This window comes from Saccostrea cucullata, unplaced genomic scaffold (genome assembly GCF_032062105.1).
Source record: "Saccostrea cucullata isolate Sc308-1 unplaced genomic scaffold, CSIRO_AGI_Scuc_v1 ctg836, whole genome shotgun sequence".
Taxonomy (NCBI): domain Eukaryota; kingdom Metazoa; phylum Mollusca; class Bivalvia; order Ostreida; family Ostreidae; genus Saccostrea; species Saccostrea cuccullata.
The window spans coordinates 136,300-207,301 of record NW_026924030.1 but is presented as its reverse complement, the minus strand read 5'-3'; the positions used below and the strand labels follow the sequence as shown (position 1 = coordinate 207,301).

The 71,002-nt window shown below is 35.2% G+C and overlaps 6 protein-coding genes and 1 long non-coding RNA gene across 15 annotated transcripts in view; 2 read left to right on the top strand and 5 right to left on the bottom strand.

Annotated features, from left to right (window-relative positions):
• Positions 1 to 3,053, bottom strand: part of LOC134265532 (uncharacterized) — a 16,162-nt gene extending 13,109 nt beyond the window's left edge. Inside the window, exon 1 of the long non-coding RNA XR_009991767.1 lies at positions 2,437 to 3,053. This is a non-coding gene — a long non-coding RNA (uncharacterized LOC134265532). The remainder of the gene's footprint in view (positions 1 to 2,436) is intronic.
• Positions 3,054 to 5,114: 2,061 nt separating this feature from the next.
• On the bottom strand, positions 5,115 to 24,106 carry LOC134265530 (uncharacterized). 7 transcript variants are annotated; one of them, XM_062747750.1, is made up of 9 exons: positions 24,050 to 24,106; positions 23,410 to 23,515; positions 19,435 to 19,549; positions 14,769 to 14,876; positions 13,649 to 13,835; positions 11,291 to 11,352; positions 8,026 to 8,128; positions 7,442 to 7,508; positions 5,115 to 7,031 (listed from the first exon to the last, which is right to left on the bottom strand). In XM_062747750.1, exons 4-9 carry the CDS (start codon positions 14,824 to 14,826, stop codon positions 6,960 to 6,962), a joined length of 549 nt encoding a protein of 182 aa, XP_062603734.1. In that variant the 5' UTR covers positions 14,827 to 14,876; positions 19,435 to 19,549; positions 23,410 to 23,515; positions 24,050 to 24,106; the 3' UTR covers positions 5,115 to 6,959. The 7 variants fall into 7 exon arrangements, with proteins under 7 accessions (XP_062603734.1, XP_062603739.1, XP_062603733.1 ...); XM_062747755.1 differs by lacking the exons at positions 23,410 to 23,515; positions 24,050 to 24,106 and adding an exon at positions 23,135 to 23,392 and having other exon boundaries at positions 7,429 to 7,508; XM_062747749.1 differs by lacking the exons at positions 23,410 to 23,515; positions 24,050 to 24,106 and adding an exon at positions 23,135 to 23,390.
• Positions 24,107 to 30,291: 6,185 nt separating this feature from the next.
• On the bottom strand, positions 30,292 to 33,508 carry LOC134265528 (uncharacterized). Its single transcript, XM_062747748.1, has 4 exons — positions 33,347 to 33,508; positions 32,760 to 32,831; positions 31,914 to 31,994; positions 30,292 to 30,411 (listed from the first exon to the last, which is right to left on the bottom strand). The coding sequence occupies exons 1-4, from the start codon at positions 33,444 to 33,446 to the stop codon at positions 30,356 to 30,358; spliced, it is 309 nt and encodes a 102-aa protein (XP_062603732.1). The 5' UTR covers positions 33,447 to 33,508; the 3' UTR covers positions 30,292 to 30,355.
• Positions 33,509 to 33,702: 194 nt separating this feature from the next.
• Positions 33,703 to 41,757, top strand: LOC134265518 (FAD-linked sulfhydryl oxidase ALR-like). Its single transcript, XM_062747738.1, has 3 exons — positions 33,703 to 33,824; positions 40,344 to 40,552; positions 41,418 to 41,757. Exons 1-3 carry the CDS (start codon positions 33,705 to 33,707, stop codon positions 41,578 to 41,580), a joined length of 492 nt encoding a protein of 163 aa, XP_062603722.1. The 5' UTR covers positions 33,703 to 33,704; the 3' UTR covers positions 41,581 to 41,757.
• LOC134265516 (uncharacterized) lies at positions 37,500 to 39,892 on the bottom strand. The gene is made up of 5 exons (XM_062747734.1): positions 39,869 to 39,892; positions 38,944 to 38,958; positions 38,582 to 38,636; positions 38,417 to 38,476; positions 37,500 to 38,287 (listed from the first exon to the last, which is right to left on the bottom strand). The coding sequence occupies exons 1-5, from the start codon at positions 39,890 to 39,892 to the stop codon at positions 37,902 to 37,904; spliced, it is 540 nt and encodes a 179-aa protein (XP_062603718.1). The 3' UTR covers positions 37,500 to 37,901.
• Positions 41,758 to 43,633: 1,876 nt separating the features above from the next.
• Positions 43,634 to 48,704, bottom strand: LOC134265517 (uncharacterized). Of its 3 annotated transcripts, none has more exons than XM_062747737.1 (5): positions 48,587 to 48,704; positions 46,591 to 46,763; positions 46,040 to 46,160; positions 44,030 to 44,076; positions 43,634 to 43,864 (listed from the first exon to the last, which is right to left on the bottom strand). In XM_062747737.1, the coding sequence occupies exons 2-5, from the start codon at positions 46,702 to 46,704 to the stop codon at positions 43,778 to 43,780; spliced, it is 369 nt and encodes a 122-aa protein (XP_062603721.1). In that variant the 5' UTR covers positions 46,705 to 46,763; positions 48,587 to 48,704; the 3' UTR covers positions 43,634 to 43,777. The 3 variants fall into 3 exon arrangements, with proteins under 3 accessions (XP_062603721.1, XP_062603720.1, XP_062603719.1); XM_062747736.1 differs by lacking the exon at positions 48,587 to 48,704 and adding an exon at positions 47,202 to 47,283; XM_062747735.1 differs by lacking the exon at positions 48,587 to 48,704 and having other exon boundaries at positions 46,591 to 46,890.
• Positions 48,705 to 60,316: 11,612 nt separating this feature from the next.
• LOC134265523 (nascent polypeptide-associated complex subunit alpha, muscle-specific form-like) lies at positions 60,317 to 70,550 on the top strand. The gene is made up of 36 exons (XM_062747742.1): positions 60,317 to 60,419; positions 60,617 to 60,754; positions 61,161 to 61,271; positions 61,371 to 61,497; positions 61,679 to 61,809; positions 62,218 to 62,352; positions 62,452 to 62,563; positions 62,761 to 62,894; positions 63,290 to 63,445; positions 63,546 to 63,673; positions 63,855 to 63,984; positions 64,085 to 64,182; positions 64,394 to 64,523; positions 64,623 to 64,720; positions 64,932 to 65,061; positions 65,162 to 65,259; positions 65,471 to 65,600; positions 65,701 to 65,810; positions 66,009 to 66,138; positions 66,239 to 66,365; positions 66,548 to 66,681; positions 66,782 to 66,879; positions 67,089 to 67,218; positions 67,318 to 67,415; positions 67,627 to 67,756; positions 67,855 to 67,952; positions 68,164 to 68,281; positions 68,382 to 68,491; positions 68,691 to 68,820; positions 68,921 to 69,018; positions 69,230 to 69,359; positions 69,460 to 69,557; positions 69,769 to 69,898; positions 69,999 to 70,108; positions 70,306 to 70,426; positions 70,534 to 70,550. Exons 1-36 carry the CDS (start codon positions 60,317 to 60,319, stop codon positions 70,548 to 70,550), a joined length of 4,206 nt encoding a protein of 1,401 aa, XP_062603726.1.
• The last annotated feature ends 452 nt before the right edge of the window (positions 70,551 to 71,002 follow it).

Here is a 71,002-nt window from a genome sequence, read left to right as displayed (position 1 = left end):
AACTTTAAAGAGATACTGTTGATGAATTAACATAATTTTGTGGATTCGGAGATACTTTTATGAGTATTTTTGATTACTTAACTGCTAATTTTATAAATCTGAGGATCGGACTACCTTGAGTTACTGACTACAACATTCTACAGCTTACATTTACGACAATCAACGTGTTTTTTTTTTTATTTTATAACCGAGAATCAGTTTCAACATCCAATTATACCTAGAGACCTTTTATCAAGAGTTTAGGTAAATGATCAATTTCATATGCTTAAGGCCGGTATACACGATGAGATTTGCAGTATATACAAGTATTATAATACTTTTGTATTATAATACATTCTTGTACTCACGCTAATACATGTCTTATAAGATTGTAAATAAACTACTTATTCCAACATGTTTTCCCTGCCATAATTCTCTCTCTGTCAAAAAAAATAAAAATGGAGGATGAGACTTTGATAGCATTGTCTATCTTCGTACTATGCACTGCTTGATATATTCTACAAGTCCTCTTTTCCTAACCATAAAACCACGAGTTTTTTATGTCTTTACTTGTAAAATCAGCCATTATTATTTACCGTGAGCTTTTTATAAAAATAGGATGACCCCCAGTGATTACATTTCATTGGTTGAAAGTGATATGTAAGTTAAGACTTGTATTAGGAAATAGAGCATAGAGCATTGCTCTATTCTTAATACAGTTTTATAAGATTCGAAAAATCTTATGAAACACTGTATTAAGAGTGTATACACAATAAAATTTTGTATTATAATACAATTCTTTTATTACAAATCTTTAATACCGTGTATACCGGCCTTTACAGTCATAGCACTTACTGCAGGTTACAAAAATAACTGGATACACTTCCAACAGCCCATCCGGGTCAAGTACAAAATAAGACGAAAATAGTCCCATCCACATAATCTGCAGTAAATCGGTTTTGTTATTATAATAATTTTGAAAGATCATAAATATTCATGTATCATTATATCAATTGTATTCTTATATAAATATATGTACAAAACAATAAATGCAAATTACTTTTTAATTAATATTTACAAGCACCTTGATTGAAATGATTTAGTAAAATAAAAACCAAGAATAGATCTAAAATAACAACACAAACTTTGATTTTTTTTTTGTACGATTTGACAGGTCGACAGGTAGACAGGTCGACAGGTCGACAGGTAGACAGTTTTTTTTTATAATTCAATGTATATTTATTTAGTTATATCACTACAAGTATCATCTTAGGGGGGGGTCACTCATATCATAAGATACATGTACATTGAATGCCTAAAAGTGTAATTTCCATTCTCTTTTCATATGCACACAATGTCTGATAACAGTTAGATGTATACATCTTCATTTGACAATCCAAACCTATGACGACATGTTGACATGTCAACAGAATTACATATTTAAATAAACATGTCTACCTGTCGACCTGTCAACCCGTCGACCTGTCTACCTGTCGATCTGTCAACCCGTCGACCTGTCTACATGTCGACCTGTCTACCTGTCGACCTGTCAACCCGGCGACCTGTCAACCTGTCGACCTGTCTACCTGTCGACCTGTTAAGCAAACATAGTAACATTTGTTTGAACAGATAATCTTTTAAGTTAATTCATATGCAAGATTAAATATCTTGTTTTGTACATTAATTTTATAATCCATTTGATATAATAATTGCATGGTTGACGATATAGAATGCAATAAAGAATGCAATCGGTTGGTATAATTCACCAACAATGGTTCTAAATATTCATTAAAATATCATACATTTAATTCATATACAAAATATATTCTAATTTATATTGTTTTGTACATTTATGAATATAAATGAATATGCAAAAATATATATTCTTACGAGGAAAAAAATGGAACTATTTTCATCTTATAATGTACTTGAGCCCAACATCCTATAATACCTTGACTCTCTTAAACATTAGTTACATTGTAAATAGGCTTCTACTCAGTAAGAGTTTCAAACACTATCATTCTTTCTAAAATATTGAAGGGTATCCATCTCTTATCCGCAACTTCTCAGGCCTATACCATTGAATAAAAATTAGTTATACTTTCGCAGATTTTTTATTACACGATGCCGTTGTGCACCTCCTATTTTACTTTATGATTTGACACTTATTCCGGGTCTACCCTAGCAAAACATGGACTTTGTCATTATAATCATATGGGAGGCGGAGGGTATCGTTTAGAGAGCTCAGTGCTCAAAGTACACTGTACCTCTATACATAAATTTTATTGGTGGTAGAGTGTTCTAAATTCTCAAATGCACCGATTACTGCTGTTATCAATTAATGAGAATATCAATAACGTGAATGGAGAAACAATATATTAATTTTTTTTAATGTTGAAAAATGTTAGCAAACCAGCTTTAAACACTATAATATCGCTCTACTTAAAGATTACTTACCTGTATTTATTATTATTTGTACCGATGTTCCTGTAAATAATAGAAATAGTCCAAATACTAACATTTTAAAATTTCAAAACTTCCTGCTTAAGTGTTTCGCATGCCCCCTTTTTCGTCGAAAATCGTAACTTCCGAATGTTTACTAAAAGTTTTAATAGAAACGTGCTTCATATCTTTCAATTTCCTTTTATGCAAATCTTTATCGGGCGTAAAAACAGCTAACACGGAAAAAACACGTCACACATCACTTGATATACTTTGAAATTTATCTGTTTTTAGAATAAGTTTATAAAAAAAATTACGAAAATTATAATTGCTTTATAATCCCTCTATTTAAAATTTCATCTGAACTTAAAATTTCCTTAAGCAGATGCTTTAGCAAAAAATACTGCCGATTTGAGTAGATGTATATACATGTATATGCATTCTGAATACTTTCCTGTACAGCTCAGGAAATATAAAGTTGACATTTAAAGTATTCTGCCATAAGTCACATGAAAAGAAAATCACTTTTGATCCAAAAAAGATCGTCACTGGTGATAAGAACATATAAACCATCTAATTTAAAAACCCCGAAATTTTTTATAGATAGAGATTTTGTAGCAACTTCCCCAAAGGACATTTCTATACTCCCCGCTTGAAAAATGGGAGGGTATTTATACCCCCCGCCTGAAAAGTGGGAGGGTATATAGAAATCGGTATGTCCGTCCGTCTGTTACGCTTTGGGGTACCCATCTCTTATTCGCAACTTTTCTTATACCAATGAGTGAAATTTAATGAATCTTTTACAGAATCTTTATAACATATTGCCATTGTGCACCTCCTATTTTACTTTTTGATCCGACACATATTTGGGGTTTCTCGGCCACAACAAAACATGGACTTTTCCATTATAATCATATGGGAGGCGGGGGTATCATTTAGTGAGCTCATTGCTCACAGTACCTCTAGTTTACAATAGCATGTGGTTTCTTGATTCAATTTCTTTTTTTAATTCACCCATTATCTCATAACTAACGATAAATGTGATTGAAAGTTTGCTCTGGAGCAAAATGGGGAAGTAAACTTTCAAATTTGTGTCTATTTCTAAGTATTAAAATGAAAACGCTGGTAAATGAATTTATTCGAGGGTAAAGTATGAGTCAAGTCAATTGATTTTTAAAGGCTTTTAAGGGTATAAAATTATACGTTCTTTTCATACCAAAAAGGTCAAATAAAATATATTATTTTATTAATAAAACAACATTTAGATGGATAGATGGATGCAAAGTTCTGATTTACAGTTTACCAGGGAAGTTCTTTAATCCAAGGTTTAATCACTGGCTATTTGGAGAGGCAAATACGGAGAGAACTTTTATATGAAATTTACATATGTCAGTGACTGTAACATTCAACATCCGTTCCGACTATTCTGATGATGTGTATTTCTTCCTCAAAATCATTTTTCTAGATAGACATTAGTGTGCTAGAATAACCTGGGATGAACTTTAGTACTTGTTGTAGGACAAACCGGCTCAAGGCTAGACATCCTGTCAGCTACAATGATGTATACACTTATGTTATCCGGATATTATTTGAGAGAGTATATCTTATTTAATTTAAAACTGGCCTATTCTAAATATACTCTCATTTCTGTACTTTTTTCATTTATTCATAAAAGATAAATTCTTAAAATCATTTGAAGCAATTGTTTCATTAACATGGGCGTCGGAAGCAAATTGAAAGTTGGGGGGGGGGCTGATCGAAAAGGGGGGGGGGCTAAACCGACAAAAAAGGTAAATCCAATTTTCAATGCCTATATATTGTATATATTTGCAAAAAAAGAGGGACCTCCCCTAGTCTCCCCGGTTCCGACGCCTATGAATTTAAAGAGTAAACCATTCTTCAAAGCTTAGGTTTCGTCTGCTACAAATAAATTTCATTTGTATATTAAATATCCTTTTAAATTTAAATTTTGAATGACTATATCTAAAAGTACCCTTTAGCACAACGATGTTCTAAAAGACGTAAATGCCTTTTAAAGAGTTCTCTCTCTTATAAAAGGGTATTGAATCTTAAAATGGTATTACTAAATTGAATATATAACTCCTTCCACTATTTTCAAGTATTAGCTGGCTGTCATGCTATGCTCAGTAATTTCTTACACATATGACAAAGCATTAAAAGACTTAATTAAGCAGAAAAATGCGTATTTGTTACGCACGAGCATATTCTATGAAGAAACAATTTCTCTAACGAGACATGCTATTGACAAAGAAGTTGATGATGCAAATTTCATTAACGTAAACCTTTTACTCAATACCGGTACTTGAAATATTAAATGACTGGTTGGGGATTTATAGGAATCCGAATTTCTGCCTTTCTTTTTACAACATTATGGACTAGCTATCACTGTATAACATAAAATTAATCTTACTGTCTCGTTTTAAATGAATTTACCAGGTGGCAGTAAATTCTAAATTTAATAAAACATGACATTACAACAACATTAAATAGGGAAAAAAAAAGAAAGAAAAGAAGATCAATTACAGTCAATTAAACGTAAATGGGAAACTAAAGACTATGAAACAATTGATTTTTAATATAGCTGTCATGTTTTAAAATTTGAATTCACCAAATGAGAGTTTGAAACATTTTCTCTCTTCCTCTCTATATAATCAAAAACAATTATGTAACCATTTATATAAGTAAATATTTATTTCTTTGTGAATCATACAGACTGGACATGAAATGTCTGCAAAGGATCAAATACATGCATCATTAATAAACTTACAACCGCGATGACGAAAAAAATTTTGTACAATTTGAAAATTCAAGTCAATGCTTCTGAAATTTTGAACCACCCCCACCCCCCATCTTCTGGATACAACCTTTGTGTGTCAATGGTTTACATAATGTTTGGAAAAAGGTATTGACACTGCATATGATGGATCAAGGTATGATATGATCTTCACTACAGCAAAGTAGCTGCAATCAGTTATGTATTTAGTAAATAATTTCATGTTGTAACCTACAATAAAGTGTTTTGATAACATGCATATATGGTAATTTTACAAGTATGCAATGTATGAATAACTCAAATATGTCAACATATTGCACAATAAAAGATGTAAATGCAATGTCAATACAACAACAATGAACTCAGTATAGTGTACAGTATGAACTGAGTGCAATTTATTAAGAGACCTAACTATATGCTGTAATCAAACTGATATACAAGCTAATAATGATATGCAACAATAATGATGAACCCTTCACAAGTTCAATTTATAAAATAAATAAATAAAATAATATGTACAAAATATTTGTTCAAACACAAAGTACGAAACATGTCTGCCAATAAAAGATCTATCTATCTAATAATAAAGCCTCAATCAATCCAATTTAAAAGCAGATATCTTTTTTTAGTTGATAGAATCCTCAACATATAGACATAGCAAAATAAGAATATAATTTTGATTGTCTACAATTTAAGCTTAAGTATTGATATGCACTAAAATACCAAACTTGAAGATCTATAAAAACAGAAAAACAATGTACATGTATTGCAATTTTACAACTCATGTAAAAATAACGTTCTCTGTTTTATACAAGATAATTTACCTAAATACTTAATGCATATGTTATATCAGTATACACTGTCCGAATAAATGTATTTTTTTTGTAGGATTTTTTTGTTTGGTACAGATAATAGTTTGTAGTGACAAATATTTAAATAAACATATGGACATTCAAATTTTGACCAGTTAAATGTTTCGGATCAAATTATTTTGTTTGCAAATAAGTCATTTATTGTTTTCATATGTTATTATAAAGCATGTGAGAGTATGCTAATATAAATTATATGTCAAAAAAACAATATATCACAAAAATAATTAGTTTTAAAAGGAGTCAAAAAAGCTCAATCAAATTAAAAATATAAAGAAGAAACCCATAACATTATATGCCCTAGCAATAGGGTTTGTGGAAACCCCTTAATTAAAAATAAAGCCAATAACAGATTCATTAGCCACTCTCAATTATAATTAAAAATTTATATTTGCCATTTTGAAATATTTTGAAATTATTTTTGATCTCATAATGCTTTCATTTAAAATTCTCTCAGTCCTTTGTGCGTAACAGGCTTTGATTTGTTGATGAAGGTATGTGTGATCTCTTTTTGGCTGCTCTGTCTGTTGGATTTCATTAAAATGAGTATATAGATAATAAATTCTGCAATACACGATAATGTAGAGAAATATCAGTGCACTCTCACTGTATCACTGGGTTTACCAAAAGTTTTGTAAACTTTCACAATCATGGCACACTGTCTTGCTTCCATTTTTTTTAGTTTGTGTTTCACATCTTGCGTCTGAGATAAATGCAAAAATAGGAAAGACATTGTTTCAAAAGTCACAAAATCTCACACTGTAGCTCTTTAAATGTGTCACTATCACAATGAAATGCAGCTGCTTTATTTATTTCACTTGAGAAGTTAAATTTTCTAAATGTCCTTCTGAGTTATCAGTGGGTCAGTGTTAATGCTATACAGAACTGACTTGATGGCCACCGTTCATGAGAGTTGATCCCTCATTGTCTCCCCTAGGCACTGTTTCCTGCAACCAAAGTTAAAATGTCTGTTAATAAACTTTTATTTACTTAAGTCTTTTAAATATATATATACTTTTAGTCACAGTGACTTTATTTTTGGCTAAATCTGCAAAATTGTTTCTAAAAATAATATATAAATTGTTTAAGATAATATACAGCTAGATGTGTAAAAATTTATGCACTCGTTAAAAAAAATACTATTTTTTCAAAATTATGTGTTGAAAAAATTTATTAATCTACACTAAATTCACATGACCACTGCATCTCAGATGCATGTGGTATGAAAATATCTTTCTAAAAATGATATGCATATTTGAATTAATCTACATATTTTTTAATCAAACAATCTGGAAAACGTTACAAACAAAGCAATTAAACAATAATAATGATGATTTCACTTGCCTTTGTAGCATACCTGTTCAAGATCATTCAAAGGCTCTTTCTCCTTTTCCTTCTTCTCCATTTCTTTCCTCCTGAGGTATCTATTATTAAAATTTATACAACTGTTAATTAGGCCATCTTAAAAAAATTGTTTTTGCCCTCTTCTGACCGACTGCCTAAAATAGGACTTTACTAAAATTTCCTTATTTAGAAACCACTACAACACTGTTTATTGAAATCAAAGCCAATATACAGAATAATGTATCAGAGTAAAGTCTACTGAAAATCCAAGCTACAACAGACAAAAACTGTAGCAGGAGTAGAATTATGAAAGTATTTTACAGAAACTGCTACATTTATTAAAAATGCATGGCAATACCTTTCAACAAATCAAAAACTGATATACAGTCAGAATTATGTATATTTATAGGTAGACTACCTGTGTGCCAAGTTATATTGAAATAGGTTGAGCAAAAATGTAAGAGTAATATTTTTGAAAAGTTGTATACAGACAAACAGATGGATGAAAACCTTACTATTAGTTGAATTCTCTGAAAGTATTTTAAAAACATTACAAAGGAAGATGCTTTATATAAATGCTTGACCAGACAGACTCACCTTTTACGTAGCACTAAGACACACACAATGGCGGTAACAAAGAGAACAATGCCCACAACACTGGCTGCTATAGCTGCTGCCTTAACTCTGTCATCCCTCTCCCCTGTAAAGTAAAGAAACCGAAATAAAACACTGGTCACTCAAACATGTTAAAAATTTTATCTTATGTACTAAAAATTTATGATTTGAACACATACAATATAATGTACCATACACATATTATATGTAGCACTAAGACACACACAATGGCGGTGACAAAGAGAACAATTCCCACCACACTGGCTGCTATAGCTGCTGCCTTTTTCTGTCAGCAAAATTCCCCTTAAATGTTTTTTGTCTTGTTTAACTGGTGATTCAAACATGTTAAAAATTTTATCTTATGTACTAAAAATTTATGATTTCATAATGTACCATACACATATATATAAATGTACTGTCAGAATTAATATACATTGTACATAAAATAGAGCATGATAGAGAGGTGTAGGTGCCTTGTTGTGAATTATATAGGTCACGATAAATTACATTCAGTGTTTAAAAGTATATTACATGTATATACAGAGAAAATTTTGTCCCTTTCAGCCAAGTGGCAAATTCAAAATGGCAAATGCCAAAATGAATTATCTCTCTTTTAATGCACTGCATTTGCAGGTGAAATAAATTTTGCAGTTGCAAAAGAGAAAAGATATTGCAATAATATTTCAGGCAAAAACAAGACTATTATATACAGAAAATTCCACAGATAAAAGCTAATTTTGCATTGAATTTAAAAGCTTGCAATGAAGTTATCCCAATATCCTCCAAAGTCAGTGATCTTAATGCTTAGTACACCAGTCACCTCCATAACACATTATAGTTAATTTCAAGAGTAACCCAGCTGATTTGTTAGGCCAAAGGTTATAGTTTGTTCTTATAGTCCAAACAATAAAGTTATTTCTCCATTCAACCAACATTTTATATGAATTTGAATCATTTCTTGATTTCATTCAGATTCTTTTCAAAAGCAAGAAAGTAAGTCTATTTGGTGATGTGTATATATAAATATTTTGTCCAATCTGTGTGTTTGATTGTTTTGTTTTTTTCTTTCATTATCATAGCAGACAATTTTTTATAATCCATGCCTAGACTGAGATATATGCATTAATGATTTGTTAAATGATGATTAATTGGTTTAGGAGTTAAAAATTGATACATGTACATATATATATACCTAAATTGAACATTATGCATGTAGAGAAATTATACAGTGATGCTATATGACATATCTTTTATGATATTATGATATGATTATTTTCTTTTTTTAAATTACAGATCTTCTTATTTCCTTCACTCAATGGTAAAAAAAAATCATGTGGAAATATTGAAATTAAAAACTATTCAAATCATTTTCAACTCATAAAACCTGGATTGGGTCAGTTTATGTTTAAAAACAAACAAACAAACAAACCAATATATGGATGTATGTATTAAGCATAAACTGTCCGAACGCAGAGTGTACACAGTACCTATATAACATGGGTAATACATGTATTGAAATTCATACTTGAAAAATCTTAAGGTAAACTATATAATATTTGATTAAATTATATTAGCAAGTTAAAGTGTGTTTATAAACAAAATAGTTAATATAATAGTTAATGAGTATAAGCAATTACATATTTCATATACAATTTTCACTTTTCATGCTAATTCACTCTTAATTTCTGGAGAAATAATAGTAAAAATTATTAAATTAATATTATTTGTATGCATGAAAAGTGAATTGTTTAGTTTATAAGCATTAATTAGGAAAAAAGACTGAGAAGAAATAAAGACATATGTTTGTGAACTTACACAATGAGCCTATAATTCAATAAATTACAAAAATGTAATATTATTTTAGGTAATTAAATTGTATCAATTAACAAAATTTTTATTCACTTGCAAAAATGCTTTATTAAATAAAATCACAATGTAACTTTTATACATAAAAAATAATGGTCCTTTTAATTTGTTTAATATTTGGTACATCTGATAATAAATATTATTAAATACTTGCAGAATGTCTGAAACTATAGATTATAAAGTATGTTCAATGTTGTTTTTTTTTTATTTGCAGTGTCTTTTATTTTTTTATATTTGAAGTGCAATAAATATTTCATAAAAGGCATACACACAAAACATTTATTATCAATTTTATCAAGTATTTTTTTAAAAAATGAAGCGGTAACAATGCAGTCATCAGCATGACTCTTGAATGTAATGTACTGTTGATCACATCAAAAAACCATCTACCAATTTTTAATTTCAAAACTTCCAAAAAAATATCAAGACTATTGTGACTTTCTATAATTTTGTAATTTCTTTTCAAAGGATATTTGAAATACAGTATTCAATTATTAAGCAGCAAATTAATACATATACTGCAATTTGAAAGGGGGAACTATTATTTTTATATACATAGCTTTTCTAAAAGCTTTGAAAATTTGTTTAAAGTCAATTTATTATGATATTTAAGCCTAAATTAGGAGTTGTTTTTAAAATGTATATTTTTTTTTTACTTTTACATATTCATTGGGGGGGGGGATACAGAGACTTGGTATTTTAATGGAGCTACTAAGTGTAATGTAGTGTACGTAATACAGTCATTGAATGTTTATATAGTATAATTAAAATAAAATAATGATGAGAAAAAAATAAAATAATGAAGTCTATAGAGTCACTTGAGATTTATAAATTATTGAAACACTAATCTAGAGTCTGTCAAAGCAGTGACCAGCAATACTGCAGTGCAGACTATACTTAATAATAATTTTCTTTCAAAATGCACCTGGTGTTAGTGTTGAAAATGAAAATTTAAAAGGCCATTTACAACAGATGACAGTAGCAAAGAGATTAAATTCCCCCATCCTATAAATAATTCACAGAAAAATCTTAGGCAATGTTTTTCATGTGGTTGAATTGAAAAAAAGTTCTACTGCTGGTAGTGTTACACTGTTGTAGCCTACTGAACACTACTAGTGAGGACAAAAGCACGTCTTTTGTTAATTGAGTCAATGCTATATTGAATAATGTATAATGGGATATGCAATAAGTCATTTTTACGTATGACAAAATGTCCCAGAGTAAAAACAGTAAATTTCTAGGTTGATGTCAACACAAAAGAATTCTATTTTAAGCAGTAAATTGTTATGCATGTAGTAAAAGAGTAAAAAATTGTATTGTGTAAAATTAATTAAGCAACACTAATATTTCTATAAATATTTCAAATTCAATTTGTACTTACGTTGAAATATCAATGTTGGATCAATGTAGAAACAGGTTTTTCCAATATAATTTTCTTGGCATCTAAAAAAAGAGTTTTAATCTTGATTAAAAGTCAAACTGTCAATCAAAAAAAAGATTTTTACTGTAGATTCTAAATTCAATCATCTAATATTTTTGCAGCAAGCATGACTGGCACAATAAAATTATTCAATTTTAAAAGATTATATATTGGGTTGATCATAACAAGCCATCTTTAAAATAGATACAATTGATAGTCAACAACAAACCTGTAACAAGTGAGCAATTTTTTAAAATACTTACTAACAAGTTGTAGTTTTCTATACCAAACTTACTGAAAATGGGTGGTTCTTTATACCACACTTCCTGACAATGGATGATTTTCTTTACCTTACTGACAATGGGTGGTTCTCTATACCCCATTTATTTACAATTGCTTGTTCTCTTTACCACACTTACTGACAATTGCTGGTTCTCTTTACCACACTTACTGACAATGGGTCGTTCTCTTTACCTTACTGACAAATGCTGGTTCTCTTTACCTTATTGACAATTGGCTGGTTCTCTTTACCTTACTGACAATTACTGGTTCTCTTCACCTTACCGACGATTGCTGGTTCTCCTTTACCTTACTGACAATTGGCTGGTTCTCTATACCTTACTGATAATTGCTGGTTCTCTTTTCCTTATTGACAAGTGCTGGTTCTTTTTACCTTACTGACAATTGGCTGGTTCTCTATACCTTACTGATAATTGCTGGTTCTCTTTACCACACTTACTGACAATTACTTACTGACAATTACTGGTTCTCTTTACCTTACTGACAATTGCTGGTTCTCTTTACCACACTTACTGACAATGGGTCGTTCTCTTTACCTTACTGACAATTGCTGGTTCTCTTTACCTTATTGACAATTGCTGGTTCTCTTTACCTTACTGACAATTACTGGTTCTCTTCACCTTACCAACGATTGCTGGTTCTCTTTACCTTACTGACAATTGGTTGGTTCTCTATACCTTACTGATAATTGCTGGTTGTCTTTACCACACTTACTGACAGTGGGTGGTGTTCTCTACTGCAAAACTCTGAATCACAACACTTACTAAATATTTGGAGTTTGCAATACCACAAAAATAAATCTCCATTCAACAATACTTACTGATAAAGGATAGAACACTTATTGACAATGGATAGTTCTCTACAACACCTACTGAAAATGGGTAGTTCTCTAAATTACTTACTGACAATAGGTACTTCTCTTTACCACAACACTAACTGACCATGCATAGTTCTATAACACTTACAGACAATGCATAGTTCTTTATACCACAGAATTTAATGAATATGGGTAGTTCTCTTAAACTTCCAGTAACGGACAATGGGTAGCTTCAACAACATTGACAATTTGTAGTTCTCCTATCACAATATTTATGCAAATGTATAGCAATTATTGTCAATGGATAGTTTTCTACCACACTTAGTGACAATGGGTAGTTCTCTAACTTTTACTGATAATGGCTAGTTCTCTTTACAGTAGTTCTTACTGACAACGTGTAGTTCTTTATGACACTTAGTGACAATGAGAAGTTCTTTATAACACTTACTGACAATGGGTAAGTTTCTCTAACTTTTACTGATAATGGGTAGTTCTCTTTACAATAGTTCTTACTGACAATGTGTAGTTCTCAATGGGTAAGTTTCTCTAACTTTTACTGATACTGGCTAGCTCTCTTTACAATAGTTCTTACTGACAATGTGTAGTTCTTTATAACACTTAATGACAATGGGAAGTCCTCGATAACACTTACTGACAATGGGTAGTTCTTTATGACCCTTATAGTGACAATGGGAAGTCCTTTATAACACTTACTGACAATGGGTAAGTTTACACATACTGATAATGTGTAGTCTCTCTTATTAACAATAGGTAGGTTTCTTAACACTTACTGACAATGAGTATGTTTTATAACACTTAATGACAATGGGAAGTCCTCTATAACACTTACTGACAATGGGAAGTCCTCTATAACACTTACTGACAATGGGTAAGTTTCTCTAACACTTACTGACAATGGGTAAGTTTCTCTAACACTTACTGACAATGGGTAAGTTTCTCTAACACTTACTGACAATGGGTAAGTTTCTCTAACACTTACTGACAATGGATAGTTCTCTAACACTTACTGACAATGTGTAGTCCTCTATAACACTTATTAACAATAGCTAGGTTTCTCTAACACTTCCTGACAATGGATAGTTCTCTTACACTTACTGACAATGAGTAGTTCTCTAACACTTATTAACAATAGGTAGGTTTCTCTAACACTTCCTGACAATGGATAGTTCTCTAACACTTACTGACAATGTGTAGTTCTCTCTTCCCCTTCTTCAATCTCTAACGCAAAGCAGGTCCCTCCATTCAGACAACCCTGGGCCTGCGTTTCATTGGCTGAGCACGATTTGCGGTGACTGACAAATGTGGTGGTAACTGTCACTGGCGCTGCAGTGGTGGGACGAGGAGTAGCTGGTGTTCTGCCACAACCATCTACAACAGGCCAATAAAAATCATTAAAACCTTGTTAACTTAAAATTATCCATTGTACAAAAATTGGTGAAAGATGTAAACCTTCCATGTAATATCAACTCTTATTCTACATCACATGAATTCCGGCAAAAAAGTAAATGTAATATCCTAAGCAATATGACCTGACTTCATCTTCTTCCACAATGTTTTCTTCAAACAAAAAAAACCTTTCTTTATCACAAAGTTATCTCTAATTGCAAATTATCATATAAAACCTTCTAACTATGATCACAGTACCTTGATTATCACATAGTTCCTCTAAACCTAGTGATGATGAACTAAGTAAAATAACAAGTAACAGCAAATACTCAAAGCTCATGATGAACATGCTAAGAATGATGACGGAGTCAATTTTCAATGGATTGCTTTACACCTACTCCATGAGAAACTAGAACATTTTATTTTTTTATTGCAATGAAGTTAATTCTTTTGACTTTGATCTTTGATCCAGGTGATTGATTGCGTAGGTATCTGTGTATTAATAAATTCATAAGGTATGCAAACAGGTTGAAGAATTTTAATCCCACTTACTAGAATGGATGGTTGCATACTAATTGCACTTAAAATATACTTTCTGTTTATACTGGAACTTAGCAGTCAGGAAGTATCTTTGAAACATGCTTTTAATTCCTTGTATGGAATTTGTAGTGACATATAATACAATCATGACTCGATCTGCACATTTAAATGGGATATCACTGAATTACACTATTAAGATTTTCTACTTGTAAGTATGATTTAGTTCAGCCATTACCATTATAAATTAAACAGCTCCGTTTTATCAAGTCATGCACAAATAAGAGCACTTCTTTCTACTTTTTTTCCAGCCATTTAAAAGATCCTTTGATAAAGAATTTATCTAGAGGTGCGGATATTTCTTGTGTATATACTTACTTGTAGTGGTCAACAGTGAGGGTAGCACAACCAGAATCAGATGTAACAGCTGATGCATTTCTTTACCTCTCTGTGTTCAGATGAACAGTCATCTGGAAATGCTAGGTTCTGAAAGACAAACATGATAAATTATAACATTTATTCACCTTCATACATGTTTAAAGAATATATATCTGCACCCTAGCTGCACTAGTGCACAAAAATTAAGTAAAGCATGGAGAGAGAAATTTCTTTCTACAATTGTTTTTTAAGTCTGAGTAATTATACAACCATTTACCATTTTCTTTGCTCGCATTCAAATATTAAAAATGCCACAACGTAAGGGTTCCAAAAATGGCTGATTAGTGTATGAGATTAAAAGCATGTTATATACAGTATTTATGTTTGAAAGAATTCAAAGAGAATCGGGTATCTACTCAGTTTGTGTTGAACACATGACACAAGAAACTCATACCTGACCTCCAATTATTTAGTATGGAAAATCTTATATTAATATTTCACAGACATCAAATATCATGCTGCTTCCCATTTGAATTATTGATAATATTTAACAATTCAAATGGTAAACAGTTTGATTGAATACTTGGTGTGATATTTAACCTTTCATTTGGCCATACCATATGGTAAATGTTCATAACTACTTGAACAAAAGTTTGAACCAAATTTATATAAATATGTATCCCCTATTAGGTGAATACCTGGTAATTATAAAGATCTAGTATAGAAGTACTTTAAATTCATCATTATCAGAGGTATAGATTCCTATATTGATGATTTTTAAATATTTAGACCTTAGATTTTAAATGTATGTATAATCAGTGCATGAATAGTTGGAACGAATGCTGAATATACTCTGCACAGAATTTGTCAGCTGGAATACAATAATGCTATTACTGACATAAATTATTGCCAATTAGTGTCTGCTAACAGGTTTTTTTTCTGTTTATGTCTTCTACTTAAATCTCATGCAGTTTTAAGACTGATTGACAATTTTTACCTGAAAATTACTAGGGTACATGTTCTTAATTTGTGTTCCTTTTTTGTTTGGTTGAAACACTGTATTCTGCTTGGCATTAAACTGCTTTTTGGACACAACATTTTACAAAAAATATATAAAATTGATTTTATATTAAACTTAATTCATGATAATAATTTTTTTTTCGGGATCAAAGTACGTGAATCAGTGAGCATATATAGAATACATTGCAAAGTAACATTTTTTCCTGAGTTAATAAATTACTATTGTGCATGTAATAAAAACAGCGTGGATCGAGGCCTACATGTTACAATCGGCAAACATCAAGTTTTTCTCCTCCCTGCCCCTGGGACCAAACTGACTGAATCACTGAGATAGAAATATCACGGTAAACTCTCTATAACATAACTTATTCTGCCTACACAAAATCATTCTCTTAATGATTCACAGTAGCTGAAGAGGAATGCTCTATAAAATGATTTACAGTTCAAAGGCATGTAACTTGAACTCTATCTGATTTCAATTCAATTACACAAGCATATCTTTAAATTCCCAATGAATGATTCCACTTGAATTCCTAGCATTTGAGTCTATACGTTATTATTAAAATCTTAGATTTGCTTCTTTTCAGTTTATTTTTAATTTTTTTTTAATTGACTTGCAAAGAATCCAGAAATTAAATTTATAGATCCAATGAATTTACAGCCCACAAGTGCCAAAAATAGGTATGAGTTTCCCTTTTTAATATTTAGTACAAATACTCAAACCCACCATAGCAAAATAACTTGAAGGATTCTATCTTAACATATTTTAAAACATTTAAATCTCAGCATTTACTGCACACTTCAATCAATATACCTATATTTTTGTGTTGGACAGTACAACGCACCAAATTTATATTTAAGAATTCCTCTAAGTCAACATCTTAAAATTCAAGTCTATTTACAAGTTATATGTTAAATCCAAATAAACACATACTCCATTTTAATTACATACATCCAATGTAAATTGTTAACTCATATTTAACTAAAAAAAAAATCATATCAGAAAAAGCTTCTGAGAATGTCACACTCTGATTAAATTATATCAAATAAAATCAGCATCTGCAAAGCTGATTAATGTATCAATATTCATGGCATAACAATGAAAGGAAGATTGCTTCAGAATTACGGCAAGTCCTAACAAGTGAACAATAGTCCCCAACATCCAAGGGCTCTCTGCATTAATTGTCTGGACCTTTGATTCTAAACCGTCTACAAATAGAGTAGGAACCGAGAAATAGAGAAATTGATTTGATCCATCAATACTTAATGAACTGAGAGTAACAGAGCCAAACTGACTTCCTCATACAAGTAAAAAAAAGAGTGAAAATAGCAGAAGGAAACAGAATTTCATCCTGAGGATTTGATATGTAATTTTTAAAAAATTCTTGACTGAATCTGCAATTATATATGTTACCTTATTCTACAATTTTCCATTAATTTACTATCAACTGCAAGAAATTACGTACAGTATATACCTATGATCATAACTTTATCCACACTTGCTTAAATCTTTAAGCTTTAATAGTTTGAAACCAATAGACATGATAATTTCTACACACTGATCAGAATAAAATAGTACTAATTAAGCAACCTGATAAAATCATTCTTTGATCCTGCTTAATATATCTAGGAACAAATACACATATCCAATTGATGCTAAAACCATTTGAGATACACGTGTATTTTCACCGGCATTCTGAGTTAATAAATTATGAGCATGCACCACCTTGAGGACAAAATAATAAATAACTGTAGTTTAACTGCACAAATTAAGTCAGGCTCTATAAGTCTCTGTTACGTCTACCTTACCTGAGGCTAATCCATCCACGCGATTTTCCTACCGTACTAACCTAGTACTCGGGTTTACGTACTCGGGTTTACGATCACCCTGCCTCCCTGATTCACGGTGACCCAATCAATACACAGATGATTTGATCTACTATAGACTCCTGTCAGCAGAATTCACACAGAATCCATAGTTACTCAACTATTTCCTATCCATTGCCAACTAATAAATATTTTGCTTTCTATCTAAATAGTGTTCTAATTAACAAAAGGGCGCTTGCTGTTTCACAAAGGCTCTGCTAGTATCAATTAGTATGCTACGTATGTCCGACATGATAAAGATGTACCTTAATTCTTCTTCAAATAACAAATTACAGGTGCCAGAGAGTATATAGGAAATGTTTCTGTATTGTTTGATCATAATGAAAAGCTGTTAACTATCCATTTATACTACCTTGCATTTATTGGTAAATGTATACCGTAATAAAAGGGCACTATATATCAAAGCATCTCTTTTTTAATCTCTATTCATTTAACAGTTGTGTTTTTCTGCTATTCAAGAATAAATGTGTTGCCATGAAAACTGTGTCCATGCACTTATCACATACTGGTTGTTACATACTTATATGAATTTTTGTATGAATTAAATATATATGTACATGAATCATATAAAATTCATGCTGCACTAATAACTTCTAGACACTCTGAGTTTCCAAAACAAAAGGGAAAAAAAAATCTTAATAGTGTACACAGTAACAGTAACATAAGCTTAAATTGGGAATTGACACATTAAGTGTACTAACTTTCAGTTTTTGGTATAAATGTGCACAATTATAGAACTAAAAGAGGCCACTTATTTTATCCATACAGATTAATTTGTGCCCTCACCTTTTTAGGCAACTTTCCCCGGAAACAATTAGGTTCTCTGATGGTTTTTTTTTTTTTTCTAGCCCTCATTTATGTTTCATATGGATTATAATTATTATGAAATTATTATCTTTCATAATATACATATACCAGTATCAAATTGCCAAACATTAATTAAAACTAAACTCATTTTGTACAAAATTTATCCCAATCCAATTCTCAGTAGTGAATTAAGTAAAACTTCTATAGCACATATGTCTTCAAAATTCATCAAGGCGAACTATTTATGAATGAATGATGAGTCTCCATCAACCATTAACTTCAAAGTAAATCAGATTAAGTTTTAGATCTAATGCTGAGATCATCCATGAAAATGAATGGCTGACAGAATTAAGTTATAGAAACTGAAATAATATTCATTGATACCTTAAGACTTAAAACACACATTGTTGACTTTTATTTTTTAAGTTTAAATAAATCAACAACTAATTGATCCCCCTAGATTTATCATAAAAATAGATCTTAGTTTCATGACAGGTACAAATGCTCCACTGAATAGTTGAAATTTTTGTTTGAATAGAATAGAAAAGAATAGCTTAAGGTCATACGGAAATCACGCAATTAGAAATTTATGGTTAATTTCTTACAGACATGAGATCAGCCCATGATCTTTAAGATTTTAATTTGATATTCTGCTTCATTGAACCTTAATTTTTTAAACGTCGTAGTCAGTATGTAAGTTAAAATTCATGTAATTATACATGAATGTATTCAATCAAACAAAATTCAAAACATGTAGTTTTAACCTTTAACCTGGATAAGATTATCACACAATACTTTTTTTGTTTCAATGGATATCTGTTCTGACAATGCTGAGTTCAAGTCAGTTTCTTTTAATTTGTCCTGTTTTTTAAATGCATTTTGGTCTCAAATCAAGCTCATTCATATAACACAGCTAGGCATTGCCTCTGAGCCTATAATTCCTGAATCTTACCTTTGAACTTTTAGCAAAAAATCCTGGAATTCTGCTATTGTTTGCCAGAGAAAAAAAAATCAATGCACTTCAAAGGAATCGTTGGACCACTCCAATTAGTCAATGTCAGAAAATCCTAAAAAATAGAACAGTGTAGCATGTAAAGGCAAAGTACAGACTCAGTTACTAAATAAAGTACAGTGGGTTAATTATGGACAATTCATCTGGCAGTTCAAGAGATATAGCTGTCATATATCACTCAGTCTTAATCACTTACAGCAATTAGGCTTAATTACCAAACCACAGAAGGGTCAAGTTAATAAGGCAATGTGCATCCTTATGTATATTGCTTTACAAGACACACTGAGGTAAAATGAGCAACAAAACTTAATGATATAAAACAATAAAGACATTCTCTCTGATTACATAATGTTATCATAAAGTACGTAACGTTGATTTAAATTAAACAAGAGTATGATAGGAATTCCCAGATAAAATAGGAATGGCACTTTGATTAGACAGACGGCAGAATTCATTTTAAAAAACCTATTGGATACTGCCCAAAGGCATTAAAATGATGGAAAAATGCAAGATCGGAGAAGTGACTCAATGCACTCTGTTTTCATTCAAATTTAAAAAAAACTGAAAATTGAAAATCAAAGAATGCTAAATGAGCAAATCAATATGTGAGACTTCTACACAGGTAACTAGAAATATCTTTTTCCATTGATAGACATACCAAAATTATATTGTGTCAATATACACTATTCACTTCCAGAATCACAAATAAAATCCAGGGGAAAAAATATACAAATACGTTTAAACGAACTCCTGAATGTTCACCAAACTATCAACTGTCAAGAAATTTGTAGTTAAGAATATAAAGTAAAGATGCTCCATTAATCCCATCAATTATTAACCCCCCACACATTAACTGGGGGATAACATGTGCTTGGCATCACTCCACACAGAAGTGGCTACAGCTAGCTACCTGTTCCCTGCGCCATGTGCAGATCATGCTGTTTTTATTTATACTCTTTAGTTATGTTAACTGGCAGGTGAAAAATGAGGGGGAGAAGAAAAACTTATAAATATACAGCAAATTAACAATGGCTTAATTTAGACATTTTTTTTTTTTACTTGAGGCATATGACTCAGTTAGCAGATTACACTTAATATATACATGTACTATTTATGTTAGCAAGCTTATTTATGGGACAAATTAATTTTACAGAATTTCAGCTTCATTTTTCGAGATGATTTAAAAATTTTTAAATAAAAAGTGGTTTCATAGAGAGGAAAAGGGACAATATGTCACACTAGTCTCAATGGAAACTAGTGCTAATTGTAACGGGGACCGTTACAGATGTTCCCCAAACGCTCCCCAAATCCCTTTTAGTGCTTAATTCCTGTAAGACATTTAAAAAATACTATCAGTATCGAAGGATTTCATCAAAGAATAATAAAAGCTACAATGATACATGTATCAACTGTATGTCATTTAACGCATTGTATGTGCACGTACGTGCATGTACATGCAAGATGATCACGGCATGTTGTCTAAACAATTAACATATCTATATATCGTGAGAATAAATAAAAAAAATCTTTACAATATACATTTCAATGTTTTTTTTTTTAAATTGGCCATTTTGCGTATTTCGCGCGCGCACGTGCATGAAAGTATGTTCGTGCATTCAATTTTGATAGTACCATAATGTAGGAATCCATTATACCTATTCATATTTTAAATTTTATCCCGTTTCGTTGAAAACTAAGAAAGTTATAGACATTTAAATTTTCAGCCAATCAGATAGCAGCAATCGTGCATGCGCATGCTTTTCATGATATTTCTTATATACCATGCTGTAGACCTTTATAAAGTATAACAATGTTCAAAATTCAAAGGATTTTGTCGAAAAACAAGAAAGATATTGAGACTTCAGTTTCAGCCAATCAGAGGGAAGTGCACGTGCATGCGCGTGAGATCTTACTATTTTGACCATGTTCTCTAGTCTATGCTTCTAATATATCCTTATATTATAAGTTTCAAAACATTTCATCAAAAATTAGAATAGTTACGTCTGTATCAATTATATTGGACATTTCTGGCGATGCACGTGCGCACTCTTGCAAGCACACGTGCATGCACATGCTTTCATGATAATTGTTTTATATCAGGCTATAGATCTCCCTAATGTATGACTATATTCAAAATTTCAAAAGATTTTGTCAAAAAACAAGAAAGATATTGAGACTTTAGTTTCAACCAATCAGAGCGAAGCGCACGTGCATGCGCGTGAGATCTTGCTATTTTGACCATGTCATCTCGTCTGTACTACTAATATATACTTATATTATGAGTTTCAAAGCATTTAATCAAAAAATAGAAAAGTTACGGCTATATCTATTATATTGGTCATTTCACGTGTTGCACGTGCGCGCAAAATGACCTTTGTTCCGCAAATCTACATAACATGCCTACTGACCCTAAAAAGGTTTCACCTTAGTCGGATGTGTAGTTTACAAGATCATTCGCGGAAAAGATTTTCCCAGGAAGAAGAAAAATAATAATAATAATAATAATAATAAGAAACAGAGTAAAAACAATATGTTCCCCAACTTCGTTTGGGGAACATAACTAGCAAGTCTATGCATGGCCAAATCTTCTCTGTACTCATGCACATGCATGCATAATCTCCCCATCTTTATGCTGAACAGTCTCTGTTTATAACAATGCCATGAAGAAGGAAGTAGACAACATGCATACAAGAAAATACCCAATATAAATGTCAAAAAATTCCAGACAATTGATTCAGGTGTGCTTTCATGAATACATGCTTATTTTACTGTCTACAAACAAGGTGTCTTTGATTTCTCTATAATTCTTACTCTGATCTTTCAATTTACTACACAAATTTATTTTTTTTTCAATCAAGAGCTGTCCATGAGGGCCTGGCCTGTCATCATACAAAATTAGTTACAAGATCAATATTTAATGAATTTCAATGATAATTCTCATAGATAGATAAATGTATTTTTTTTTAATGACCTATTCATTAATTTCATATCTATCATAGATTTGGCCACTCTCATTAAAAGTCCTGTTTTTAAGGGTTTTCTGACTCAATCCATCCCCCTTTGAGGGCTCCCAGACCCTCAAATACCTTATAAATGCTACTTTATCTCTATGAACAGCTAATGCATTCAGTGCAATTCATTTTCTATTCTGTCCATTCACATTTTAAATACCCCCAATATAATATGTTGTTGAATATGTACAAAACTAATACTATTTATTAAACAAATGTAGTAAATATACAAGTATGTACTAGGTACCTGCAAGTAAAGCTTAACAGATTAGTTTGTGTTTGTTTAGCTTTGTAATAAAATGTTAAGGGCCTTATTGAAATCGGAACTAAAATCTGCAGAACTTGTTTTAACTACTATATCCATTACTAGAATGAATGAAATATCACAAATTTAATGTACACGTTGAATGTGTAGAAAATTAAAGCTTAATAATGAACAATCAGTCCTTATTTACCACCGTTACCCTACTATACCGCCATTAAATTGTCACATTCTTCACATAGTTGAGATAGAATTTCATAATGCAAACACGAACATGAACAATATTAATTTTACAGTTTTCAGAAAGCTTTGGATTTTCAGTTCTCAAGTGAAGTAAGATTTGTTCCCTCTAAAGAAGGTGAATTACCTGAGAGGCCAGAAATTAGTCCACATGGTTAAACTAAAAAGGTAAATTTCACCTCAGTATTTAGGTCACAACTAAAACATTAATGTTATCCACTGTGTACACACAGACAGACAGATAATCCTAGAGAAAGGTCACACAAGAAGAATAAGGTCACAGCATTCAGTCAGGCCGAATATATACTCCTTACTTATATTTCATCTGCTGGACGCAGTCAGCCATGCGTGGTTGTACTACACCATAGACCTTATCTTGTAATCCTGTGGGCCAAACCTTACCTTTAACAGTCCTGTTTAACAGATTGTCTTGTTTGTATTTCCACACTACTCAATGAATCCACAGTGTCCTTGTCACCTGTGATATTTGAGGATTTAAAGTTGTTGGCTGAAATACATGAATGATAAACGTGTTCAAAATTTTACATCAATCAGACTTATTTCACATACAGCAAGAAGCTTCAAAAGTAAAATTTCAAGTACAATGGTTATCCTAACACCTGGTGCTTTTCTTTCAATTATAATATCATCTTCACTAGCCAAGGGTTTCCAATCTGAAATCCACTCTACAACATAGGATTTAATTTTGGATTTGAAACCCTTGGCGAGCTAAGATGCTGTAAAACATAAAGAATATTAGTAATTTAATTAGCAAAGCATTTTTGTGAATATAAAAAAAATTAATTAACAACTATTTTTATATTTAATTTTCCTTCAAATGTTTTAACCTTGGCAAGTAAAATTTATCCATGAATTCAATACATAACACCTGTTGACTTATAAAAATTTCATAACTCAATATTTGTACAGGATTTTGCAGTAAAGTGACAAATTATTTTTTCAAAAGGAAAAAAAAACTTCTGCAAGATTAGGCATATCAAATTAATGTAAAAAATTAAATGAAATTTTACTTAATTTTTACCTTAAATTACAGAGAAACTATCATTTAGGCACTGTGGTCAATTGAAATTAACTTTAGCCAAGTAGGAATAATATTGTACCGAGTATTATAATTGTAAAAATTTAAGCCAGTGACAAACAGGAAGAAATAATGTTGGAGAAGTGGGACCCTGCTTAAATGATCACAGTCAACTTAAGAGACACGAGTACAACATCATCTCGGGGACCACACCATTAAATTCCTCTGTGATGAGTCCATACATGTAACTTAAAAACATTTGACGAGACTTCAAATTCAGTAAGATGGCTCCCGAACAGTTCAAACCACAAATATTTCATGATCTTGTTCGTTTAAAGATTAGTCTTTTTTTAAAACCAGGTGTGTGAACTTGTGTTTTTTTCTTTCTTTGGCTGAAGATGGTATCAATGTAGTTCCCTACACTTCTTGTTACAATAATGCTATTATACTCACTCTCTGACCTAGCATTGTATTCATAGAAATGCTTACATAAAGGGTTCATAGATTTAAAGGTCAAAAACACTTTTAACATCCAATGTTTTCAGTATTTGTCATTTCCACAAGCATATATATATATATAGATATATGAATTATCAGTTGACCATTGAATGGCCAAGATGCCTTCAACATTTGTTATGAGATCCAAAATGTCAAGCCTACATTCAAACTTAAAGATTATACTTATGATATAGTACTTTGACTACTCAAAGGAAATTAGAAATTACGAAAACCTTTTTCACACTTGTACCTATGATATATTTTTGTTCAAAAGATGTTTCATTTATATCATATCCATATACATTGTTGAAAGAAAGAATACCAAATTAATTAACCAATGTTCAGAATTACTTGATGATGTACATGTACTTATTTTCTTTGTGTTATATACTAGAAATATAGGAAATCACAATTTTTTAACTGGACTATATTTTTGCATGGATAAAGTAATTTAGGGTATTCTATCTTGCATACTTTTATTGCACGTATCTCATATATTCTTCTTTTTTTACACTGCAAAGTACTTCATTATATGTAAAGATTTACTTGTGAAGCCTACATGCAGCAATTTGCTGAGTGTACATCAAGACTTATTTTTCAACTTTTGAAGGAATGGATAAAGTATTACCTTTGAAAAAAAAATTCTGAAGTATGATCACGTTCGTTGACTAACATGTGCTCTGTAATTTTTCTGTTCTGTGTTCTTTTTTAAAGTTTATATTTATATAAACTGAGCTTCACCTATGACTGGTTTCATGTCTCGAGACATATTTTTCTGGGCTTTTCATGCTCTGACATCATATAAGAGGTTTCCTCCTTGCATAACCAAACAAATTTGATGCAAACAAAACGGGTCGTGTTCAAGAGGCCGGTACCATTACCTTCCTACTTCAGGAAGCAAACTACAACCCTGAGTAATTGAACTTCAGTTTCATCAACAATTGCCAATTTGGGAACATGGTCCAAATAATTAACATAACTGGGAATTCACAGGATAAAATTCTCAATCATTCTTATTATAAACATTAAATATATTTATACAGCATTCTATAATTATGATCCTTTGAAACCATGCAATTTTCACAGGAACTAACTTGGAACTTGGAAATATTCACTTTTGTCTTATTTACAATGTTCACTTTTTATTGGCTGTTTTTATTTTTTCATAAACACCCTAAGTAACCAAGGTTATTTGATGCTGAATAAACTAAAGTTAAATTAAATTGATTTGCATTAAAAGTTTCCATGTGAATATAATGCCATACAAATTTAATTTTCAGCATCTTATCTTAAATTCAAATTAAATTCTCTGTGTGAACAGGCCCTATTAGGTAAAATTATTCCTCATTTTCTTCTCTTTGTAGATACCCAAAGAATTCATTGAGTGAATGACAGTGCCCATATAAAGTTCTTACAAAAGACTTGATTATGTGAATGGCAGTGCCCATTTAAAGTTCTTACAAAAGACTTGATTATGTGAATGGCAGTGCCCATATAAAGTTCTTACAAAAGACTTGATTATGTGAATGGCAGTGCCCATTTAAAGTTCTTACAAAAGACTTGATTATGTGAATGGCAGTGCCCATATAAAGTTCTTACAAAAGACTTGATTATGTGAATGGCAGTGCCCATATAAAGTTCTTACAAAAGACTTGATTGTGACAATGACAGTGCCCATATAAAGTTCTTACAAAAGACTTGATTATGTGAATGACAGTGCCCATATAAAGTTCTTACAAAAGACTTGATTGTGTCAATGACAGTGCCCATATAAAGTTCTTACAAAAGACTTGATTATGTGAATGACAGTGCCCATATAAAGTTCTTACAAAAGACTTGATTATGTGAATGGCAGTGCCCATATAAAGTTCTTACAAAAGACTTGATTATGTGAATGGCAGTGCCCATATAAAGTTCTTACAAAAGACTTGATTATGTGAATGACAGTGCCCATATAAAGTTCTTACAGTGCCCATATAAAGTTCTTACAATAGACTTGATTATGTGAATGACAGTGCCCATATAAAGTTTTACAAAAGACTTGATTGTGTCAATGACAGTGCCCATATAAAGTTCTTACAAAAGACTTGATTATGTGAATGACAGTGCCCATATAAAGTTCTTACAAAAGACTTGATTGTGTCAATGACAGTGCCCATATAAAGTTCTTACAAAAGACTTGATTGTGTGAATGGCAGTGCCCACGCAAAGCTAAGAGAACACTTTTTTGAGGGAATGGCAATGCCCATGTAAATGAAACTGTAGCAAAAGAATTCATTGATTGAAATGCAGTGCCCATATGAAGTCCTGCCAAGTGAATTGCAGTGCCCATTTGAAGACCTGCTGATTGAATTGCAGTGCCCATATGAAGACCTGCCAAGTGAATTGCAGTGCCCATATGAATTAAGTTGAAATGACAGACTTGGCTGAATGAATGATGATGTCCATATGAGGCTGTACCAGAAAAAAGACTTAAGTGAATGGAAGTATACTCACATGAATTAAGTTGTAACAAAAGACTTCACTGTGTAAATAGCTGAGTCCATTTGAACCTGTAACACAAAATTTAATACAAAATATCTAACTTGCTAAACAATTATATATACTTTCAATCCCCTCCATTCTTTTCTGGATAATTTCAACCTTTTGCATGCACATCAAGGCTGAAATTAGAGGGGAAGCAGACAGATCAACTATTATCCTTCAAGATTGTATCTCTTCTCAGCATCCAGTTATTTCTTTCAGACCAAATTATCATACTTATTCTAAATTTGATCTACTGATTTCCATAAAATCAATTAACATTTATCAAAAATATTGAGAATGACATGCTTGTTTGATGTTTATAATTGAACTTTCATTTATCAAATAAAAAAATATACAATACTGCAATAACATAAAATGATTAGAGAGGTTTCCCCAAATAAATATTGATCACTACGAATTTCATCGCATTTTCCCATAGTTCTCTACCTCCATAAACAGAAGATTTCACTTTCATCACTGAATGCTCCTAATGTAGCTGGGTCATCAAAATCCCTAGGTGTGCCATCTGTATCCAGTCATGAATTAATCACCATCTTCACTTCATTTCATTCCAATGCTGAAAAGTCCTGAATTATTGCTGACCATCAGATTTAAATCCTAGAATTTCTCAGTTTGTAAATTGTAAAAGTGTCTCACATAATCCACAACTCTTTTCTCACGCACACTAGCTACTACCCATTACATGTACATATATTCCCCAGCTTGCTAAAAGTATATCTTTTACTGCGATACCTCCCTAAAGATTATTACACACATTCAATCAGCAATTAAAAGTATTTCAAGTCAAAATGTAATTATATAGTGACTTTTAGAAGCAAGGGTTTAAACCTTGGAAAAGCTTAATTACTGTAAACCACCTTTTATAAGCAAAATATCTTTTATTTGCAAAACCCCAATGGAAAACTCAGGTTCAGGACAAAATTGGTGGCAATTATAGGTTTCCTGTTCCATTAACTTTTTAAATTCTGTAACTGTTAAGCAACCGTAATATAAAGTAAATCTTTCTTGGCTCACTTATCTGGAAACTATTTTTCAGACAAAATCCCAAGTTACTTCATAATATCAATCCCTTGTTTTCATTTTTTCTGATGCAGCAATCATTCCTCATGACATGAGCATAGTTGACTGTTTAATACATTACATTACAATACATACTTCAATACATTTTTGATTAACAAGATCTTATTAGGTTTTGACAGGTAATTCAGAGTTTAAAAATGTTTGACAGAAACATCCCCACCCAACCCACCCCCATCCATCTTCAACAGGTAAATTGGATCAATTTATCAGAATCTTACTCTTCCTGCATCTGGTTACTGATTCTTATATGTAATCATCAATGCATTCATCCTTCTCTGTCATGGAGTTATTTTTCCACTCTTCTATCAAGGCAGCCTCTAGTTTGTAAAGAGTAGAAGGGGCATTTTAACACCCTCATCTGTTGAATTGGGAACAAAAGTGGACCACACAGAGGCCAGTCAAGTGGATAATTGTGATTATTTGCAAGAAAGTTTTAACAATTTCTGACTACAAGGAAAGAAGATTGTCATAAGATGCATCCATGCACTACTGAGAGAAACATCAACATAAGGTTGACAATCATACAGAACAAACTTGGGCCAACTGTTTCTTCCAATTTTGGTTGAATGTGATCATTATGATTGTCTCTTGTATTCAGGGTGGAAATTACCAAAGAAGCAAGAATGAATAACCCAGTCTTGACATGGCATCCCCATTGTGATCAGTCAGCAACCCTTCCAGTTTCTTTCAGGCGACAGACAAGTTGTTCTAGAGTGAAAATGTTCACAATACAATATGCAAGCTTGTTGTTGCCTTTGACCTTTCATATACAATGCAACAGCCTGAGACCCTTAGAATTTCATCAGCCCTACCCTGATTCCTAAAAATTCAAATTGATTGTAAATATCTGAAAACAATGTAAATCTCCAAAGCATCAAGTGGTATGATTTGATGAGTTACATCGTGTATAGGGGCACACATGGGGTTTCGGTTAAGTAACATATGGGGTTTCAACTCCGAGGCGGTGATTTTTTGCATTTGGAAAATATATTTGTAAAAATCTGTTGCTAATGAAGTCTTCGGTGCCAAATGACATGCGCACGGGTTGTAAGAATGTATTAATCCAATTTAGTGCAATAGGCTGGTTTTTTCTGCAAACAATTCTGGACAGTTTCACAAAAGTTGTGGTGTCACTGACATTCTTTGCTCTATAGTTTTCAAAAGCGGATCTTTGAAGCTCATAAGGATGATAGATAAAGATTGATATAAACACAATCCATGGAAACTTTTTTCACCTTTCGCAGTCTCTATTTCTTTAAGAAATATAAACTTTTGTGGCCAAATTCTAATGACACCACAACTTTTCCCAATCGACTTTTCACTTTTCATCATTCTGTTTTTGACTTTTTTACCACTTTCAATATGTGTTCTCCCACTTCAGGGATTGGTAATTTCAAACACTCAGTTGCACAGTGGTAGATATCTTGTCATTTTTTTTCATATTTTTTCTCACATGTATTAAATTATATTATGCTACCTTTTGTTTCATTTCCCCTCAGAATGAATGTATAAAAATCTTGATTCCCAGAATCAAATCTATTCATGAAAGGGTTTCTGACAATTTAAACCAGCATTAATGATATCTGGATATACAATTATGTTCTTCCCTTGCAACAATATATGTTTGAACATACTAAATGAATAAGCTATATAATTACTGAATGTTAGAAAGTAGTCAAACAGAGTTACCTCTCCTTCCAAGTTTATACTATAGATACTGAAAATCACTTTATATTCACGAGAACTTTATTTCCACATAATTACCTGGTCATGCAAGACAGCTCAAGAACACAATGTTCTTGCATATAATAATATTCTTTAAGATTATATACACATGCAGTAATTACCAAAATTCGTAAAAAATATTTTTCTCCCTAACAATGAGTTATAATTACTAGCTCATGAAAATAAGGTATCTGAAAATTTAGTCATCTCCAGTAACAATTATATAGGCAATGAATGTTTTAAATATTTTCAAGAAAGAATTCTCATCTTCAGCAAATTAATTTTATATCTTTCTAATGTGTGTTGATTGGCTTAACATTATTGGTTAATCCTATACATTGAGCAGATCTGTAACATTTAAAAGAAGTGCTGAGTTCATTTCAAACAAACATGTATCATTTTGTTATAACTATATTTATTTAAAAGTTTTAACACTATACACAAAGTTTTTGTATTAAGTTAGTTATAATATCCAATTTCTTTCAGTTTTGGATCTGCGTCTTCTTTCCTTAACACTGAAATAAAAAAAAAATGCTCATTTTATGACTACATCTTTTCACATTGATTTTGAATACATATATCAGTAACTGTACTCCCTTGGATTTCATTTAGGCCTATGTAATTTGCACACATTAATGGCATGTTTTATTTTATCCACGGAAAAATACCCTAAACATAAAGAATAGAATTTCAGGGACAGTAGACATTACCATTATGCACAATTAGAAGTAAAGAAAAATATCAATTAATTATTACATTTGGAGATAACAAACTCAGAAAATCAATGAAAGGGTTCCTCCTACCTCTACTCTCAGAAATAAGATTTAGGAAAAACAAATTGTTATATGTATTCAGCCTAATGCCGTTAATCGGAACGGAAATCGACAGGCTTTTTGTAGAGAAAAAACCAAGCCCGGTCCTTTAGTTCAGATCCCTATTTATAATGAAGTGATCCTTTAAAATAAGCTCATTCTTTTTACCTCATAGTCTCACTTTTTACTGTTATTTTACTCAATTTACTGTGATCAAAAAGTGAGCTTCTCTTAATAAGTATTATTATGCAAAATGGCCCCAAAACTTGATTCTGGGGCTCTAAGGTAACTTAATTAAGAATCTGCAAAACGGATGGGTTGCAAATATTTGGAATGCAAAATTGCTAATTTTTTTATTTTACAACTTTCTTGGATTAACAAACAAGATAAACATGGATGGATATAATACCTGTAGTTTCTTATCATATGAATATATATTCCCACACAAGTATTACATATAGGATTAGTTTACCAACAGTTATAGAAAGAGTAACTATATATATTAAAAAAAGAGTTATTGCCCTTTTTATATAACGGTACTCTTTCTATCAGTTTCTTCAATGTATAAATCAACAAAATTTATTCCAATAAACTTTCAAGAAACACCATGCAGCATTTCAATTTGAGAAAAATGTATCTGCATGGAGGTGCACACTTAGAGTGCACAGTTGCTAACCATTTAATACACAACCAGAACTTGTACAGAAAAATAATAGTCTTGTTTCCTGCTACCAGCCTGAAAAAAATAGGGTAGGTAGGTCGGAAAATTATTTTATTTTTTTTATTTCATTTTATTTTTTTCCAATGGTATTTGTTGGATATGAACTATTACAAAACCAAATTAAACATGTCATTGGTCAATATTATCGTTTAAAATAAGTAGTGTTTCATGCAAGTCCATATTTAAAACATATATATTTCATGAAATACCACTTGAATGTATATTTTTTCACTTTTGGAACATGAAATTTTCGATTTTCTCTCAAAAACTAAATAAAAACTTTAGGGTCGGGTGCAAAAAAATAGGGTAGGTCAGGTAGCAGGAAACAAGACTATTTTTATTTTTGGCCTTACACACATTTCAATAAATAATGAACATTGGTAAGTTTCTATTTAATCTTAAATTACAAACATGTTTTATTTAATGAACACATCCATTAAATTTGGTAACAAAATTAAATGCATCTACAAAAGTCGAACCTTACCTCTATAATGACAGTGATAAGCCTTTGAGGTGAAGTCGATTCTTCTTTGCTGGGCCATTAAGGGAGCAAAGCTAAGTACCACTGTAACCAAAAAAATGGAAAAAAAAAAACTTTACCAAAACAAACTAACAAGACTGCAGACATTCATACAGGGCCCATAAGTATTCTCACATGTACCAACAGAGAGACAGACTGACAAGGTGATTACTACATGTATAGGATACAGACAGAAAGACGAAGGGACCAAGAGTTTATTACAGTACATACAAACTGTTGTGTTCATCACAGAGAGACAGACAGACCAAGTGACTACTATATGTATAAAGTACATACAACCTGTTCATCTTTGCTAGCTAAGGTTTTTTCTGATCTGCTTCTCTTCTCACAAACCCTTGGCCTATGGTGCTGTCAAAAGTCAGGGCTGCATGTAGGTCAAATGGTTTGTAAGAAAAGTAGCATTTCAGAAACTCTTGGCTAGAAAATATGACAATCTATTGGGTTCACGGACAGACCAAGTGATTGCAACATGTATAAGGTACACACAACCTGTTATGTTCATGGACAGAGCAGGTGATTACTACATGCATGTACATATTAAAGTTACAATCTTTCAGTTGTTTGGTTCTAATACTTGTAATTATTTAGCGGTGAACACTTACTACTGTAATATTGTTCATTATTATATCCCATGATACACTAGTAACATAGGGAAAATAAGTTGAAAAATGCCAAAAGTGTAACTGAAATATTTGAATTAGCTTTAAAAAAAATGATACGCATTTCACTTGGTCATTAAATCACTGTACCGGGTGACAAATACTAATTAACTATAACAAGAAAACTTACAAATTGTACTGGTTACCATCATGAAAGTTGCACCAGGGTTGTTACTGATGTGAAATTTCAATTCCACTCTCCCTGTAAATTAAATTGGGAAAGATTATGATTAAAATAAAAATGAATTCATAATATATGGAATGAATAAAGAAACTATATCACTGGACCTTAAATACCTATAGGCTGATATTACAGGCACTAAATATTTTGTATACGGGGTACCCCCTACCTATATTTACCCCGTATGCGAAACAAGTGCCTGTGGCTGATATTCAAAGTTTTTGTAGCCAAACTTCCATAAAATAAAGTAAGTAAATAATACAGTATCTAAATTCTAACCCCCCAAAAGAAACTTGAATACATTTTAAGAGGATTTTGTATAAATTACATTCAGAACCATTCCTTCAAAAGAAACATTCGTCTAGATGACATCGCCTCTTAGCAATTTGTAAAAGTTTCAATCACTTATCGTTTTTACAATATCTTTGGCATGTTTGATGATGTATAAGGTTATTACTCAAATAGATATGAAAATAGAGAAGAGGAAATTCGAGCTGGTATATTAATTAAAAATATGATACAGAAGCAACTCTTACTTTCAGGCTTAAGATATGCGAACATGTTCCGCATAGTGCGGGCATATGGATTGTTAACGGGACCATAGTGTTTCCCAGAGGCTCCTTTTCCTTCTGACATTTTATTTTGCTGAAAGTCCCCAGAATGTCGTCGGAACCGTGTAAAAGTAGTCCATAGGCCCAAAGAAAACAATTCTTGTGTTTTTTCGAGAATATGAAAAATACAAATTCAAAAAAAAATTAAAAATTGTTCAAAAAGTTGTTGTGTAACAGATTTAAATCTTTTTGAAGCAAAATAGGCCTAATAGAAAAAAAAAAGAATTTCTAAAATCCGGAATAATTTCAGTTCCTCTCGTTTCAAAATTTACAATTTTCTAAAATGGCTGCGCCCAGGGAAGACACAGAGGAGACACACTATGGATCTGCAACTAAGCCTTGTACGGCCAGAACGTGTTTTGATTTTGCCACATTCATGAAAATGCAAGGGAAGACTATTGAAGTAAGTACATCTAATAGTTATTCCCTTGTACCTATTGATTGACAGTAAGAATTAAGTGTTTCATGGTAACTAAGCCCTCATGTCTAGAGTTGATACATGTGACAGTGATCATCAGGTGTGTGGATTGATACCTACTTCTCCTTTAAAATCACATTTGTCAACTATATTTTGAAAAATTAAATAATTTCTTTGTCTTCTTTTTTTTTGGGGGGGGGGGGGGATGTGACTTGTTAACACTAATCCTTGTGAATGAACTCACATGCAGTAAGTAAAATAGGACCGTATTTGACTTATTACATATCAATAATATGTAACTTTTGGTGGTAAATGTTATTTTTGTGTTTTAAATTCAGATATTTAAATAAAACTTACGAACTAGCAATATTGAAAAAAATGATGCAATAACTTAGTAATGTTTCAGAAACATACTAGGGCTGGCACGATATATCGAGATATCGATATATTAAGATATCTGTGAGGACGATATGCATATCGATACATATGAAGAAATATCAAAATATCGCCCAAAAAAATCTGACTACTATATTTCTTTGTTCATTTAACATTTGGGGTTTAATAATATAAAATAAATAAGCTAAACATAACTATACAAATGAAATAAATAATAACTAACACCACTTAAGTAAAATATTTTTGTTTTACAGAATATAAACAACTATTTTGAAAAAAATATTCTTATTTGAAAAGAATTTGTTTATTTCAATGCAAAAAAACATTTTATAAGCAATTAAACATATCGTGATACATATCGTATCATGGCTCAAATATCATTATACGTATCGATATAGGAAAAGTTGTATTGTCCCAGCCCTAAAAAATACACCATTACTGATTATGTCATTATCTTTATATACTACATGTATATGACTCACCTGCAATCCTAATATTTTTTAAGGTGTGACCGTTGGGGCGAGTGCAGTTGTACCTTCAAAAATGCACCTGAAACTTTGACCCACCACTTCAAACGTCAAGTCGCATGAGACATTAAGACTGTGACGTCACACGAGAGCTCATCAGGGTTTACGGAAACAGCTGAGCGTCTAGTTGAAACTATAGACCTAGTGCAATTTTTGTCGAAAGACATTGCAGAGTTATTTTTGTTTCTTTTAAAGATTTCTACGAACTGAAAGCCTCTTTTGCTTTACGTTATTATTTATTTATTTATTATGTACAGATTTCAACCCTAATTTCCTCTTTCTCACATGTTAGTCTATTGAGCTTGCTGCCCTGCTATAATTTTGTATTTTCATTAGGGATGTCAAATCAGTCAATTTTTAATACACTTATCGTTTTTACGTTTTTTGGCATCGAGTACCCGGGTACTCGGTAAAAGTGTAAATAAATATGAACAAGTAAATTGATGAATGTAAAACATTTTAAACACCTGTAGAAATAAAACCACATGCTCTGATAGGAGGTTTACACGTAAATGCATTTCTGTTGTAACAATGATGTTTTCCAGAACATTTTATTTCACTGAAAGTCGTGCCCACAAATTAAATACATTTTTAAGTTCAATTTATTTATCAGATAAACACAAGAAATAAAATCGTAAGTTGTTCATGATGTTTTTGTTTAAAAAAAATAAGCTACTCCGTAATTGTAATGTAACTCTTTGTTCATTAGATGTCAACGTTTATATCAGTCGTACAGTTTGACTTAAACTTGACCAAGTTCTTACAGAGCCAATTTACGATTTTCGTATACTTTACGATCCTAGATTTTATAGTATCACGGGACGGTATTTTGTAGTTTGGTGCAACGATGAACATCAGTTTTTTAAAGCCTTTGCCTTCAACTATTTGTACATGTATTGGCATGTAATCAAACAACCATAACAGTCGCTCGTGTGTGTGGATTGATACCTACTTCTCTTTTAAAATAATTTACGGCATTTTGGACAATTAAAAAATTATCTAATTTATTTAATCATAACAGACCTTAAACGATGTTCAGTGAAAACAAATAATTAAAGAAAATCAAAAAATAAGGGTAGAAGACAGCCCCTGGTAACAGGTGCTTGGTCACGAAAATTACTGTATAAACACTGCCACGGGCGATAACGAGTAGGAAACCCTAATTACTGTATGTACAAGTGCAATGTTATTTTTTAAGTTTTAAAACAGATTGTTTAATGCATTAATAAATAAGCTTAGAAATATTCAAAAATATACATCCAATAACTTACTAATGTTTCAGAAAAATACACCATTACTGTTTATGTCATTATCGTTATATACTACCTGTATAACCGGGTACTCGTTGACATCCCTAATTTTCATATTGATATCTATGATAGGATTAATTTCTCAGATAATATTCTCCATTATACAGGCTTCTCCATCATGCAATCATGTTGCAACGCCATGGCTACATAAACTGCACAGCTGGGGCTCATTCCAAAGAGGGTTATACCCATTTATTTTATTTTTACACAAATAATGCTTCTTTTATCTCAATCAAATGACTATTACATTCATATTATAATACTTTTCCATCTATTTAAGATTTTTCCAGGTGTACTAACCCAAAATTAAAATTCAATTTAAGTTGAGGCCTAGAAAAAAAAATATGTTTGTTTCCCTTTCTTACACGTTACCCTAATTTATAGTGCCGACCTTGCTATAATATTTTTTTGCTTTTGTCCCATGTCATGATGATAATTTCAAGATTTCATATTCTGGGAATTATAATCTCATGCAACTTTGTAAGCTTTTCTACATAAACTGCAGAGCTGGGGCTCATTCCATTAAAGTTTAAGTCACAGAAATGCTTATTTTTACACAATTTCTTTTGTCATTCAATGTTATTGCATACATGTTTTGATTAAAGAAGCATTTAAAAAAATTTTCAACAAAAAAAAAAATGCAACCTACCTACCCTATATTTTTTCAGCAAACATGAAAAATACGGAAAGATATCAAACATATAATTTTTTATAGGCCTGACCACTATTTGTACATAATAATTGTGTTGTGCTTTTGCTTACAGACATATAATTGATATGTGATATATTTGTCCCTGTATTAAACACTACATAAAAATTGTATTGTGCATTGTTGCATCAACTTACTTTCAAGAGCTATGATTTGACAGAACAGCAGGGCTAATGTGACTCAGGCTAGCATTGTGACCAATGGGGCTCTTGTTTGTTTCGATTTCTCAGTTTCCACACTATTTAATTTATGACAGAAGAGCACTGAGACTTCCACAAAAATGCATTTAACTAAAAACTTCATTACAGCATCGCGTCCAAAATGCACCACTGAATAACTTTATATTGATGCATGTATATCTAACATATTGTTCAAGGAGACTCTTTTTTACGAGTCCATTAAAATTTAAATCCTTTTTTCATGCATAGTAACAAGGTGGCTAAAGCATAGCAGCTACTTACTTGAAATAGTATACAAAATGAAAGTGACATAGAGTCTTTTTGCCACAAAACTGGAATATTTAATCTCATTAAATTTACCTTTGTACTACCTTTGTACTTCAATATTTATCAGATTGTTCAAATATTATGGTAATTTGGATATAAACTTATGAAACAATACATCTATTTGATGAAAATTGCTGTGATCAGGCCCTCTTTAATCTGAAAGCTCCATTGCTAGTTGCTGATAGCAATTTAAAAAAAATAACCAACAACACTTTTAAAAAAAATAAACATTTATTATCACATAGTTTTTGATCAAATAATATTTTTTAAAAAATCATGCTGCCTCATACATCTACCACTATGAAAGACAATACATATTTTTATACTGCCATCGGAATGCAGTTTAGTATACACAACCGAAAGATATATTTCCATTTTGAATGAAAATAAAAACAACAGTCTTTCTCTCCCTCCCATTCACAAATCACAATTGTACAAATCTTGCATTATAAATAAATATATAAATAATTTTGTAAGAGATTCAATAAATGTACAAATAAAATAATTGCATATTATTGCAAAAGTAAAATATATCTTAAAATAAGTTTTGAACAGTTTACTCCATGCAGTGAGTAGATTTGAATTGGTTGTAATACCACCTGATCACGATATTGTTAATCTGACCATTTCCTGATACCAAACATGTTGTGTTTACTAGGATTAATATACGTGTGATTATTCATAACCACGTACACCACACTGCCCTTTGATAAAAAGAACATGGATGGACCTAGCTGCTTTCCAAACATCTGTTTGTACCCAAGAATAAACTTTTCCTCCATCAGTGTTCTGACGTTGCCGTTGGGATCCATCACGTTAATAGCTAGCCGTATTAACACCTCTTTTGAAACTGGCATGTCCACGGTATAGGTATCCATTTGAATTCTCGTCTGCACATCATAATAACCGCTAGAGGGCAGCACTATATATTTGTCCTCAGAAAAGTCCATCCCGCCATGCACATACGAATTCTTGTCTGTCTGCGACCATTTTATAATTCCTTTAAAAAAAATTAAATAAATATCATTAATAAATGAAATACGTAAAATCAGAAATAGAAAAGGTCTACTTTCTATCCTTCTAGATAATTTTATTTACGTGAATTTCCAGAAGTTTGGCGAATAATTACCGTGTTTGGCTTCAGTGTGTTTGTACTGCAAAAGGGCTATTGGGCCTTGTTTCAGTCGTTCTGTGAATTATTAAATGATAAATTAGTAGTAAAACTGATTTTGAAAGTATGATAATGTTATAAAAGTGTAATGAATATGACAAAGGTGAAAATATACTTTCTTACTTGTATCATTATTTTCTACACCGGATCGAGTGGGAGAAGCCGACACGTGTGAATTCTGGAGATTAAAAAAAAGTTATTTAATAGAGAGAAAATGTGCAAGACTATTTCTAGATGTAAAATTGACAGAGCAAGATTAAAAAAAATCTGAACTAAGTTCAACAAACCTTGACTATCGTTAGAAGGCTTACAACCCAACATATACAGACTGATTTAAAGTTAATCATTTTGAAGATTAATTAGTCACTTCTACAAAGTGGACTGTCGATGTCATTTATATATAGTCTAACAGGAATCTCTGAAATTCCGTGACTAGCGCCTCTATATTTGTATTATTGCAAGCTATGTATATTTTTAGTTCTTACCTTTGAAGACGTTGACTAATGCTACTAGTTGGGGAATCCACAATTCCAATTTCTTAACACATTTTACAAAGGCTTAAATAGCGTGTATGTCTGCATCCTTATTTTAAAAAAATAAATTAAAAAGGATTGTTGCTTCCGTAGCATTTAGACAAAGATTCAATTTTTCTGCCCATCCAGGCACAGGATCTTTGTGCAGGCCACGTCACAAACCCCCAGGCAAAGTACATTAAGTCAAAGGGGCCCTATAATGTATGACACAATAACAGTTCCGTATTTGCATTAATTCACTTAAATTCAGTGATCAAAAGTAAATGGTCCTAGAAGGCGTGTGATAAAAAAGTATTGCTTTAAAAAGTGGGGAAACGCTTTCATTTATGTATCTTATTTATTTTCCAATAGAAAAACGACATAATCATCGACAGGGAATTGACATTCGTTAAAAAAAAAACGTTAAAAAATGGGTAAATTATTATTTAACGAGAATGAAACTAACGATGCACGGCTTCTTTTATTTATTTCTACGTTTAGTGCAATCACAAGCAATACTTTTCGCTGACAATTGCTCTTAGGATTAGGGCGTGGGAGTTCTGTAATTTCCAGAAGTTAGTATGCAAAGAATTTAATAACCGTACAGCCAAGGCCGTTGACCGTCACAGGGTTTAAACAACTCCTGTAGATAATATTTTGGGGATTATTGGAGGCAAATAGTTATCCAGATCTATAGATTTGATAGATACATAATTATAGGATGAATGAAAACTTAGTCATTGCTCGTTTTTTTAACGACCACACAAAATGAAAATATAAATAATCGAAATATGCTGGTGATAACCCTTTTGCGTCCTTTTCAAATACTAGTATTTTAGAAGAAATGAAAACTTGAAGGGGTATTTAATTGATATTCATGCACTCAAGCAAAAAATACAGCATTTTTGCAGTTAATTACCATTTTCTCGCTTCTAGATATATTTAACGTAAGAGTGATAAATTTGAATTAATATTTTTCTTTCTTTAATCAACATTCCTGATATACATGTATGCCCTGCAATACAAGTGTGTATTATCAAGTTCAGACTTTGAAATGCTAATCTAAATCATCGTTGATTTGTGGTTTTGGGTTTATGATTTCTCTGTTGCGTAAGAAATTATTACAAAATAGTGAAAATACAAATACGTCAACCAATTTTCCGTCCGTCAGAAAAATGTGTCTCGCCAATCCCCAACCCCCTTCCTTTCATTATGCAATACTTGTACTTTTAGATTTAATTGTAAATTTTGTCAAAGTTTTTAACATGACATTGGTTTCGTGTTCAGCGTCCTTCATGTAACATTTATACGATTAAATTAAAGTGTCCATCTATCCATGACATGAGACATCGCTGTTATTATTTTATTTACAGAAGAAAATGGAAAAGAACAACAAGAAGCAAAAAGAATGTCCACTTGACAAAGACAGTTTAGGGCGAAACACGTGGTCTTTCCTCCACACAATGGCGGCTTACTATCCGGAGAGACCATCTGAAACACAGCAGAAAGACATGTCCAATTTCATCCATCTTTTCTCCAAGTTTTTCCCTTGTGACTTCTGTGCAGAGGACCTTCGCAAGGAGTAAGAGTCTCGTTTTTTTTATTGTCTGGTTACATTAGTTTGCTGTAGAGCAGACTTGTGATTTTGTTTTTGAAATTATGTGTGTGTCATAAGAGGATCATTAAAAAATACATCTTCATCATATTGTACCGGTATTAATTTTAGGAAATTCGAGATATACTGTAAGTCGTTTTAATTCCACGGTGTTAAATTTTCACGATTTCTCAAAAAGTTCCAATCGCGATGGTTTTAATTTCACGCTGTAAGAAAATTTCTCACAATCATTTAAACGTTTTAATAGCTAATGATAGCTTTCACGATGGGTTTATTTTCGCGGAAAAACGATGAATCGCGAACATAGCGAAATTAAAACCATCGCGATTATTTGCCAATTTACAGTATCATATTTTCATAACCCCCCCCCCCCCCCCCAAAAAAAAACAAAAAACTGAAAAGTTATAATAAAGTCTATACATATTTTTTAATGTTCCTGGTTGATCACCCATTTAACAATTTAAAAAGTGTCTGCTATAAGGTAAGGTATATTTACACTGCAGGTATGGCGAGGTTAGGACCCTTGATTTGTACAAATTAATTCACGAAAGATAGAACTTCATGTATTTTAAAATTTGGTCATGTCATTTTTAGTTAATGATTTACATAGAACTATAGCTATCTGATTGAAAAAAAATCGGAGAGAAAAACCAGAGTTTGTCTATCCAAAGTTATCAACCAAAAAAGCAACAGTTCAGCAGCTAACTAAGGTACACTTATATTCAGAACGTATATGAGCCACGTGACTATTTGAAGGCTACTTTTTTGCATGAAGACCACAGTGGCCCTTTTCACAAAAAAAATTGTAACGACTTTATATCTTTATTTTTAGACTGAAGACCAACAAACCAGAAACAGGATCACGTGAAGAGCTCTCTCAGTGGATGTGTAGATTACATAACAAAATAAACAAAAGAATCGGGAAACCTGAGTTTGACTGTAATCTCGTGGACGAGAGATGGCGAGATGGATGGAAAGACGGAAGTTGTGGATAACCAAATTTATATTTAGGGAACCGTTAACTGTGATATTCCAATGGCATTTTATATTTTCACTTTACTTAACTCAAAACGAAGAGGGGGTGAGAGAAAGAGGGAGAGAGATTGTACATATCTGTTTATTATACACGTTTGTGTATCATAAATAAATTGGCATTGTTAGCATTTATATATATATATTAAAAAAAATAATCATTTTCACAATCGTTAAACTAGGTTTATCGGTTGTGAATTTAGTTTACAAACCGAAAACTATAGAACAACGTTAAGATTTTTCTGTAAACCATAGTTAACGCGATAACCTATGTTTCACAACCGTAAACTATACTTAACGCTGAAAACAATTATTAGCGATTGCAAAACAGATTATCTGATAAATACAGTTTCACGATTTGTAAACTATAGTTTACAAACCGTTAACTATAGTTAACGATCTGATAAATATAGTTTCACAATTTATGAAACTATTATTAACAACTCTTAACTATAGTTTACGATTGTAAACTATAGTTTACAAACGTTAATCTATGTTTATCAACAAAATCTATTGTTAACGCTTTATTACAGACAGATAAACTTAAATTAACATTCGTAAACTATAGTTAACAACCATTAAATATAGTTTTACAGATGAAAACTATACTTAATAACTATAGTTTACGGTTTGTAAACCATAGTTTACAGTCGATAAACCTAGTTTATCAATTGTGAAACTATGATTATCTCATTTTTGTGAATTTGGCGTGCCATATATATACAAAAAAAATTCGTTTTCTGAATTGTCAATGTTTGATGGCCCTTGTGAATTGGTGAAAGCTGGAAATTAGATTTTATTAAAATTTTTATGTATTTATTTATTTATTTTTGCATGTAAAATACTCTAGTAGTCCCGAAAAATTGACAAAATTCCAATCAAGCCACACTGTATTGAATATGATTTCTGAACATTTTCAGCAGGAATATGAACATAGAATATTCCAAATAAAATGATCATACAGTATTCAATATCGCTGAAAATACTAAACATGGGCCGGCAACTTTGCATTGAAAAAGTTCAGATCCATAGACCTAAGTAAAACGTCAATGTTTAGATCACATGAATTGTTTAATATACGATGTATAATGGTACAGAAAAACTCGTTCACAATAGAGGATCCTCCCTGATGCAATAAAATAAAACACTTCATCATACGCGAAGAAACAGAAATGAATCCTGCATGGCTCACATAACAAGCAACAAGCTAGCTGCAATAATGTAGCCCTCTCCGATTTTTTTTATCTGATATTTTCTGGGGAGGGCTACAATTCCATCGCATCTCCATAATGGTGCAAATTTATTTTTTTTGATACGGGTGATTGGAGGCAAAATAAATTATTTTTACATTAAACTTACTTCTTATAAGACGGAATTTTTGTTCACTGTCAACAACATAGCCTGTTAAACTCGAAAACCATGTAAAATAAATCTGTGTTTTTCCCAGCTGCAACATTCAGCAGCCATGACAGTTCACGCGTGACGTAGTGAGACTTTCGCTTGAAATTTGGAACAACCAAATAAAGCAAATGTCGATGTTTATAAACGATTGTGCTATAATATATTACAAAAACATCGATAAATAAAACCATTTCAAGTGTTACTTTTGCGCAAACGGCGATACCTATGCTTAAAATAAGGGAATTCCTAGTAGATCCGCTCCTATAGAACCTAAATTCTCATTGGCTGTCCCAAAATACAATCCATCAAGGTCAGTAAACATGGCGGATAAATTCAAGTTAAGCTGTTGACACACACGAAAAATAACCGATATATGGGTCGTTGTGAATATTTTTGGATCGATTTATATTTTGCATAATTACATATTTGGATTCCAGGTAAGAGATAATAATAAAATAGCCGTTTACTGATAATTTGAGCCGAAATATGTGCGGGAGTGATCCACTGCCGCATCTGCGCCATTATATATAGAGATCCTAAGGAGTTGTAGCCCTCTCCAAAAAAAAAAAAAAAAAAAAAAAAATCGGAGAGGGCTACATTATTGCAGCTAGCAACTAGCCTGTCTTTTAGAAGTTATGCAATAACTTAATTTTCAAAACATTCAGGCGAAACATATCGTTTTGTCACACTGGTTGCCAATGTATCTCGAAACAAAATGTAAGGATGCGACTAGCATAACTTATTCTAATAAAATCCTCCTTAAATCCTGATAGGGACGTAGGTCACATAAGTAGTGGAGAACTGGGCTTTGTTCAGAAACCTATGACGTGGACCATGGCGAGACACCTGAAATTGTTAAAAAAAGAAAAATTAGACAATTATGTAAAAACTCAATTAGTCACGCCTACATGTAAATATTTGATACATATTATCAAAACACAATATCTCAAATAAAGTTATGCGAGAAAAATGCAGCATATTTGAAATGATATTAAAAATTCACCACCTTACCAGAGTCATTTGTCTCAGTGCCTGATTATTACACGCCCAAGGGTTTCCTGAAATGTCAATAAAATTCAGTTTGATTACAATCAAACCAGTCGCCGCCCTCGTCTCCATTGTAACGTGAAGCGGTCACCCATCCAAGGGTTAAACAGGCTCGCCGTTGCTTAACTTGCCTGAAATAGAGGGAGACTCTACCGCATCACCAGAAAAGCTAGCTCACTGGTGAGGCAGTGTAAGTTCCCTATATACTGTTCGCTACACTTCCCCCCGCTCAGGGAAGCTTCGACCTGAAGCTTAGCATGAGTTTTCTCTGAGTGACTGGGCCTCTTCAGCTACGGCAGCCAATGCCGTTCCCGGGCACGAAGTCCGTACCTGGACACAAAGTCCTAGCCTTAGAGCTTCCTGATGCAGATCAGATACGACAATCCCTGCCGTCCACAGACACGAAGTCTGTACATGGACACTAAGTCCTAGCTCTAAGACTTCCTGAAGCAGGACACCAGACACCAGAGTCACTACGCTGCCACCAATTTTGTAACGTGCAGCGCGGTCACCCATCCAAGGGTTAAACAGGCTCGCCGTTGCTTAACTTGCCTGAAATAGAGTAATGTTATAATTTTTCACCAGAAAAGCTAGCTCACTGGCGAGGCAGTATAAGTTCCCTATATACTGTTCGCTACACCATCAAGGGGAGGGGGATGAGGGTAAACGAATGAGGCACTTGGCTAGCGAAGATGACTATCCACTGGCTCCTTAATTTTGATGGTCGCGTGACCAAATTCAAAGAATTGTGGTCCACCGCTTTCGGTTTCTTAGTTTATGAGCCGCCATCGCTTATGTCATATTGCATCAAAAATGAACGCCCTATTGTACTGAGTATGCCAATCAAAAGAAATCAACAAAATTCAAAATTTTCAAAATTAGGTCAAACATAAAGTCAAGGTCAAGGTGTAAAACATCACAGCATGCTGGGAAGTATCCTGTCACAGTTAATGCACGTGTCAAATATGAAAGTCCTATCTCTTCTCAATCAAACGTTATATGGAAAGATGAGGTTTTTTGGAAAAATAGGTCAAGGTCCAGGTCACGGGGTCAAAAACAGTAAATTTAGAAGAAAGGTTTTGATACAGATAATACTAGTATACATGGTTTATATGAAAGCCCTCTCCTTTCATATTCTACCGTTATAACCAATTTAAAGTAATGTTATAATTTTTGAGTAGGTCAAACGTCACGTCAAGGTCAAAGTCACGGTATCAAAAAACCATAGTATATTTGGAAAGTTCTTGTCAAAGGTAATATACATGTGAAAAAAAAAAATGAAAGCCCAATTTTTTTCATTCAAATGTTATGACCAAGGTTGAAGTTTTTTTGTGACAGACGGACAGACTGACTGACGACTGAGATTTAATGTCCCCTCGCTTTCGCGAAGGCCAGGGACAATAAAAGAGCTAGTGAAAGGTTTGATTTTAACATTTTTGTTCCGTAAGATAGTAAAAACAGTAAGATATGCAGTAAATCTCTCTCTCTCTCTCTCTCTCTCTCTCTCTCTCTCTCTCTCTCTCAAAATGAAACTTTTAAACTGTATATATCACCTTGAATATAAACTGTATATCAAATATTTTACCAGAAAAACTTCCTGTCTTCAAACTTTTGTAGAATTTCTTTCTGATAATCTTATTATGATTATCACTGGAAAACCTTATGTGCTATCAAAATTGATTACGTGGCCTTAATTAAATATTAATCGTACTGATAAATACGAAAAATTGATATTTCAGTAGTTTATCGAGTATATTCTCCGGTCTATCAATATATATTTTTTTTTGGAGAGCCACATATCTGCAGCTAATTTTTTTTTTTTATTTCATACTTGTAAATGTGACAAGGAAAAAAAAATACATGAATTTTTAAAAATCTAAATGAGTTAATTATTTTCAGCTTGAGACTGAAAACATGTATTAATATTTTGACAATGACCCCGCCCCAGTTTCTCTTAGTAAATTATACACTTACTGTTTTGAATGGTCCCTGCCGTTTTGGGTCTACCTAATTTGAGATCTAGGGGATAATCCAGACTAATGCTGGACCTGGGACGTTCTGGTCTTCTGTACAGGATATCTGGGTGCCAGTCAAACTGAAACAAAAAACTCTCCAAACTATAAATACTGTATATTCCCAACTGGTATGAACATTATTGAATTAAGTAACCGTAATATAGCATTTTAGATTTCAATTTCACAAAAAGAGTAGCTGCACTTATACGGACATCTTTGCTATCCAAGGGTTTCTGATACGCTACCTTAGAACAGAGTAAATCTCATTTAAACTGATATTACAAAACTATATACAGGACTGTTTCGAACCGATAAAAGGTAAATAATCTATCAAAAATAAGAATTAAATACAAGTATATGATTTTTCTAAAGCAGAGAGCTACAGTTCTGCAGCTAAAAAAAGGAGTGCAGCAACACCTTTTATCCAAGGGTTTCAGAACAACGTAGGACTGGACAATTTGCGCTTTTTCATCGGAACATAACAAAAATTAATTTTAAAAAACTTGGTACCTCCTCTTCCTTTGCTCCTATTTTGATTAGAAATTCATTTTCTGCTTTCTGTTTCAAGTCCTCAGATTCAAACTCCATATTCCGCGGCGGGTGCATCCGGCAATTATCTGCCATTACGACCACTGAATCTCATCACAGTCTACACTGTAAGTTCTGTAAATATTTTACCTGGTCTGTTAAAAAAAAACTTCTAGATTTAATTCCTCCACTTCAGAACTGATCAGCAAACATGTTTGGAGGCATGCATTTTACTACCAATATGGTAATCCCGGGATATCTTTTATCTCTTCACTTAGAATGTATTTTGTTTGAACTTGAGTCAATGATAATATTCGAATATATCTCAGTTCTTAAGGAAAACACCACAACACTCAAACCTAAATTTGGTGTCACTTAAAGCGGTTATAGGTCATACGATCTTAGCCATAATTTCATTACATCATTTTAATACTTGAATTATGTAATACATAAAAGAAATCAAAAAATTATATCGGGATTATTGAGGCCTGGTCAAACGTCCAGTTAAGAATTAAACACTTAGAAGGTCTCTCGGATTTATATTTACTGTAATATACTTACTTTTAACACTTTCAAAAGAATTTGGTATTTACCTTTTTAACAAGAAACTTTAATGTACCAGAATCACTAAAGGCTCAAAATGATATCGCTTCACATGTTCCCTGTTACTGTTTATTCTAACGATTAACTGAAAGGGAATTACGAGGCATTTCCAAATAAATTGCAAACAAACTGTACATATTATTTGCATAAAGATTTGAGTAGCATACACCGATTCTACCTGTATCCTGCATTTCAAATGTTGGTCGTATGCGCTGTATAAAGCTCGCCGTATGCAACAAATTAACTTCAAATTAAACCTTTGCATTGAAAATTAAAATTAACTTCTTTTTTTAAAAAAAAAACTATTAATTAATTTAATTTATTTGAAGGTCAGAGGTCAAAAATCAAATCATAGGCGGAAACATCTTGTTAAAGGTACATGTAATGCACGTATTAAAAGATGAAAGCCCTTTTTTCTCACTTAAAAGTAATGAGGAATGATAACATTTTTGAAAAGTGGGTTAGCTTCAAGGTCAAGGCCAGTGTCAAAAGTCAAAATTTAGAAAGGTCTTGTGACAGATGATATGTATGTATAATATGAAAGCACTATGGTGTGACCAATTTACAGCAAAGTTCAAATTTTTGAAAAGTAGGTCAACTACGACATATGGTCATAAGGTAAAATTCATAGTATATTTGATAATGTCTTGTCACGGGTAATGTACATGTAAAATATGAAATCCCTGTTGTTTTTATTCAAAAGTATTACCAAGGTTAACAAAAATTTTGACAGACTGTCAGACGGACAGACTGTAAGACGAATGAGATTTATTGTCCTCTGTTTTCCCGAAAGCGGGGGGGGGGGGGGGGGGACAAAAATACTCAGTTTATCTGATCTTCCCACAGACAATCGGAGACTGCAGAAAGATAAAGGCACAGAAATAAATACGAATTTATTCTAAGGCAAATTTTATTCACTTCCAGAACATTATGCAAATCTACCAAAGGAAATGTTGGAACTGAAAAAGGCTGCTTCTGTGCTTTACTTTTTATTTTGTGTATAAGGATTTATTTCAAAAGGCGAATGGTTTGGGCTCTTTATATTATCAACTAAAAATTACTGTTCTTAGAAATAAAAACCTTACTTTCATATGAAATGAAACACGCTTAAGGAAATACGTAATTATCAGAAATTCTCAAACAAGTTTGGATAAACTAGAAAATTTATATCTTTTCAAAACTTTTTTTTTGATAATGCATGCTAATTTTTTGTCGAAGAACATATGATGACACTTTAATCTTAAACTGGGAATATCTTATAAAAATTATCAGGAGTTAAGGTACGTTACGTCCTGAACACAAAAAAGGGTCTTTATTTCATCGGTCGACAAAGTTTGGACTTCTATTTTAAAATCAGATTAGAATATTGTCTTACCTCTCTATAACAGGTATCAAAAAATATATTCGAATGTCATGAACATGTCGATGTTGTCATTATGTAAAATATTTATTTGTCCTGAACTTTTATCAGTGCATCGCCGTACAACCACAACGAAGTATAAGGCCATTTCAATTTGCATACAAACGTTGATAAAATGGATCTATACAGGGCAAAAGCAACTTTAAATGGACTTTCAAAAGAAAATCAATTTAAAGAAAACTTACCCACGGTACATATATACATCTTTTATTCCTTTAAAACAAATTCCTTCTGCTATCTGTCGATATCTAGAGTCGTTTCTTTAATCAACATTATTGTCTGGAATATTTCCTTTGAAAGCAAATTCTCCATAAAGAACAACATAGATTTAATCTAACTAAGATATCTAATCCAGACTTTGGATAATTTTACTCTGTCACCTGTTCAATTGTACTTTTATCTACAAAGTATCAATTACTATCGGAGAATTCTCGAAGAAAGAAGATGGGTGGATAAGGCGGCCGAAGTGCCTATAGTGTGACAGGCATAAGTGAAAAATTAAATCTCAATGATATCCAAATTTTAATTCATATTTCGTCTAACATTAAAGTATTCTTTATTTAAAATCTCTACCTTGTGCAAAAATATTTGTTTGATAAAACCTTTACTGGGGTACAAATATTTTTGATTATCTGACCTTGCCATTTGAATTTGACCCACTTTAAAAGAAAATCCGTCTTAATAAAACTTTTAGCTAGCCTGAGCTGAAGGCTCGGGTGAGCTTTTCTGGTCACTCTTTGTGTAGTGTCTACCCGTCTATCTAGAAAATTTTCACTTTTTAAAGATCTACTGGGTCAATTTTATTCAAATTTGCCAAAAAGCATCCTTGTGTAAAGAGGATGTACGTTTATTCACAGGAAGTGCCACATCCTCTTTCAAGGAGGGAAAAAATATGTGAACATTTAGTGGCATCTTTTAAAAATCGTCTATTTAAGAACCACATGTCCATAACAGATGAAATTTATTTGAAAGTTTCATCACATTAGTTTTTTTCAAATCATGACCCTTGGGGTTTGGTCCAATCTAATTAAATTTAGGTCTTAAATACGCTCCGATATTATGATGGTCGCTGTTCATAAAAAGACGACCACTGTGAAATATAAGAGCTATAGCCCCATCCAGTCAAAAATAATGGGAAATGTAGAAGTGTCTACGGACAAACAAAAAGATGAATGGACAGGGAAAAAAACATACCCCCAGATTTTCGATTACGGGGCCATAAAAACAGCAATAACTAGAGGTACTGTGAGCAATGAGCTCACTAAATGATACCCCCGCCTCTTTTATGAATATAATGACAGTGACCATGTTTTGCTATGGGAAATCCAAAATATGTGTCCGATCAAAAAGAAAAATAAAAGATTCATAATGGCGCAGCCGCCGTTGACAATGGTTTTCGAGGGGTGAAAATTTTCAGTGTTACACTCAACTACATGCAATATTTATTATATTATACTGAATGTTTTATACAAATACATATTACATAATACTAAATTCCGCGCAATCGCTATTTTTGGGAATACCACCCGTCGTCAAGCAGTGTTGACTGTTGCTACGCAGGAGGGCGTGGCTTCATTATTCAGCGGGTAGTAGTGTTTTTATCAAATTTTTCTCGACGAATCAGATTCAAGTAATTTACATGAAAGTATGATATCATAAAATATAAAACACTGATTCGCTCGCATCAGGCAAAGTCTGTATAATAGTGTAACATAATCCACAACACACATAATTCACACATTACATAATTACAGTTTTAATCTTAGATAATGACAAGATGATGCATATAAATAACTGAAGTTTAAAATAAATAAAAAGTTTAACAGAAAAATATACTAAAATATACTTAAATTCATTTATTTTAAAGTATTTAATTTATCTGCTATTTCTATTTGAAAAAGTCTAATTTCTCATTGAAATAGAAGTAAAAAGTCAGATTTTTAATTTAAAAAATAGCAAATTTACCTGTCCTCTACTCCCACAGAGTTTTAATAATTACTGTTTTCACAATAATGATATGTTTATTCAGCTAATTATTTGTTTACGCAAAAATTCCACCTACCCCCACAAGAAATTTTACTTTTTGCTACCTGATTTTCAACAAGTGGGAATAGCTTGAATAAACCAATGCTGAGCCCCCAAAGAAATTTTGGTGGTAGTTAATAACTACCAGGATAAGAAGTAGCCTATAACGTATAGAATTTTAAAGTTTTATGCACCAACTTCAGAAGTAACTCCCAAATCACCTCATCTCAGTACAGAAATAAACAGATCTTTTCAATAGTAAAAGTGTCTAGAAAAAGTCCAAAGTTTGTTTAAAGAACTACATAGAACACACTTAAATAAGAAAATTCTCCTTACTTTAAATATTTATTTCCATATTCACACTTACAATCTGGTACAGATAATGATACGATTTTTTTTTCACTTTTAAATGATATACAACATCTCATCCCCCCCCCCCCCACAAACACACACTGTAACGTAACTAAGAAAAGATCGACCGCTCCTGCAGGCTATAATGATTTTATTCCAGAACTTGTGTTTGATGTTGGCTTCAATAAGGTAAAATACACATGTACCATGCACTCATTTGTGCGAAATACCTGATGGTCCGGGGTATTCTACTCAGGCCAGTAACAAGGATTTCAAAAGAATGAAGTGGCTATAGGTGGCCAAATATCCCACACTATCTGAGTTGTTGGAATTTCCCCGTTTGTCATCTAACAGCAACGAAAAGTGGAGAGGGGCAGGGTATACAGCATTGAAATGCGAATTTCAGTATAAAAACTACAGCAAAAGACTTGACTCTTTAATCAGAACCCCTCCTCATTTTAGGAGCCTGATATATCACTGGAATTGCAGTTATCACAAAATATGGTAATGTTATCTTTTGAGACATTTTAAAAACAATTGTAAAATCAGATCGAAACAATTAAAACATCGTTTTTCAAGGTGGTGGGTGTGCAAACTTGCAATTAAAAATGTATTACATATTTGTTTAAAGGTGTTTTGAAATAAACAAAGGAGTCGGAAGCAAAATGTAAAGGGGAGGGCTAAACCATCTAAAAAGGTAAACCCCAATTTCAATGCCTATACTATTATGACTATATTTGCAAAAAAAGTGAGGGGAGAGGGGGCTAAGCCCCCGGCCCCTAGCCCCCCCGGTTCCGACGCCTATGATAAATTTTATAACTTGATAAATTTTAACAATTTTTTTTGTAAGAATATAGAATATCCTAATGAATGTTAAAGATTGTTTCAAATTACAAATACCAGTAATTTTTGGCATGCTACCGGAAACGCGTTTTTTATTTGGCTCAATTAAAAAAATAATCTGAAAGAAAAATAAATTTTGAAAACAATTAATTTATTTTATTCTGATTTGATCTGATATTTATCCAGTCCAGAATCATGTATTATTTTTTCATAAAGTCATTTGAACATACTTCCGGTGTTCCGAGCTTATGGAAATCGTGAGTAGTGTTCATGTAAGGCGGGCAGCCCGATTTCAGGTAGTGTCTATGCAATGAAAAAATACACATTAATCATAAAACGTAGGCTTTTTTTGTGAGTACTTTTGTTATGAATCGTTGATTTGTATGGAATGTATAATTAGAGGCAACTATAATGGGATTTAACAGTAAAAGTAAACGAACAATAATTCATGACCAAATATATCATAGCCATTTTTAAAAAGAATCCATTCCTATAAATAGATCTTATCTCGGAAAATTTTAGTTCAAAATGCTGTTGGATTTTTACCTGCTGTATCAAGCACGTTTGAATTCTCTCTTTCTCTGTCCTTTTACAAAAAAAAATCCTTTCAATATTCTGTTTTGTTTACTTGAAGGACAATGAAGACAAGAGATCCAGAATTTTTTTTTCTTATACGGGCGAGGGGGTATTTGAATAATTTATGTTCATGATTTATTGAAAGAAAGACATACCCACCCCACCCAACTCAACCCCCCAAAAAGATAAACCTGTCTTAGCTACTTGTTTGTTTCGTAAATAACAGCAACAGGGGTGGGGAGAAGGGAGGGACATTAAGGTGTCATATATTAGCTGATTAAGGAATTTCCACCCTCACAATTTTATAGGTTCAAAGTACAATAACTGCATTTATTTTCATTCAATATACTTTAAACTTTCCATTTATTGCAAAAATTGTATAGGTCACCATATTATTTAAGATGCGAAACACAAATAAACAGAAGTGTTTGTCAACATAAAAAATTGTATATTTTTAGCTCACCTGAGCCGAAGGCTCAAGTGAGCTTTTCTGATCACATTTTGTCCGGCGTCCGTCTGTCTGTAAACTTTTCACATTTTCGACTTCTTCTCAAGAACCGCTGGGCCAATTTCAACCAAACTTGCCACAAAGCATCCTTGGGTGAAGGGGATTCAAGTTTCTTCAAATGAAGGGCTACACCCTCATTCAAGGGGAGATAATTGGCAATTAATAAAAATTTGGTGGCATGCTTTAAAAATCTTCTTCTCAAGAACCACTGTGCCAGGAATGATGAAACTTATGGGTAAACATCCTCAGGTAGTGTAAATTCAAGTTTGTTCAAATCATGACCCCAGGGTGAAGGGCGGGGCCAAAATGGCCGACCAAAGTTTTACATAGAAATATATAGGAACATTCTTTAAAAATCTTCTCCTCAAGAATGATCAAGCCATAATTCATCATATTTATATGGAACAATCCTCAGGTAGTATTGATTCAAGTTTGTTCAAATCATGACCCTCGGGGGTAGGGCGGGGCCAAAATGGCCGACCAAAGTTTTACACAGAAATTCTTTATAGGAAATTTCTTTGAAAATCTTCTTCTCAAGAATGACCCAGCCATAATTCATCATATTTATATGGAAGCATCCTCAGGTTGTGTAGATTCAAGTTTGTTCAAATCATTACCCCCAGGGGTAGGGCGTGGCCAAAAAGGCCGACCAAAGTTTTAAATAGAAATATATAGGAAAATTTTTTAAAAATCTTCTTCTCAAGAATGACCAAGCTATAATTTATCATATTTATATAAAAGCATCCTCAGGAAGTGTAGATTCAAGTTTGTTCAAATCATGACCCCCGGGGGTAGGGCGGGGCCAAAATGGCTGACCAAAGTTTTACATAGAAATTCATAGGAAATTTCTTTGAAAATCTTCTTCTCAAGAATGACCATGCATTCATCATATTTATATGGAAGCATCCCCAGGAAGTGTAGATTCAAGTTTGTTCAAATCATGACCCCCGGGGGTAGGGCGGGGCCAAACTGGCCGACCAAAGTTTTACATAGAAATATAAAGGAAATTTCTTTAAAAATCATCTTCTCAAAGATAGAAAATCCATGGTTGTTTATGGGACTACTTTTGGATTTTACCTTTTCAATAATAAACCAATTTATACTTTTACTAGCCACAGTGCTCAGGTGGGCGATGTGGCCCATGGGCCTCTTGTTTGTAAACAGTATTGAGAAAAATATGTAAAAACTGGTTAAAATGCATAATTCTGATGCTGAGTGTTCCTAATTTAAATACTTCCTACCTAAAAGATACTTTTGAATTGTGAATATCACTGGTTAACTACCGGTATTTTACAGTAAAGCAAATGACTGAATGAAATGACCTTAGAAGGAATATTGCCCTTGTTAACATTTTTTAAAGATTGAATAATTGATTAAATATAGAAAATATGCATTTTTTTTTAATTTTTTCAACTAAACAATATTCATCATTACACCTATTGTAAAGTATTCTTCCAAGAGATATTTTTCTATAAGGTATGAATTTAAAATAATTACAGTTTTTACAAAAATCTGTGACATCATAGGAGGGGGGAATTACCTTAACCTAGCTGCTTTTGTTTTAATATATTTAGTAATAAAATACAGAACACATTAAGTTGAAAAGACAACAAGTAAATAATCATGCACAGACTTCTTACAATATACCGTATATACTCGCCTATAAGTCAGATTTTTGGGAGTTAATTTCTGGTCCAAAACTCTACGTAAATAGGCAAGCTAAAAATGAATGGTATTATATGTGATAAAAGCTTATTAAATACACCCGACTTATAGGCGGACCGACTTATATGCGAGTATATACGGTACACGTTATTTTTGACATGTACTTCTATTTCAAATGTCCCTGATCTTTAATTTGAATTTAAATAATCTATTATTTGTCAATTGGATTATTCTTACATTCAAAAAGTTAAAATCAAGAAAATTATGTGTATGATCACAAGTACTGTTATTGAGGTTTAATTTACTAAGGATGGCCGGATATTGATCCGTATCAGCCCTGCAAATCCATATCAGCCTTGCAGGGCTGATACTGCTATTGTGACATCAGTCATATCACATATGCAAAAATGATGAATTTATCATTAAGTATGTAATAAACATCCTTACTAGTATTATACAGCTACACTCAATACCATAGATGACTGCACCATGATGTGTTATATAAAGGTGCTTTTGCACTTGATATTGGTAAAGAAACTATTCACAAGAAGTTAACCAAAATTCATATTATTGATTTAAATTAAATGTAGATATTTAATCTGACATCTTGAGTTTACATGTGACCTTGACCTTACCATTTATTTTGTGTTGAGCCCAGTTTTAAATATAAATATTCAAGGTTTTTGTTATCAGAATTCACAGACACATATTGCTGGGAACTGTTCAACCAATTGTCATTATTATCTGAGCTGAGACCTTTCTCTTTTTCCTGGTCTTACTATGCCCCATTTTATTAAACTGTGTCAGACTCTGACATTCACCATAAAGTTGATCCAACCACTCACCATTTTGAATTCAACTTGTTTACCAAAAAAAAAAACTGGGCCACTAAAATTAAAAAAAAATATTTAAAAACCTATTAATTTGTTTACCGGGGTATATATTATCTGACATTGACCACACTATTTTTAGCTCTATTGGTCAGAGACCAGAATAGCTTATGCGATAGTAATGTGTCTGTCGTCCGTCCATCTGTCTGTCTCTCTATAAAACAATTTTTCAAGATGCTACTCCTCCTACAGTTTTGATTTGATTTCAATCTAACTTGACACACAAGTAGACTACTCTAAGATACATAATTCTTTTATTGGTTTTTGATTTCGATGAAGTGTTGCCATGGTAACTAAAACGAGAAATTTCTGTGAAATACTTTTAAAATGCTACTCCTCCTATAGTTTTGGTCTGATTTAAATATAACTTGGCACACAATGGCTTCTATTTGAGAGATAAATATCATGAATTAATGAAATATAAATGGCATCTTTTAAAAATCTTCTTCGCAATAACCACTGGGCAAGGAAAGATTAAATTATGTGGAATCATCCTCAGGTAGTATAGATTCAATTTTTAGCTCACCTCAACGAAGTTGGGGGGAGCTTATGTGATACCCTCGGCGTCGGCATCCCAAATTAAGGTTAAGTTTTTTGGAGCAGTTTTCTTTTTAAGTACTTTTATGTCCTATATTGATAAGACATGCATGGAAGATGTTGCTAGTGTGTTTCATTGTACCAGTCAAAGTTTCAGATGCTGCAATTTCAGCAAAGGAATGACCAGGTTAATGTTTTTGGTGCAGGTTAACATTTTTGGTGCAGTTTTTGGTGTAGGTCTCATTTCCGAGTAACTATAAGCCCTATGTTGACCAAACTTACATGGATGATACATCTTAGGATGCATACTACCAGCCTTGCTTCGGATGCTGAATCTGACCTACATTTTCTGGTTGAGTGAACAGGTTAAAGTTTTTGGTGATGGTTTCATTTTGAAGATACTTTGAGCCCTATAATGACCAAACTTGCATGGATGGTACATCTTAGGATGTATTCTACTAAACTTGCTTCGGATGCTGAATCTGACCTACATTTTCTGGTTGAGTGAACAGATTAAAGTTTTTTATTGCAGGTTTCATTTCCAAGTTACTATGAGACATATAATGACCAAACTTACATGGATGATACATCTTAGGATGCATACTACCAGCCTTGCTTCGGATGCTGAATCTGACCTACATTTTCCAAAGGTGAACAGGTTAAAGTTTTTGGTGAAGGTTTCATTTCGAAGATACGTTGAGCCCCATAATGACCAAACTTGCATGGATGGTACATCTTAGGATGTAATCTACTAGACTTGCTTCGGATGCTGAATCTGACCTACATTTTCCGGTTGAGTGAACAGGTTAAAGTTTTTGGTGCAGGTTTCATTTCCAAGTTACTATGAGACATATAATGACCAAACTTGCATGGATGGTACATCTTAGGATGCATATTCCAAGACCTGCTTCAGATGCTGAATCTGACCTACATTTTCCGGTTGAGTGAACAGGTTAAAATTTTGGGTGCAGGTTTCATTTCCAAGGTACAGTACTATGAACCCTATAACGATTAAATTGCATGGATGGTACATCTTAGGATGCAAACTACCAGCCTTGCTTCGGATGCTGAATCTGACCTACATTTTCTGGACGAGTAAACAGGTTAAAGTTTATGGTGCAGGATTCATATCCAAGTAACTTGGAGCCCTATAATGACCAAACTTGCATGGATGGTACATCTAAGGGTGCATTCTACTAGGCTGGCTTCGGATGCTGAATCTGACCTACATTTTCTGGATTAGTGGAAAGGTTAATTTTTTTATACAGGTTTCATTTGCAAGTAACTTTAAGCCCTATGTTGACCAAACTTGCATGGATGATACATCTTAGGATACACACTAATGGACTTGCTTCAGATGCTGAATTCGACATACTGATACATTTTCCAGATAATAGACCTCGTAAAAGTTATGGGCGCAAGTATATCACCAAGAAACTATAAGGCTTATATAAACCAGTTGCACAAATGATGCATCAAGGGATGAAAACTCTCAATCTTGCTTCAGATGCTGGATTTTAATTACATTTTCATGATGAAGAACTAGTTTTTAATTTTTATATAGGTCTATTCCAAAGTATCAAATTTGCATAAATTTTGCATTTTTGGATGTACACTTTTTGTTGGTTAATTGTGTGACTTAATTTGCCTTACTTAAAGACAACACACGTTGAGGTGAGCTCTGTAATCTCTGATTACCTATGTTTTCAAATCATAACACCCGTGGGTAGGGCAGGGCCACAGTGCATTGGTCGATCAAAGTTTTATATAGGAATATAAAAAGTGTGTCCACTTTCGTGACCCTGTGTTTGTGTTAAAAGGTATCATAACTTTGCTCTTTGCACTTGCTGAAATTTGGTTAACTGTAGGAAGTTGTTTTGATGTCTTAATTTTGCTTTGTTAGCAGAAGAGGGGGTGTATGCTGACCCGGGAGGATCCCAACAGCAGGCAAGGAGAGAAGAGGAGGTAAGATTCTCACTGTACATCTTGCAGCCTTTTGCGATCTTGACCTTGCCAAATGATGTTGACCGTATTAGCATGTAACCTCTTGACTTGCAATTGACAGGATGCGCTGAAAGAAAGAGAGCCCAGCCCAGCCCACCAGAGGATCCAATGCCGCAACCAGGCAGCCTAACAGAGAAGCATTTTAAATTCATTTCTTTCCTTCTTTCTCTCCTCTGCCTTCTCAGCACTTCCCTAATCTAACAGTTCTAACCATCCCCTACCCCTTAACCTTGATTTTGTTGTAATTTCCTTGAATTTGTGTGCTTTGTTTCATTGTTTTGAATTTTTACTAATCTCGTCTCAGTTGTATATTTTCAGGCACTCGGACGTGGTACAACGCAGAAGCACCCAGCCAGCTGCCCACCCATCCACCCAGCAGCAGAGCCCAGCCCAGCCCTTCGCAGCCCAGCCTAGACAGCCCATCCAACCAGAGGATCCAATGCCGCTACCAGGCAGCCTAACAGAGAAGCATTTTGAATTTATTTCTTTCCTTCTTTCTCTCCTCTGTCTTCTCAGCACTTCCCTAATCTAACAGAACTAACCATCCGCTACCCCTTAACATTGATTTTGTTGTAATTTCCTTGAATTTGTGTGCTTTGTTTCATTGTTTTGAATTTTTACTAATCTCGTCTCAGTTGTATACTTTCAGGCACTTGGACGTGGTACAACGCGGGAGCACCCAGCCAGCAGTAGAGCCCAGCTCAGCCCTTCACAGCCCAGCCTAGCCAGCCCTATGCAGCCCAGCCAGCCCAGCCCACCAGAGGATCCAATGCCGCAACCAGGCAGCCTAACAGAGAAGCATTTTGAATTTATTTCTTTCCTTCTTTCTCTCCTCTGTCTTCTCAGCACTTCCCTAATCTAACAGTACTAACCATCCCCTACCCCTTAACCTTGATTTTGTTGTAATTTCCTTGAATTTGTGTGCTTTGTTTCATTGTTTTGAATTTTTACTAATCTCTTCTCAGTTGTATATTTTCAGGCACTCGGACGTGGTACAACGCAGGAGCACCCAGCCAGCCGCCAGCCAACCAGCCAGCCAGCCACAGATGAAGAGGAAGGAGCCCATTGCCCAGCTTTGATCCCAAAAGCAGTCAAGCAGAGAAGAGGAGGTAAGATTCACAGTGTATATCTTGCAGCCTTTTGTGACCTTGACCTTGCCAAATGATCTTGACCGTATCAGCATTTGACCTCTTGACTTGCAATTGACAGGATGCGCAGCAAGCAGCAGAGTCCAGCCCAGCCCTTCGCAGCCCAGCCCCGGATCCAGCGCAGCCCACACCAGCCAGCCCATCTCACCAGAGATCCAGTGCCGCGACCAGGCAGCCTAACAGAGAAGCATTTTGAATTTATTTCTTTCCTTCTGTCTCTTCTCTATCTTCTTAGCACTTTCCTATTCTAACAGAACTAACCATCCCCTACCCCTTAACATTGATTTTGTTGTAATTTCCTTGAATTTGTGTGCTTTTGTTTCATTGTTTTGAATTTTTACTAATCTCGTCTCAGTTGTATATTTTCAGGCACTCGGACGTGGTACAACGCAGGAGCACCCAGCCAGCCGCCAGCCAACCAGCCAGCCAGCCACAGATGAAGAGGAAGGAGCCCATTGCCCAGCTTTGATCCCAAAAGCAGTCAAGCAGAGAAGAGGAGGTAAGATTCACAGTGTATATCTTGCAGCCTTTTGTGACCTTGACCTTGCCAAATGATGTTGACCGTATCAATATTTGACCTCTTGACTTGCAATTGACAGGGTGCGCAGCAAGCAGCAGAGCCCAGCCCAGCCCTTCGCAGCCCAGCCCTGGATCCAGCGCAGCCCACTCCAGCCAGCCCATCTCACCAGGAGATCCAGTGCCGCGACCAGGCAGCCTAACAGAGAAGCATTTTGAATTTATTTCTTTCCTTCTGTCTCTTCTCTATCTTCTTAGCACTTTCCTATTCTAACACAACTAACCATCCCCTACCCCTTAACATTGATTTTGTTGTAATTTCCTTGAATTTGTGTGCTTTGTTTCATTGTTTTGAATTTTTACTAATCTCGTCTCAGTTGTATATTTTCAGGCACTCGGACGTGGTACAACGCAGGAGCACCCAGCCAGCCGCCAGCCAACCAGCCAGCCAGCCACAGATGAAGAGGAAGGAGCCCATTGCCCAGCTTTGATCCCAAAAGCAGTCAAGCAGAGAAGAGGAGGTAAGATTCACTGTGTATATCTTGCAGCCTTTTATGATCTTGACCTTGCCAAATGATGTTGACCGTATCAGCATTTGACCTCTTGACTTGCAATTGACAGGATGCGCAGCAAGCAGCAGAGCCCAGCCCAGCCCAGCCCAGCCCATCCAGCGCAGCCCACACCAGCCAGCCCATCCCCCCATATGGATCCAATGCCGCGACCAGGCAGCCTAACAGAGAAGCATTTTGAATTTATTTCTTTCCTTCTGTCTCTTCTCTATCTTCTTAGCACTTTCCTATTCTAACAGAACTAACCATCCCCTACCCCTTAACATTGATTTTGTTGTAATTTCCTTGAATTTGTGTGCTTTGTTTCATTGTTTTGAATTTTTACTAATCTCGTCTCAGTTGTATATTTTCAGGCACTCGGACGTGGTACAACGCAGGAGCACCCAGCCAGCCACCAGCCAGCCAGCCAGCCAGCCAGCCAGCCACAGATGAAGAGGAAGGAGCCCATTGCCCAGCTTTGATCCCAACAGCAGTCAAGCAGAGAAGAGGAGGTAAGATTCACAGTTTATATCTTGCAGCCTTTTGTGATCTTGACCTTGCCAAATGATGTTGACCGTATCAGCATTTGACCTCTTGACTTGCAATTGAAGGGATGCGCAGCAAGCAGCAGAGCCCAGCCCAGCCCTTCGCAGCCAAGCCCAGGATCCAGCGCAGCCCACACCAGCCAGCCAATCCCCCAGAGATCCAGTGCCGATACCAGGCAGCCTAACAGAGAAGCATTTTGAATTTATTTCTTTCCTTCTGTCTCTTCTCTATCTTCTTAGCACTTTCCTATTCTAACAGAACTAACCATCCCCTACCCCTTAACATTGATTTTGTTGTAATTTCCTTGAATTTGTGTGCTTTGTTTCATTGTTTTGAATTTTTACTAATCTCGTCTCAGTTGTATATTTTCAGGCACTCGGACGTGGTACAACGCAGGAGCACCCAGCCAGCCAGCCACAGATGAAGAGGAAGGAGCCCATTGCCCAGCTTTGATCCCAAAAGCAGTCAAGCAGAGAAGAGGAGGTAAGATTCACAGTTTATATCTTGCAGCCTTCTGTGATCTTGACCTTGCCAAATGATGTTGACCGTATCAGCATTTGACCTCTTGACTTGCAATTGAAGGGATGCGCAGCAAGCAGCAGAGCCCAGCCCAGCCCTTCGCAGCCAAGCCCAGGATCCAGCGCAGCCCACACCAGCCAGCCAATCCCCCAGAGGATCCAGTGCCGATACCAGGCAGCCTAACAGAGAAGCATTTTGAATTTATTTCTTTCCTTCTGTCTCTTCTCTATCTTCTTAGCACTTTCCTATTCTAACAGAACTAACCATCCCCTACCCCTTAACATTGATTTTGTTGTAATTTCCTTGAATTTGTGTGCTTTGTTTCATTGTTTTGAATTTTTACTAATCTCGTCTCAGTTGTATATTTTCAGGCACTCGGACGTGGTACAACGCAGGAGCACCCAGCCAGCCACCAGCCAACCAGCCAGCCAGCCAGCAGATGAAGAGGAAGGAGCCCATTGCCCAGCTTTGATCCCAACAGCAGTCAAGCAGAGAAGAGGAGGTAAGATTCACAGTTTATATCTTGCAGCCTTTTGTGATCTTGACCTTGCCAAATGATGTTGACCGTATCAGCATTTGACCTCTTGACTTGCAATTGAAGGGATGCGCAGCAAGCAGCAGAGCCCAGCCCAGCCCTTCGCAGCCAAGCCCAGGATCCAGCGCAGCCCACACCAGCCAGCCAATCCCCCCAGAGGATCCAGTGCCGATACCAGGCAGCCTAACAGAGAAGCATTTTGAATTTATTTCTTTCCTTCTGTCTCTTCTCTATCTTCTTAGCACTTTCCTATTCTAACAGAACTAACCATCCCCTACCCCTTAACATTGATTTTGTTGTAATTTCCTTGAATTTGTGTGCTTTGTTTCATTGTTTTGAATTTTTACTAATCTCGTCTCAGTTGTATATTTTCAGGCACTCGGACGTGGTACAACGCAGGAGCACCCAGCCAGCCAGCCAGCCAGCCAGCCAGCCAGCCAGCCACAGATGAAGAGGAAGGAGCCCATTGCCCAGCTTTGATCCCAACAGCAGTCAAGCAGAGAAGAGGAGGTAAGATTCACAGTTTATATCTTGCAGCCTTTTGTGATCTTGACCTTGCCAAATGATGTTGACCGTATCAGCATTTGACCTCTTGACTTGCAATTGAAGGGATGCGCAGCAAGCAGCAGAGCCCAGCCCAGCCCTTCGCAGCCAAGCCCAGGATCCAGCGCAGCCCACACCAGCCAGCCAATCCCCCCAGAGGATCCAGTGCCGATACCAGGCAGCCTAACAGAGAAGCATTTTGAATTTATTTCTTTCCTTCTGTCTCTTCTCTATCTTCTTAGCACTTTCCTATTCTAACAGAACTAACCATCCCCTACCCCTTAACATTGATTTTGTTGTAATTTCCTTGAATTTGTGTGCTTTGTTTCATTGTTTTGAATTTTTACTAATCTCGTCTCAGTTGTATATTTTCAGGCACTCGGACGTGGTACAACGCAGGAGCACCCAGCCAGCCACCAGCCAACCAGCCAGCCAGCCAGCCACAGATGAAGAGGAAGGAGCCCATTGCCCAGCTTTGATCCCAACAGCAGTCAAGCAGAGAAGAGGAGGTAAGATTCACAGTTTATATCTTGCAGCCTTTTGTGATCTTGACCTTGCCAAATGATGTTGACCGTATCAGCATTTGACCTCTTGACTTGCAATTGACAGGGATGCGCAGCAAGCAGCAGAGCCAAGACTATCCATAAGAAGACAATACAACGATCAAGCGCAGCCCACACCAGCCAGCAAATCACCCCAGAGGATCCAGTGCCGATACCAGGCAGCCTAACAGAGAAGCATTTTGAATTTATTTCTTTCCTTCTTTCTCTCCTCTGTCTTCTCAGCACTTCCCTAATCTAACAGAACTAACCATCCCCTACCCCTTAACATTGATTTTGTTGTAATTTCCTTGAATTTGTGTGCTTTGTTTCATTGTTTTGAATTTTTACTAATCTCGTCTCAGTTGTATATTTTCAGGCACTTGGACGTGGTACAACGCAGGAGCACCCAGCCAGCCACCAGCCAACCAGCCAGCCAGCCAGCCAGCCAGCCACAGATGAAGAGGAAGGAGCCCATTGCCCAGCTTTGATCCCAACAGCAGTCAAGCAGAGAAGAGGAGGTAAGATTCACAGTTTATATCTTGCAGCCTTTTGTGATCTTGACCTTGCCAAATGATGTTGACCGTATCAGCATTTGACCTCTTGACTTGCAATTGACAGGGATGCGCAGCAAGCAGCAGAGCCCAGCCCAGCCCTTCGCAGCCCAGCCCAGGATCCAGCGCAGCCCACACCAGCCAGCCCATCCCCCCAGAGGATCCAGTGCCGCGACCAGGCAGCCTAACAGAGAAGCATTTGAATTTATTTCTTTCCTTCAGTCTCTTCTCTATCTTCTTAGCACTTTCCTATTCTAACACAACTAACCATCCCCTACCCCTTAACATTGATTTTGTTGTAATTTCCTTGAATTTGTGTGCTTTTGTTTCATTGTTTTGAATTTTTACTAATCTCGTCTCAGTTGTATATTTTCAGGCACTCGGACGTGGTACAACGCAGGAGCACCCAGCCAGCCACCAGCCAACCAGCCAGCCAGCCACAGATGAAGAGGAAGGAGCCCATTGCCCAGCTTTGATCCCAAAAGCAGTCAAGCAGAGAAGAGGAGGTAAGATTCACAGTTTATATCTTGCAGCCTTTTGTGACCTTGACCTTGCCAAATGATGTTGACCGTATCAATATTTGACCTCTTGACTTGCAATTGACAGGGTGCGCAGCAAGCAGCAGAGCCCAGCCCAGCCCTTCGCAGCCCAGCCCAGGATCCAGCGCAGCCCACACCAGCCAGCCCATCCCACCAGGAGATCCAGTGCCGCGACCAGGCAGCCTAACAGAGAAGCATTTTGAATTTATTTCTTTCCTTCAGTCTCTTCTCTATCTTCTTAGCACTTTCCTATTCTAACACAACTAACCATCCCCTACCCCTTAACATTGATTTTGTTGTAATTTCCTTGAATTTGTGTGCTTTTGTTTCATTGCTTTGAATTTTTACTAATCTCGTCTCAGTTGTATATTTTCAGGCACTCGGACGTGGTACAACGCAGGAGCACCCAGCCAGCCGCCAGCCAACCAGCCAGCCAGCCACAGATGAAGAGGAAGGAGCCCATTGCCCAGCTTTGATCCCAAAAGCAGTCAAGCAGAGAAGAGGAGGTAAGATTCACAGTGTATATCTTGCAGCCTTTTGTGACCTTGACCTTGCCAAATGATGTTGACCGTATCAATATTTGACCTCTTGACTTGCAATTGAAGGGTGCGCAGCAAGCAGCAGAGCCCAGCCCAGCCCTTCGCAGCCCAGCCCTGGATCCAGCGCAGCCCACTCCAGCCAGCCCATCTCACCAGGAGATCCAGTGCCGCGACCAGGCAGCCTAACAGAGAAGCATTTTGAATTTATTTCTTTCCTTCAGTCTCTTCTCTATCTTCTTAGCACTTTCCTATTCTAACACAACTAACCATTCCCTACCCCTTAACTTTGATTTTGTTGTAATTTCCTTGAATTTGTGTGCTTTTGTTTCATTGCTTTGAATTTTTACTAATCTCGTCTCAGTTGTATATTTTCAGGCACTCGGACGTGGTACAACGCAGGAGCACCCAGCCAGCCGCCAGCCAACCAGCCAGCCAGCCACAGATGAAGAGGAAGGAGCCCATTGCCCAGCTTTGATCCCAAAAGCAGTCAAGCAGAGAAGAGGAGGTAAGATTCACAGTGTATATCTTGCAGCCTTTTGTGACCTTGACCTTGCCAAATGATGTTGACCGTATCAATATTTGACCTCTTGACTTGCAATTGACAGGGTGCGCAGCAAGCAGCAGAGCCCAGCCCAGCACTTTGCAGCCCAGCCCTGGATCCAGCGCAGCCCACACCAGCCAGCCCATCTCACCAGGAGATCCAGTGCCGCGACCAGGCAGCCTAACAGAGAAGCATTTTGAATTTATTTCTTTCCTTCAGTCTCTTCTCTATCTTCTTAGCACTTTCCTATTCTAACACAACTAACCATCCCCTACCCCTTAACATTGATTTTGTTGTAATTTCCTTGAATTTGTGTGCTTTTGTTTCATTGCTTTGAATTTTTACTAATCTCGTCTCAGTTGTATATTTTCAGGCACTCGGACGTGGTACAACGCAGGAGCACCCAGCCAGCCGCCAGCCAACCAGCCAGCCAGCCACAGATGAAGAGGAAGGAGCCCATTGCCCAGCTTTGATCCCAAAAGCAGTCAAGCAGAGAAGAGGAGGTAAGATTCACAGTGTATATCTTGCAGCCTTTTGTGACCTTGACCTTGCCAAATGATGTTGACCGTATCAATATTTGACCTCTTGACTTGCAATTGACAGGGTGCGCAGCAAGCAACAGAGCCCAGCCCAGCCCTTCGCAGCCCAGCCCGGATCCAGCGCAGCCCACTCCAGCCAGCCCATCTCACCAGGAGATCCAGTGCCGCGACCAGGCAGCCTAACAGAGAAGCATTTTGAATTTATTTCTTTCCTTCAGTCTCTTCTCTATCTTCTTAGCACTTTCCTATTCTAACAAAACTAACCATTCCCTACCCCTTAACTTTGATTTTGTTGTAATTTCCTTGAATTTGTGTGCTTTTGTTTCATTGCTTTGAATTTTTACTAATCTCGTCTCAGTTGTATATTTTCAGGCACTCGGACGTGGTACAACGCAGGAGCACCCAGCCAGCCGCCAGCCAACCAGCCAGCCAGCCACAGATGAAGAGGAAGGAGCCCATTGCCCAGCTTTGATCCCAAAAGCAGTCAAGCAGAGAAGAGGAGGTAAGATTCACAGTGTATATCTTGCAGCCTTTTGTGACCTTGACCTTGCCAAATGATGTTGACCGTATCAATATTTGACCTCTTGACTTGCAATTGACAGGGTGCGCAGCAAGCAGCAGAGCCCAGCCCAGCCCTTCGCAGCCCAGCCCTGGATCCAGCGCAGCCCACTCCAGCCAGCCCATCTCACCAGGAGATCCAGTGCCGCGACCAGGCAGCCTAACAGAGAAGCATTTTGAATTTATTTCTTTCCTTCAGTCTCTTCTCTATCTTCTTAGCACTTTCCTATTCTAACACAACTAACCATTCCCTACCCCTTAACTTTGATTTTGTTGTAATTTCCTTGAATTTGTGTGCTTTTGTTTCATTGCTTTGAATTTTTACTAATCTCGTCTCAGTTGTATATTTTCAGGCACTCGGACGTGGTACAACGCAGGAGCACCCAGCCAGCCGCCGGCCAGCCAACCAGCCAGCCAGCCACAGATGAAGAGGAAGGAGCCCATTGCCCAGCTTTGATCCCAAAAGCAGTCAAGCAGAGAAGAGGAGGTAAGATTCACAGTGTATATCTTGCAGCCTTTTGTGACCTTGACCTTGCCAAATGATGTTGACCGTATCAATATTTGACCTCTTGACTTGCAATTGACAGGGTGCGCAGCAAGCAGCAGAGCCCAGCCCAGCCCTTCGCAGCCCAGCCCTGGATCCAGCGCAGCCCACTCCAGCCAGCCCATCTCACCAGGAGATCCAGTGCCGCGACCAGGCAGCCTAACAGAGAAGCATTTTGAATTTATTTCTTTCCTTCTCTCTTCTCTATCTTCTTAGCACTTTCCTATTCTAACACAACTAACCATTCCCTACCCCTTAACTTTGATTTTGTTGTAATTTCCTTGAATTTGTGTGCTTTTGTTTCATTGCTTTGAATTTTTACTAATCTCGTCTCAGTTGTATATTTTCAGGCACTCGGACGTGGTACAACGCAGGAGCACCCAGCCAGCCGCCAGCCAACCAGCCAGCCAGCCACAGATGAAGAGGAAGGAGCCCATTGCCCAGCTTTGATCCCAAAAGCAGTCAAGCAGAGAAGAGGAGGTAAGATTCACAGTGTATATCTTACAGCCTTTGTGACCTTGACCTTGCCAAATGATGTTGACCGTATCAATATTTGACCTCTTGACTTGCAATTGACAGGGTGCGCAGCAAGCAGCAGAGCCCAGCCCAGCCCTTCGCAGCCCAGCCCTGGATCCAGCGCAGCCCACTCCAGCCAGCCCATCTCACCAGGAGATCCAGTGCCGCGACCAGGCAGCCTAACAGAGAAGCATTTTGAATTTATTTCTTTCCTTCAGTCTCTTCTCTATCTTCTTAGCACTTTCCTATTCTAACACAACTAACCATTCCCTACCCCTTAACTTTGATTTTGTTGTAATTTCCTTGAATTTGTGTGCTTTTGTTTCATTGCTTTGAATTTTTACTAATCTCGTCTCAGTTGTATATTTTCAGGCACTCGGACGTGGTACAACGCAGGAGCACCCAGCCAGCCGCCAGCCAACCAGCCAGCCAGCCACAGATGAAGAGGAAGGAGCCCATTGCCCAGCTTTGATCCCAAAAGCAGTCAAGCAGAGAAGAGGAGGTAAGATTCACAGTGTATATCTTGCAGCCTTTTGTGACCTTGACCTTGCCAAATGATGTTGACCGTATCATTTTGACCTCTTGACTTGCAATTGACAGGGTGCGCAGCAAGCAGCAGAGCCCAGCCCAGCCCTTCGCAGCCCAGCCCTGGATCCAGCGCAGCCCACTCCAGCCAGCCCATCTCACCAGGAGATCCAGTGCCGCGACCAGGCAGCCTAACAGAGAAGCATTTTGAATTTATTTCTTTCCTTCAGTCTCTTCTCTATCTTCTTAGCACTTTCCTATTCTAACACAACTAACCATTCCCTACCCCTTAACTTTGATTTTGTTGTAATTTCCTTGAATTTGTGTGCTTTTGTTTCATTGCTTTGAATTTTTACTAATCTCTTCTCAGTTGTATATTTTCAGGCACTCGGACGTGGTACAACGCAGGAGCACCCAGCCAGCCGCCAGCCAACCAGCCAGCCAGCCACAGATGAAGAGGAAGGAGCCCCAGCCCCAAAAGCAGTCAAGCAGAGAAGAGGAGGTAAGATTCACAGTGTATATCTTGCAGCCTTTTGTGACCTTGACCTTGCCAAATGATGTTGACCGTATCAATATTTGACCTCTTGACTTGCAATTGACAGGGTGCACAGCAAGCAACAGAGCCCAGCCCAGCCCTTCGCAGCCCAGCCCGGATCCAGCGCAGCCCACTCCAGCCAGCCCATCTCACCAGGAGATCCAGTGCCGCGACCAGGCAGCCTAACAGAGAAGCATTTTGAATTTATTTCTTTCCTTCAGTCTCTTCTCTATCTTCTTAGCACTTTCCTTTTCTAACACAACTAACCATTCCCTACCCCATAACTTTGATTTTGTTGTAATTTCCTTGAATTTGTGTGCTTTTATTTCATTGCTTTGAATTTTTACTAATCTCGTCTCAGTTTGTATATTTTCAGGCACTCGGACGTGGTACAACGCAGGAGCACCCAGCCAGCCGCCAGCCAACCAGCCAGCCAGCCACAGATGAAGAGGAAGGAGCCCATTGCCCAGCTTTGATCCCAAAAGCAGTCAAGCAGAGAAGAGGAGGTAAGATTCACAGTGTATATCTTGCAGCATTTTGTGACCTTGACCTTGCCAAATGATGTTGACCGTATCAATATTTGACCTCTTGACTTGCAATTGACAGGGTGCGCAGCAAGCAGCAGAGCCCAGCCCAGCCCTTCGCAGCCCAGCCCTGGATCCAGCGCAGCCCACTCCAGCCAGCCCATCTCACCAGGAGATCCAGTGCCGCGACCAGGCAGCCTAACAGAGAAGCATTTTGAATTTATTTCTTTCCTTCAGTCTCTTCTCTATCTTCTTAGCACTTTCCTATTCTAACACAACTAACCATTCCCTACCCCTTAACTTTGATTTTGTTGTAATTTCCTTGAATTTGTGTGCTTTTGTTTCATTGCTTTGAATTTTTACTAATCTCGTCTCAGTTGTATATTTTCAGGCACTCGGACGTGGTACAACGCAGGAGCACCCAGCCAGCCGCCAACCAACCAGCCAGCCAGCCCAAGATGAAGAGGAAGGAGCCCATTGCCCAGCTTTGATCCCAAAAGCAGTCAAGCAGAGAAGAGGAGGTAAGATTCACAGTGTATATCTTGCAGCCTTTTGTGACCTTGACCTTGCCAAATGATGTTGACCGTATCAATATTTGACCTCTTGACTTGCAATTGAAAGGGTGCGCAGCAAGCAGCAGAGCCCAGCCCAGCCCTTCGCAGCCCAGCCCTGGATCCAGCGCAGCCCACTCCAGCCAGCCCATCTCACCAGGAGATCCAGTGCCGCGACCAGGCAGCCTAACAGAGAAGCATTTTGAATTTATTTCTTTCCTTCAGTCTCTTCTCTATCTTCTTAGCACTTTCCTATTCTAACACAACTAACCATTCCCTACCCCTTAACTTTGATTTTGTTGTAATTTCCTTGAATTTGTGTGCTTTTGTTTCATTGCTTTGAATTTTTACTAATCTCGTCTCAGTTGTATATTTTCAGGCACTCGGACGTGGTACAACGCAGGAGCACCCAGCCAGCCGCCAGCCAACCAGCCAGCCAGCCACAGATGAAGAGGAAGGAGCCCATTGCCCAGCTTTGATCCCAAAAGCAGTCAAGCAGAGAAGAGGAGGTAAGATTCACAGTGTATATCTTGCAGCCTTTTGTGACCTTGACCTTGCCAAATGATGTTGACCGTATCAATATTTGACCTCTTGACTTGCAATTGACAGGGTGCGCAGCAAGCAGCAGAGCCCAGCCCAGCACTTTGCAGCCCAGCCCGGATCCAGCGCAGCCCACACCAGCCAGCCCAGCCCACCAGGAGATCCAGTGCCGCGACCAGGCAGCCTAACAGAGAAGCATTTTGAATTTATTTCTTTCCTTCAGTCTCTTCTCTATCTTCTTAGCACTTTCCTATTCTAACACAACTAACCATCCCCTACCCCTTAACTTTGATTTTGTTGTAATTTCCTTGAATTTGTGTGCTTTTGTTTCATTGTTTGAATTTTTACTAATCTCGCCTCAGTTGTATATTTTCAGGCACTGGGACGTGGTACAACGCAGGAGCACCCAGCCAGCCGCCAGCCAACCAGCCAGCCACAGATGAAAAGGAAGGAGAACATTGCCCAGCTTTGTCTAGCGGCTTACATTTGCCAAGGTGGTGAGTTATGGGCTGCTTTTGTAACACACTGGATCCCAGTTTTGCATTATAACTTGATCAGAGCAGGTATTGTTTTTCTTTGACCTCCTGATTTTCTGTGTTTTCAGGAACGTCGACCCATTGAGATGTTCAGCAGCATTCTGGGGAACAAGGATCGACTGCGACCACACAGCAGTCAAGAAGGGATGAGGAGGTAAGATTCACACTGTATATCTTGCAGCCTTTCGTGATCTTTACTTTTCCATATGATTTGATCAGCATTTGACCTCTTGACTTTTAATTAACAGGATGTCCAGCTAGCAGCAGAGCCCACCTGAGCCCAGCCCACTGCGTCTCAGCCCAGCCCAGCAGAGGATCCAGTGATCTAACACCTTTAACTAACCACTTTAACAAACTCCCAACAAATAACTCTAACAATCTTCCAACAAATAACTCTAACAAACTTCCAACATATAACTCTAACAAACTTCCAACAAATCATCCTAACAAACTTCCAACAAATCATCGTAACCAACCAATAACATATCATCCTAACAAACTAAAACTACTAACAGTCTGCTTAATGTTGTGTGATGC

Coding starts and splice junctions, on each gene's coding strand:
- LOC134265528 (XM_062747748.1), bottom strand. CDS start 33,446: ATGTCAGAAGGAAAAGGAGCCTCTGGGAAACACTATGGTCCCGTTAAC. Junction 31,995..32,759: donor GATGGTAACCAGTACAATTT/GTAAGTTTTCTT, acceptor TTTTGGTTACAG/TGGTACTTAGCTTTGCTCCC. Junction 30,412..31,913: donor TTATCACTGTCATTATAGAG/GTAAGGTTCGAC, acceptor TTTTTATTTCAG/TGTTAAGGAAAGAAGACGCA.
- LOC134265523 (XM_062747742.1), top strand. CDS start 60,317: ATGCGCAGCAAGCAGCAGAGCCCAGCCCAGCCCAGCCCAGCCCATCCA. Junction 63,446..63,545: donor AGTCAAGCAGAGAAGAGGAG/GTAAGATTCACA, acceptor TGCAATTGACAG/GGATGCGCAGCAAGCAGCAG. Junction 65,811..66,008: donor AGATCCAGTGCCGCGACCAG/GCAGCCTAACAG, acceptor GTATATTTTCAG/GCACTCGGACGTGGTACAAC.
- LOC134265530 (XM_062747750.1), bottom strand. CDS start 14,826: ATGCATCAGCTGTTACATCTGATTCTGGTTGTGCTACCCTCACTGTTG. Junction 13,836..14,768: donor CTCACTGTTGACCACTACAA/GTAAGTATATAC, acceptor GGCCTGTTGTAG/ATGGTTGTGGCAGAACACCA. Junction 11,353..13,648: donor GAGAGAACTACACATTGTCA/GTAAGTGTTAGA, acceptor CTCTTTTTTTAG/ATGCCAAGAAAATTATATTG.
- LOC134265518 (XM_062747738.1), top strand. CDS start 33,705: ATGGCTGCGCCCAGGGAAGACACAGAGGAGACACACTATGGATCTGCA. Junction 33,825..40,343: donor TGCAAGGGAAGACTATTGAA/GTAAGTACATCT, acceptor TTTTATTTACAG/AAGAAAATGGAAAAGAACAA. Junction 40,553..41,417: donor GCAGAGGACCTTCGCAAGGA/GTAAGAGTCTCG, acceptor CTTTATTTTTAG/ACTGAAGACCAACAAACCAG.
- LOC134265517 (XM_062747737.1), bottom strand. CDS start 46,704: ATGGCAGATAATTGCCGGATGCACCCGCCGCGGAATATGGAGTTTGAA. Junction 46,161..46,590: donor TAGGAGCAAAGGAAGAGGAG/GTACCAAGTTTT, acceptor TTTTTGTTTCAG/TTTGACTGGCACCCAGATAT. Junction 44,077..46,039: donor GGCAGGGACCATTCAAAACA/GTAAGTGTATAA, acceptor TTGACATTTCAG/GAAACCCTTGGGCGTGTAAT.
- LOC134265516 (XM_062747734.1), bottom strand. CDS start 39,892: ATGGTAATTAACTGCAAAAATGCT. Junction 38,477..38,581: donor TGTAGAAAATAATGATACAA/GTAAGAAAGTAT, acceptor AATAATTCACAG/AACGACTGAAACAAGGCCCA. Junction 38,288..38,416: donor ACACACTGAAGCCAAACACG/GTAATTATTCGC, acceptor TTTTTTTTAAAG/GAATTATAAAATGGTCGCAG.